Genomic DNA, 72,089 nt, shown 5'->3' with positions numbered 1-72,089 from the left:
AAAGTGCTGCTGATCTTCCACCTGTTCAACTTCCTGTTTGATGAAAGCAGGCGTGGCAGGGTGCTCCAGTGTCCTTACACAGTCCACAGACATGTGACTGGTTGTCTGTCTCTTTGTGTTAACCCTGCAACAGGTTGCTGAACTCTACAGGGTCTACCCTGCCTGTTGCCCTATGGCAGCTGGCACAGGAGTACCCAGAGAAAGAAATGCCCCAGCCTGGATTTCACTTCATAGTTTACAGCTATTTGCATGTAAGTATGTTGGAATTGATGTCTGACCCTATGAGTGATTACATGTCTGTATGTTCAAACATTTATACTTATCTTTAATATGTGACTTTTATTTAAATTGTGAAGCACTCTGTAACTGTGTTTTGAAAAGTGCAATACAACAAAAAGTTTTAGACAAGTACCAAATTACTTCACTTCAGCTGGGACTTTGCTTTTTAAAACTTGTCTAACTAAAACAACAGTGGCCCTAATTTGATAAATTTTCCACCAATTATTCAAAACTGTAAAAACAAATTCTCTTACTTCAATAAGCTGTAGGGTAGTCTATAGAAAACTGGCTACCTTAAACCCATAGAAATCTGAGGACTTTTTAGACCCATTACTCCTCTGTCTTAGTACTGATCTGATCACTGCACCTGCAGTAAAACTCATATTCTTAATTTATCATTTGCTACAGGCAAAATTCCTCAAATTTGGAAGGCTGCATAAGTTCAACCACTCCCTAAATGTGGCGATCCAAGTGATCTAAACAATTATGGTCCCATTTCAATTGGCTTCCCAAGTAAATGTTCTAGAGTCCATAATAAATGCACAAATGAAAGAGTGTCTGGAATCAAGTAACATTTTACAATCAGAGAAGTAAGATTTTAGGTCATGTCACAGCACAAAACCTGCAGTTTGTGTACTTCATATTATTGAAGCCCTTAATCATCATTATTGTATCACACTTTTCATAGATCTACCAAACACATTTGATTGAGTAGATCATGGCATTTTATAAGAAAACTCATTCTGTTGATTTGGATGAACTGTCCCTCAAATAGGTTCATGATTACCTTTCTGATAGAACTCAGACAGTAGTTACCAAAAGGTTTCAGGTAAAATCCACTCACCATTTGTACAGGGGTTCCACAGGGATCTACTCTTGGACCTCTTTTATTTACTCTGTATATAAACAATATTATCTCTTCTTCCTAAAATTGCAATTCAAATTTTATGCAGATGACACTATTTTATATGCTGCTGGATCTTCACTTGATTGGCCATCGCAAATCTGTACTTTGCTTTTGATAGAGTTAAAAATTCTCTGATCACACAAACTTATTTTATCTGAAACTTAGTGTCACCTAAAAGTAGCCCACTTACATGTTCAAACCTTTCATCTTATCAATTTATGTCACCCTCCCTACTGAGTTCAAACCAAAACAAAATAAAAAACTCCTCCAGAAGTCCTTCATTGCATTTCTAATGATTCTTCTTCCATTACAGTAGCTTGTAGACTTTTATATTCAACAAGTTTGCCTCCTTTAGCAGTAATGTATTTGTAACAAATGTAGCCTGTAGCCTTGGAGGCCAGACTCAGTAAATTCTCTGCTCTGCACCCTGGAAAATTCTCTAGCTAGCCATGCCCCTGGAGCTGGTGTGGACCAAGGTAGCTTAGAAACCATTAGCTCTCCTCTAGCGGACCCTGAACAGGCATGAAATCGGGCTGGTTGGGTGACTGAGGAGGAAGCATAGTGTTAAACATTAGCCCCCTGGTACACCACCAACCCGTACACATTTCAAATCATTTTTCCTCACTTGGCGACACACCCGCCAAGGATCAAACTTTGGTTACTTGAAACTGCTGGCTAAGGATAAACATAGATTTGGTAAAATAATAATTCATATGGGCAGTAATGAAGCCCAGGTTAGAGAAAAACATCAAACATCAAAGAATTCAGATTATTTGAATGAACTGAAAATAGATTCAATCTAAAAGCTTTTAGACAATAAACTCCTATATGACCTCTGACTTTCAGCTCCACTTGTTTCTTCAGCAGGATGCTTCCTTCCCCGCTGTAGACGGTGCAGGTGTAGGTGTCGTGGTCATCATCTGTGATGTTTTTCAGGGTCAGGCTGAGGTCTCCAGTTCTCAGCAGGTCTTCATTCATCTTCGTTCATCCTCTGTAAAACCGGCTCTGTTCTTCAGGCCGGTCAGAGCCATTCTGATACACGTGGACCTTCCAGTATGTCACCATCCACTCCACTTTAGCATCTTCAGGCAGGTGAACTGTGGTTTTTAAGGGCAGCAGGACAGACTCCACCCCTGAATCCACCTCCACCTGGGAACTGAGAGGACAACCAAGCACACCAACTAGTTAAACAAGCTAACTTACAAAATGTCATTGTTTGAGCAATGACAATAAAGATATCTTATCTAACTGCACTCCATCAATGTCTGGCAGCACAAATGAACCAGCTTTTAAAGGGACACAGTAGGAAGTGCGGCAAATTGTTCATTATTTACAAAATGACCAATGTGAGAGGTTTTGTGTGGACTGACGATGAGGTTGGATCGCTGCTGCATACAACGCTGAATTACAAAATGGCAAAAACACAAGAAAAGCATAAGAAGAACTCGTGAATCCCCGAGTACTGTTTATCAATTTGCACATGCGCGGAAAACTGTAGTGGTTGCAACCATAGTGCGCATGTGCGAGTCACCCGTTTCCAAATCACGCCGTGTTCACCTGTTTATGCGGAAACCCAGGTTGGTGTGTTTCTGAAACCGTCCACTCTGGACCCCGTTTCTGAAACACAACCTTTTCACTCCGTTCTCATGTAAATGGGATGCCGAAACTCATCAAAACGATGTCGTTTCCATTATGAAACGGTGTTGTGTAAACGGGGCCTTAGAGTCCAATGAAAAAGCTGCTGGTGTGAAACCATTTCACAGAGTTACCTGTCATGGTGAAAAACATGATCTGTCAGGTCCCCTCAGACAAACTAATGTAGTAAAAACTAACATTACTAAGGTTTGGGGTGTGTTATTGACCTTTGACCTGCAGCTGAACATCTGTCATTCTCGGTTCTTCTCCCATCACGCTGATGGTGCAGGTGTAGTTGCTGCTGTCAAAAATGTCGGGTTTCCTCAGAGTGAGGCTGAAGTTTCCAGTCTGCAGAGCATCAGCGTTCATGGACGTTCGGTTTCTGTAACTCTGGTTTTGATCCTCCGCTTGTTCCTCTTCCTGCTGGTGGACGGTTGGAGGATTGAGGTCGTAGCGGCTCCACACCACTGTGGTGGGTCCAGATACAAACGGGATCTCACAGGGCAACAGGACCGACTCCACCCCCTCATACAGCTCCAGAGCTGATGCATGCTGGGAGACTGTGAGGACACAGAGACAGAAACATGAGTCAGCTGAAAAGCCTGAACCTGAACTCTGCAGCAGTTCTCTCAGAGACCTTTCAGAGTTCAGAGTGAAGCTGTGAACCCTCAGCTACATGCTGTCCTCACTCAAAATGAGCTCCTCTGTTCTTAAATGTTTTTAGACCTAAAAACCTTCACAATCACGTTTTATTCCATAAATGCATTTGTTGTTTCTCACAGATAAAGTTCTCACTACTTCTTAATCATAAATAAAATCCATCCAAAGAGCATCACTGCAGCCTGAGACAAGGACAAAGGCCTCGAACAAAGTAAGTCCACCTTCTGAAGGAGTTCAGACAGACTGGACAAATGTACAGTTGTGTTTTTAGACCAAACATCTGCATATTAGTGTCAGCTGGTGACTCCACAATTAAGGAGAACAAAAGGAAAACCCACAGCCTAATGCTGGTTATCAACTTAACATTTCTAGAGCAATTTTAAGAACTAAAGCACAGCACAGAGGCTGACACACATGAAAACATCGCATTTTATGACTGCTGGTTTTTAGCAGTGTGCAGATATTGATTAACCTTCAGCGTCTCATCAATCATTTCCAGGCTGTCCAGGCAGGGCCTTCATCTTATCATCTTCCTCTTCTTTGGCCGGGGCCAGGACTGATGAACACTGGAATATGAACTTAGATGGATTTCACTGTAAATCTGTGAGTTCGTGTTTCAATATTGGGATTTTATTCCATGTTGGTGTTCCTGGATGCTCCTAATCATTGACTCTGCAGGTCTCGTGAGTAAATGATCAGCTGAATTTGAATCAGGACCAATCAAACTGAGGTATTAGAGCTGAGTGACCTCATCCTGATCAGAGAGTCAGAACAGCAAGAAACCATCAAGGAACTGATTCAGGTTAACTTGATGTTAACGCAGATCAGGATAAAAACCAAACCTGACCTAACAAGGAGATCATTTATTTATTGTTTCACTTATTTCATTTATTTTATTCTGGGATTTGGATGCATAAATTAATGTGCTTTGGAAATTGTGTGTATATTTCTGTCCTCTATTTCTCACAAACAAGATGGAAATTCAAACTCTGGTCCCAGACATGTGTAAATGTCTGCAGTGCTGCAGAGCCAGAGTTTGGACGGGTCTGAGGATCTTAGATCAGTGTTTGATGTGACCGCCTTTATTCTTCAGCACAGTCTGAACCCTCTGAGGCAGCCTTCAGGAACAGTTCTTCAGACTTCTTAAAGGTCATCCAGAGTTCTTCTTTGGATGTTTCTCTGTCAGGATGCTCCCACACTGCTTCAGTAATGCTGAGGTCTGCGGAGGCTGATCCATGACTGATGGTGTTCCAATGTGTGTTTTTCTATCCAGGAATGCTCGATGTCAGGTCAGTGTTCAGTGGTCCTATGTATCTGATACTAGTAACAGTGTAACACACTACAATGTGCCACATGGAAGAGTCGTCTCGCCCACCAGCCTTCTTTGATGATGAGGAGGGTGGCACACCATCCAGCAGGACAAAAACACCAGCTGTCAAAGGACGGATGAACAACAAGATTGTCCCTGCATCCAAATTATGACAACATTGAATCTGAATCACCAAACTGACACACACACACACACACACACTCCCGTGATGACACACAGTGGAGCCTCAGTCAGTGGTTTCAGTGGGAAAATAAGCTGCACATAATGAACATATCCTCCCAGCAGAGGATCAGATCACACTGGAAACCTGCTGTGACTGAAATGTGGAGCTTCCAGCTGATTTTCAGCTGAAACATCACAGTTTTTATTTGAGCTGCAGACTTGCTGCTGTTTGAGAGTAAACATGAAATATAAAAGCTGAATTCACACACAGGTTCAGTCTACCTGCTGTAGCCGGGCAGGTTTCTCCCTTTACTCTCCCTCTGTAGTCTTACTGTGCTGAGGGAGGCACACCTGCCAGTTAACTGCGGGGGCGTGTGCTCAAAAATCCATTCAAATACTCCTTTTCTTGAAGATCAATTTATTTGATCAGTTGGCTCAGAATACAGCTGCTCTCCAGAGATAAACAAACATGTTCTTTGTTTCTGTTTCTAACACATCATTGTGTGAAACTCCTCTGAAGGAGAGCAGTAATGTGGAAAGCTCTCCCATAGATCCGTTTACAGCAGCCTCTTTTTTATTGCTCAGTCATGAACTCTGACCTTAGCTGAGGCAAGTGAAGCCTGCAGAGCTTTAGATGTTGTTCTGGGTTCTTCTGTGACCTCCTGGATGAGTCGCTGAAGCTCTCCTGGAGTAACTTTGGCAGCCTGAGCAGGAAGGTCCACCAGTGTTCCCAGTTTTCTCCATTTTCTCTGTTTTCTCTGTTTTCTCCTCTCTCACAGCGGTTTAACAGAGACACACAGACAAATACAAAACTGAAGGCTGTATTTATTTAGGTTATCACACACACACAAATACACTTTCCCCTATCTCTCTTGTTCAAACACACACACACACACACACACACACACACACACACACACACACACACACACACACACACACACACACACACACACACACACACACACAAACACACACACACACACACACACACTTGTCTTAAATGTAATAATGTAATAAATCTAATTGTGATGGGCTTCATGTAACTATGACATACATATAAATAAAATGATTACAGGTTGTTTGTTGGTCGTTGAACACAGTCAGCAAAGAAAATGTAACTGCAGCAGAGCTGCAGAGCTGACTAGACCCCCACCAGTTTGCCTACAGAGCCAACCGGTCCACAGAGGACGCCATTGCCACGGCCCTCCACTCTGCCTTCTCTCACCTGGAGCAGGGGGGGAACTACGCTCGGCTGCTCTTTGTGGACTTCAGCTCGGCGTTTAACACCATCCTTCCTGGCAGACTGGTGACTAAACTGTCAGATCTGGGGATACCACGCTCCACCTGTCTTTGGATCAAGGACTTCCTGACAGACCGTTCCCAGAGGGTAAGAGTAGGTCCCCACCTCTCTTCAGCCATCAGCCTCAGCACCGGCTCTCCACAGGGCTGTGTGCTGAGTCCCCTACTCTTCACCCTCTACACACATGACTGCACCTCCATACATGCCAGTAACTGCATCATTAAGTTTGCGGATGACACCACTGTGGTGGGGCTCATATCAGGCGGGGATGAGTCAGCATACCGGGACGAGGTGCAGCGGCTGTCAAGGTGGTGCAGTGAGAATAACTTGATCCTGAACACCACTAAGACAAAGGAGATGGTAGTAGACTTTAGGAGGACAACACATGTCATTCAACCTCTGTTCATCGAGGGGGATGAAGTGGAGCTGGTTTCAGATTTTAGGTTCCTGGGAGTACATCTGCAGGATGATTTGACCTGGAGTATCAATACGACCAGCATTTACAGGAAGGCCCAACAGAGACTGCATTTCCTGAGGGTTCTTAGGAGCAACTATCTGACCCAGAATCTGCTGGTGTCCTTCTACCGTTGCTGTGTAGAGAGCATCCTGACCTACTGTCTGTGCGTGTGGTTCAACAGCTGCACAGCAGCAGACAGGAAAACACTCCAGCGAATCATCAACACGGCTCAAAAGATCATAGGCTGTCCCCTGCCCTCCCTCCAGGAACTGTTCAATGCCCGCTGCCAGAGGAGGGCACAGAACATCCTCCAGGACCCCTCACACCCTGGACACTCCTTGTTTCAGCTACTGCCATCAGGCAGACGTTTCAGGACAATGAAGGCCAGAACAAACAGACTGAGGAACAGCTTTTATGCCAGGGCTATCATTGAACTGAACTCTGTGTGGTTTGGACAGTGATGTGGGGTGGTAGTGCTGACTGTGTGCGTGCGTTGGTGTGTATTGGGGCTAGATTCGTCTTAATTTACTATTGTGCACTGTATTTTAGTAATCATTTTTATCACTCATATTTTTATTATTTTATTATTTATTGTCTGAGGCACCTAGAAAGGAATGCATTTTAAATTTCGTTGTGCAACTTCTGTGTACAATGACAATAAAGATTCTGATTCTGATTCTGATTCTGAAACTGCAAACCTTTCAGAGCGAGTTTCTTACTGGTCACGAGCATCATCATCATCATCATCATCATCATCATCATCATCATCATCTTCATGCTGCTTTAAAAACGGCACAAAGTCCCGTTAAAGCCGATCCTGCAGTTTCCTCTGGGACACACAGGAGCTGTTTGTCACTGCGTGGACTTGTGGACTTCTCACCGGTCTCAGTCTAAGCACTGCTCCAATAATGTTTGTAAACACTGATGACCCCCCCCCCCCCCCGATGGGCGGAGCCTAAATGGTTGCATCATTAGTTAAAGCTGTGAACTTTCTGAGTGTCTCAGCCGGCTGCATCTTTGTGAAGCACTTTGAGCCAAATGTTTCTAAAATAGAGGTAAAATAGCGACCTCTGCAGTGCGAGCCTGTAATTACACACACACACACACACACACACACACACACACACACACACACACACACACACACACACACACACACACACACACACACACACACACACACACAACACACACACACACAGAAGGCAGAATAACAAGCACACACTTCCATCATTTGTGTACGACTGCAGAGCCTGCAGACTGTGACATTAACAACATCACAGATTACAACAAGAAGACCTTCAGCTTCTAGAGTGTGTTTCACTGATGAGGTCACACTGTATTCAACCCACAGTGGAAAATTCACCTGTTACAGCAGCAGCACTATTACTATTACTGCTGATATGTTAAAATTACACGTTAAAATCCACAGATATCAGTTACAATATCAACTGCTGAAATACACCAGATTTATTGAACTCTATTCTGAACAGCAGCTGTGTGTAAGTGTTGGGAGTCTGCGACAATAGATCTGAACTCATTGTCACCTCTGACCTCAGTGATCGATGGGAGCTGTGAATGCACAGATAGTATTTTTATTACAAAGATGAAGTTTGTGCTTCATCCTGCAGTGTGTGACATGTCTGGATGTTAGAAGGTCACTAATGATGGTCACTAATAAGACTGAAGTTCAGGTGTTATGCTGCAGATACCCTGAACCAGCATGTAAAAGCATTAATATCATGTTTTACACTTTATCACTGCGAGCAGTAACAAACTATTTTAGAACACATTCAAAGTTCATACCATCATCATCATCATCATCATCATCATCATCATCATCCATTCATCAGAGAAAATAATTATTGTAAGAAGTTCTCTTTAAACAGCAGAAATAATCCTGCCAGGGACGAGGTTTGAATCTGAAAAAGTTGGTTCATATTTGTATGAATGGCTCCAAACTTTTGACTCGTGCTGCATTAGCACATATTAGCTTGTCGCTAACAAGGACATAGATGTTAATGAAGAAATAGAACACCAATGAAGTGCAAATAAAAACAAAACAACTGTTACTTATTTTAATGGGGTGGGGGTAAGTTTGCTGAAGCTGTAGGAACCCTGTTTTCATCCACAAACACATCAGAAACACCACAGAAGAAGAAGACCCGCGGGCACCAGGCTGGCTCCGTGGTAGAGCGGACAAACAAAGCTTGCAGCGCAGGTTTGAGTCCCGGCCTGTGCTCTTTTCTGCAGCTCCTCTCCTGCTTTCCTGTCATATACTGTCAACAAAGCTGCTGTGGGAAAAAATGTCAAAGAAGAACACTAGTCAGAGTAAAGGTTTTTATTTGGATTCATTACAAAGGCACAGTTTATAAACATCCCCGCAAAAATATGTCAGATATGTCAAATGCTCGTTCACCTTCACGCCTGCAGGTTATTGGTTCTTCACTACTTAGCTAACTTCTGCTCCAGCCTCTGACGGGGACGGTCGCATTCTATCTCTCTCCCTGCCCTCCCTATCTTTCCTGCTTGCTGTGAGAGCGTCTCTTGCACACTGTTCGAATAAGAATAAGATTGAGAGCAATATGGATTTGGCAAACTGGGCCTTCACGACCATTGATCGAATTTTTTCCACTATGAGATCTGGGAAAGGGGAGCCTGCGTGTCCGAGTGGAACAGACCCGGTTGGATACATCATCGATTCTTGGAGCTCGTGGAGACCTGTGTGCTTCTCGGCCCTCGAGGTGGAAGACGCTTACATATTTGGCTATCTGGTAGCGGTATCTTTTCTGTTTGGGCTCGGAGGATACCTGATTTACCGAGAAATCAAGAAAACCTGGACGGCAGTTCGACATCTGCAGAGGCTGCCGACCCAGGTGGATGGGCTGACCAGAATGGTACAGACTCAGACTCAAAGCCTGATGAACCTGAGCCGTAGACTTGGGGAGTAGCAGGTGAGAGGGGTTCGATCTGGAGATAAGGTACGGTTCTGCACAGTGAGGACGGTAACTAACGAATTTGGATTATTGGATTTATTGAATGGTTTCCCAGTGAGACTGAAGGCTGTTGAAAAAACAAGCAGCCTGTTCCAAAACAACATCTGCATTATCAGAATTCGGCTCCCTAGCCGGCCTTGGCTGGCAATCATATCTCTCCAGAACTATGCGTGATGGCCGCCCTCCCCCTCAGCCCTCTCTGTGATTTGTGAAGCTGGATCTGGTGTACCAAGGCCGCTGATGAACTTCCATCACTATCAGCGAACTGTTTGGCTAGGAGCTGGCATCTGGGCTCCACAATGCCCCCCACCCTCTCGTCTCCGTCTGCATCCCCTCCTGACCCTGACCCTACCCACCATACTGCTATCCCGGCTTTATATGTGCAATATGCTTTTGCTGAGGTGTTTTTTGGAACCTCGTAAGGTGTTCTTTATGAACACAGTATGAGATGATTTTTTTGAACCTAACTATCCCAATGTATCTCTTTCTGTCTCTCTGCTAAAGGTAGCGCCGTTGAGAAACGGTTGCATGACCTCAGACATCTGTTCCCCCTGTCTGTGTTATGTTTATGCTTGTTTTGGATGGATGTTCTGTTAACTGCAATTTCCCCATTTGTGGGACTAATAAAGGCATTCTTGATTCTTGACATAAGCTAATCTCAGTCTGATAACCCACATCACCCAGTGATGTCACATTCTGTACTGGCACAAGATGGCGCTACACAAACACAAGTGGAACACATGCAGTGCTCCTTTATAAATAAAACAAAAAATAAATAAAACTACAATATTAATAAGCTACAGTTTCAATTACCATGGTGATGTAACAGGTAAAAAAAAAGACAGCTTCCTGAGAACTCATTAATGTGACGTCACCATACAGCCCTCAGGTCATGTGATCATGTTTGTAGGAACAGTATCCACCTGTGCTTCCTCTCCTCTCTCCTCCACCTGTTCCAGCAAGGGAACGTCCTCCATGATGGATTAACAATAATCATCAGTAATCAAAGAACAGATCAAACTGACTGATCGGCCATCGGAGGAGTCGGATCAATGGAGCTGCCTTTGATTGTGATGGTTGGATCGTGGAGTTGACCTCTCCCTGCAGAACACACACACACCAAACAGAGAGAAAGATTCAGGATCAAACAGCATCACTGATTTTCACTGGAATCAATCACTGATCAGTTCACTGTGAAAATGATCTTTAATGAATCCAAATCAATCCAACTGCTTCTGATCACATGACATCTGAAGGGCTGCTTCCTCCAAACAAACTGCATCACTGAGTGGATTCTATTGATTGAATATTTCTAATCTGGGATCTGTCAGCTGTAAATCCAGCAGCGTCAAACAGACCTGGCAGCAGATCAGGACCAAACACAAACACACTGACTCTCTGTCTCCATCAGCAGCTCATCCTGGACTCAGATCAGCAGCTGTGGATGCAGATGTCTGGATACAGACGGAGCCACAGTCGCCATCCCAGCTGACTGACAGCCAGTTCCCAGCTGTGGGGGAGCCCCTCCTTCTCCTGATCCACTTCCCACCTTTAACTGATGAGTGTCACCAAGAAGTCACACTTTCCTCACAAACACTTTGATCTGTATGGTTTATAAATAATAATAGAGAAAAAACTGCTCATACTGCAGGTCTGAGAGCAGATGTGGAGGTTGTGTCTGATCCTGGTACAGCTTTAATGTTTCATGGATTTGTTGTGTCAGGTTACAGCTTAATATCCTTATTTATCCTCTAAATTACTTTAAACTATAATTAGTGAACTTTGCTAATTAAAATGTGTTAGATCAGTTAATGAATGTTGTTTAGGACCAATACAACCCTTTCAACTCCAGTGGATTCAAGCTCTGCATTTACCTGTTAATAAGGCAAATCATGGTACTGGAGCTTCAGTCAATAGTGTGTGTGTGTGTGCGTGTGTGTGTGTGTGTGTATGTGTGTATGTATATGTGAGAGATTCTCAGATCAGCTGTTGAAGCAGGAATGATGAGTTTGGAAATGTGTAACACATGCTGCCTTCATGGAAACAGGACATTAGAGTCACCAATAAAATGGTGTTGAGGCTGCTATGTCAGTTTCATAAACCAAAGGTTTTGTTGCACCGAGTGGATGAAATCAGATTTTTCTTTGCTTGTTTTTGCTTTTGAAGCCTCCAGTTTCTCATGATGGGAACTGGATGCTCTCACAATAATCAATTTAATTGTTAATTTAATTAATAAATGAACAAGAGCGGCTGTGCTGTCAGAGTTTTCATGAACACAGCGTCACAGTGGAGGACAGCACCACCCCAAACTAAACATGCTGCTCAGATCATTCCAACAGGGAGAACTCAGGTCCTTTGAGCTGTTTCTGTTCCTCATGCTCCCTGTTTGAGACACACACACACACACACACACACACACACACACACACACACACACACACACACACACACACACACACACACACACACACACACACACACACACACCTACCTTTGACTTTGAGCACCACTGTTTTGTATCTGAAGATGCTCGTGTTTTCAGCTACACAGTTGTATCTGCCGCTGTCTCTCTCTGTGGGCTGATCCAGGGTCAGACTGAGGACTCCAGTTTTCAGCGGGTCTTCATTCATCTTCGTCCGGTCTCTGTAATCCTGGTGCTGTTCTTCAGGCTGATCCAAGGGGTTCTTATACACGTGGACCCTCCTGTTGTATCTGTCCCTCCACTTCACTCTGGCATTTGTAGGCAGGTTTTCTGTGGTTTTGAAGGGCAGCAGGACAGACTCCGCCCCATCCTCCACCTCCACCTGACAGACTGAGAGGACACAAACAACATGAGCTGTAGAGACAGCAGCAGGTTTTCAGTTGTAGAAAAAGTTGAAGGACAGAAGCAGATCAGAGCAGAAGGAAACAGGGACAGAGCTCAAAGTCAAAGCAGCGTTTCAGGAGGATCAGAGTCTGGATTTTGGTGGTGAGCTGGTCAAAGGTCAACATCAGAAAAATGTTTCAAAAATTTATGAAACTCCAATTTCATCATTAGAAAAATGTAAAAATTCTGTGAATTTTTCTTCTATCGTGATGAAATCTGGTATTCAGGTATGAACAGTTACTGTTAATGTTAAATTCAAATACTCACAACTCGTATTCTGTTTTTCAACTGAGTTTTTTAGAGGATGCTATCAGGATACACAAACTGAATAAAATAAATCCAGACTATAGAAGTCATTATCTGTGTATGTGGATCTCAGTTTTAAATAAAAATCTAAAATGATATTTTACAGTTTTTAAAAACCAATAAAATCAATTTGTAGTATTTTTGATCTCGTAATTTATGATGGTGGCATGGTAACACTGGGTGGTGTGTACTGAAGCTGAGTATCTGCACAGAGGACATTTGGGGTGGGTGGGTATGCACTCTGCTGAGTGTCCTTCTAGTTCGCCCTGCAGCCGTATTGCTAAATCCTCAGGATGCAATGAGCTCATCTCTACATTTCTGTCCCAGCTGCTCTTTTGGGTCAATAAAGTCGATCATTTCAAGTGAAAGCGCCCATGAAACCCCACTGAAGTGACATTTTGTTCAATTCAATTTTATTTATATAGCACCAAATCACAACAGTCACTGCAATGTGCTTTTTAAAGACCCTCCAATAATACAGAGAAAACCCAACAGTCAAAACGACCCCCTATGAGCAGCACTTGGTGACAGTGGGAAGGAAAAACTCCCTTTTAACAGGAAGAAACCTCCAGCAGAACCAGGCTCAATCAAATTTGAATTCTATTAAAGCCTCCAACCATTAAAAAAACAGTATAATCTGTAAAAAATGATTATTATTACAATGATTTTCCACATTATCCTCTGCAAATATAAATAGTAAATAATAAATTTGCAAATTAACTTTTTAGCATCACGCTGATACAGGATGTTTCTAATTTTAGTGACACTGTGAAAATGCAAGACAGCAGTCTATACAGTACCAGTCAAAGGTTTGGGTAAGTGTGTCAGAACTTGACTGGTACTCTATTTGGTACTATATTTAGTACTGTATAGGGTCCTGTATTTGGTACTGTATTTGGTACTGTATTGAGTACTGTATTTGGTACTGTATTGGGTACTGTATTGGGTACTGGTACTTGCATTAATATCAGCGTTCATCCTGAATAATAAACCTCTGTTTTGGATGGAAAAATCTTTTTGATTTAATTTGAAGCCTCATTTGCGCTTATGGACAGAGGACATTTTTATTCATTAGCACATTATATTTTCATTTAAATATAAAAATTGCATTCACTTCAATATGCATTGTTTATTTGATATTTATTGTGATCCTCACATTATTGTTAAATTATATTTTGCTAGTTTTAAACTCGTATTTTTATGGGTCATATTTTAATTGTGAGAGACAACAAGGTGATGTTTACAGGTGGGCAGGCTCGAGCAGGTGAGGTAAGATTGAAATAATCGTTGACTAATCAACTAATCGATAAAAAAATAAACAGTTTATCCGACTACCAAAATGATCGTTTCAGCCGTACTAAATCCATAAACTTAATAAGAGCGCTTTAAGAAAGACTTTGAATGCAGGTAAATTTATTCCCCACTGCTCTGTAATCCATTAATGTGAAGCTCTGACCTCTGACTTTCAGATCCACTTGTTTCTTCTGCAGGACGTTTCCCTCTTTGCTGTAGACGGTGCAGGTGTAGGGGCCTCTGTCCCAGTCTGTGGGGTATTTCAGGGTCAGACTGAGGTCTCCAGTTCTCAGCAGGTCTTTACTGATCTCTGTTCGGTCTCTGTAACGATGGTCCTGTTCTTCAGGATGGTTGCGGCTCTTCTGGTACACATGGACCATCTTGTGTAAACTGTCTATCCACTCCACCTTAGCGTCTTTGGGCAGGTGAACTGTGGTTTTGCAGGGCAGCTGGACAGACACTAACCCTGAATCCACCTCCACCATGGGGACTGAGAGGACAGCAAAGCACAGTGTGAGCTGGACAGACAGCAGCAACAACACTGAGCTGCTGCTGTCTGACTGGATGAAGTGAAATGAGCAGTGAAAATATTTACAAAGAAATGAAGTCTTTAATTTTATTGTAGTTTCAATTTAATGGAGAGAGATGGAATATTTGTTTAGACTCGTTCTCTTTGATTGATCTTTCTGATTGAACTTCAATAGTTACTTCCTCCAAACTGTCAGCATGTTTATTAGATCTCATTCAGACAAGACTGCTCAAAGAAGTCCTTCCATTAATTGATACTTCAATCTTAATTATCTTTATTAGATGGCTATGTACCACAGGCCTTCAAGGTGGCAGTAATTAAACCACTACTTAAAAAGCCATCACTGACCCAGCTGTCTTAGCTAATTATAGGCCAATCTCCAACCAGTGGAGATTGGCCTTTTCTCTCAAAGATTCTTCAGAGTAGTTGTAAAACAGCCGTTTCATTATAACAACTCCACTCACATTGAGGTTGTACCTCAATGCAAAAGGACCAAAACCAAGAAGAGCCGAGTCAAGCAGGTGCTAGTGGAAAAGAGGCTAAAGATTTCCTTCATCTGTCCTTGACTCAGTCTGTTAGAGGCGGTCTTCTGCTGCCTGTCCAGGAAGTGATCAGAGGGTGGTCAGGATCATCCATCACTGTTGGTAACAGTTTGTTCAGTGATCTCCTGATTGACTTTCATCAGTGACAGGCTGAAGGCTGTACTAGAGCCCATTAGCCAATATAAAAAACATCATTGTTATGCAAAAATGGTATTCAATATGAGAGATCTATTTGGGTTTAGGAAGTGAGATTTTAAATCCCCGGCATAATGTTGGGGTGAGCGAGCCTTCATCTTTTAGAAACAAAGATTACAGAAAATTGTCAATTCTTAAAATTCAGCAGTAAAAGCATTCATTGATGTTTAGCTGCTTTCCAGCCACAGTCATTTCATTCATAGTAACAGACCTGCCACAATTCACACCGTCTGCCATGTTGTTGAACTCATTCATATTGGGGACAAAGACAAAGCAAAAAAGAAGCACTTTGATAGAAGTACTTCAGATATTTATTAGTATCATCAGTGACTTATTACTAATTGCTGCATTTCTAATTTAAAGCATGAGCAGGACTGATATATCTCACACTGAAACATTTACTGTAGTTACTGTAGCATCACTGTTACATCACACTGATCTGGATGAAGCTGCTGACACAGAACACACTGATCAGTGATCAATGATCGATCATTGGTCGTGTTGGAAAAGCTCACTGGTGGAAAAATGTCTGATCCTGGAGATGATGTGAATGCTTGAGTGAAGATGAGGCTGAAATGATTTGAAGACTTCAAACTGAACTAAATGGATTTAAATGATGTCATTTTGAAAGTTCTGCTCTCTGAAATTGAGAGTATGAATTTCCAAATATTTTCACTGAAAATCACCTAAATCAGTGATTATCGGCTCTATAACGGATCAGCAAGGCTCCAGTTATTTCCCAGCTCATCCAGCCTGGATCTGTTCATAATGGATTCATTTTCCCGACACAATCTGGATTCTTTAATTAAAATGCCTCATCCTCCCAAACTGTGCTTAAATATTTAAAACCTATAAAGATGAGACATTTATCAAAGCATGTTTGCCTTTACTGGTAAAACTTTACATTCATTACAGACTTGGAAAACTGCTCTGAATATTTCCAGCTAAATGTGAAACTATGACTGACCTCTGACCTTTAACAGAAACATCTCTGCTGTCAGAAACCCGGCATTTATCAGTGAAGCTGATCTTAGATCAGATTAGAAACACTCAAACTGGAAACATTAAAGCTGTTTTTCTGTAAATCTCATTTTTATTCAGTAATGGCAGAAATAATGAAATTCTCCATTAAAAAGACAAAGTGAGGTTTCTATTGTATCAATATACTCCATTTTTATTGTGTTATTATTGAAAAAATTGAATGGCCATGAACTGAACTGCCATAAACTGCAGCAAAAACAGTTTTTATTCAGTAACAAACTGACCTGAGGTCAGCTCCGGGGTCTGCTGCTGTCTCAGTCTCTAACAGGTCGGTCAGTAAACTCAGTCTGAGCTGTTTCTCTACAGTTTTATCTTCACTTTCTGTCTCCTGCAGTTTGTCCATCAGGCTGAATAATTAGATTTTATGAATCAAATGTAAAATTAGGATTCAGCTTCAGCAGAGATTCAAGTTGTGTAAATGATGACAGCAGACATAAAGAAATGATATATTTGATAACAAACTTTATTCTGTCTATGATGATGTCAGAGTGGGTCAGGCTGATTAAAGTGACTCGTCATGCTCCACACTGACACGAGTGATCCTCCATCATCAAATTAAAATGGAGGCTCCACCCTTTATTTACCCGTTGCCATGGTGAGTCCTGGTATCAGCGCTCCATTGATGATGGCTTTCTTTCCTTATGCACGCGCTAAATCAGGGTGATCATACTCAGAGCTGATTGAACTAACTCTGATCAGCTGTTCTGGAACGGGAAACTCAGAGTTGATCAACTCAGAGTCTGTTTTTAAACTCAGAGTTTGTTGAACCTGCTTCCTGGAATAGGCCCCTGTTCAAAAAATTACCTTTTCTAGCTCACTGAGGACCTCCACTGGCTTAGAGGATGATGTATGGACAGGAATGTGTGGAAAAAGGTCACAACTAGGTATTTTATGAACCACAGGTGACAACTATGCATGCTCTGACCTCTGACCTGAATCTACTGCACTGACCTCTGACTTTCAGCTCCACTTGTCTCATCAGCACAATAATTTTATTCTGGTTGTAGGCGGTGCAGGTGTAGGTGTAGCTATCGCTGTCTGTGGGGTGTTTCAGGGTCAGACTGAGGTCTCCAGTTGGCAGCAGGTCTTCATTGATCTGTGTTCGGTCTCTGTAATCCTGGTCCTGTTCTTCAGACCAATCAAAGCCATTCTGAAACACGTGGACCTTCCTGTCTGAACTGTCCTTCCACTCCACTTTAGTGTCTTTGGGCAGGTGAACTGTGGTTTTGCAGGTTAACTGGACAGACAATACCCCTGAATCCACCTCCACCTTGAGGACTGAGAGGACAACAAAGCACAACATGAGCTTCACAGAGAGCAGCAGCACTGAGCACATTTTCTTTGACTGGATGAAGTGAAATATTTGCAGAGAAAACATGTTTGACTGAAATATGTCCCATTGCTCCACTGAACAGAGATGGTTATGTCTTTGGTGTCTGTCCAATCAATGGCCTAAGCAGAGAAGCCCAGATCTTCCTCTCCCCAGCCCCTCCACCAGCTCATCTGGGGGGACCCCGAGGCATTCTCAGGCCAGCTGAGAGATATAATATCTAAAGCACTAAAGTCCCATGGCCACGCATTCCAACGACAACCACGTGACCACCCCAGCAGACGGTAGAGGGAGGTCCCAGACAACAGGCACTCCACCCTTTTCCGGCTGAGGGCCAATGGCTCAGACTTACAGGTGCTAATTCTTATGCCAACTGCTTCACACAAACCATTCCACTGTGATCTGAAGGCCACCAAGAGATGAAGCCAACAGGACCACATCATCCGCAAAAAGCAGAGACAAGATCCTGAGGCCACCAAGGCGGAAGCTTTCCACCACCTGGCTACACCTAGAAATTCTGTCCATTAAAAATTATGAACAGAATCGGTGACAAAGAGCAGCCCTGGCGAAGTCCAACATCCACAGGAAACTAGTCCAACTTATTGCCGGCAAAACAGACCAAGCTCTCACTCAGGTGTATAAAGACTGAATGGCCCACAACAACAGGCAAGACACCCCATACTCCCACAGCGTCACCCTGTAGGATACCCCAAGGGATGCAGTCAAATGCCTTCTCCATGTCCGCACAACACATGTAGACTGATTGGGTAAACTCCCACGCACACTCAAACAGTCTCAAGAGGATGAAGAGCTGGTCCAGCATTTTGTGGCCATATGCTCAGAACATATGGCCGCAGATCTGATGAAACAATAACAAAATCGATCATTGACCTGTGACCTGGGGTGTCCTGGTGCCACATGCAATTAGGGACATCCTTATGTTTGAACATGGTGTTTGTTATGGACAACCTGTGGTTTACACAGAAGTCCAACAACCAAACACCAGTCAGGTTCAGATCAGGCAGGCCGTTCCTCCCAATTACGCCACTCCAGGCCTCACTGTCATTGCCCACAAGAGTGTTGAAGTCTCCTAATAGGACGATGGAGTCACTGGATGGGGCACCCTGGAGCACCCGCCCAGTGACTCCAAGAAGGGTGGGTGCAGACCTGGCACCAAGGTGGGGCCCCGGGAACCCCATCCTGGGCAGGGTAAAGAGTTCCCTTGATGACACTTCCATAGGAGTTTTTCTAATCACTCTTTGTCTATCCCCTCACCCAGGACCAGTTTGCCAGGGGAGACCCTACCAGGGGGACAAGCCCCCAGACAGCATAGCTCCTGGGATCACTGGGACACACAAACCCCTCCATCACACAAGGTGGCGATTCACGGAGAAATTAGCTGGATCAACAAAACTTAAAATCCCAGTCAGACATCATGTCAGGTTGGCATTGCTGCCACACAGCACGAATGTTCAGGGTTTGAATCCACCATCAGGTCGTGGCCTTTCTGGATCTTTATATTGATGCTATGATTATTATTCCTAATATTGAGACTCCTAATACTGATAAATTTTGGAGAGAAATTGGACTAAAAAGGTCATATGAAATACAAGTGAAAACTAAGTACACTCTTACCTCTGACCTTTGATCTGTATCTGTACCACTGACCTCTGACTTTCAGCTCTGCTTCTTTCTTCATCAGGATGTTTTGTTCCCTGCTGATGGTGCAGGTGTAGGTATTTGTGTGTCTGTCTGTGGGGTATCTCAGGGTCAGGCTGAGGTGTCCAGGTTTCAGCAGGTTTCTCTTCATCTTTGTTTGGTCTCTGTAAAGCTGGTCCTGTTCTTCAAGCTGGTCAGAGCCGTTCTGGTACACGTGGACCTTCCTCCTGTCTCTGTCCTTCCACTCCACTTTAGCATCTTTGGGCAGGTAAACTGCAGATTTGCAGGGCAGCTGGACAGACTCCACCCCTGAATCTACCACTACATGGTAATCTGACAGGACAATAGAGTACAGCATGAGTTTTTTGAAATAAAAGCAGCAGGTCTGATGGTCACATGACCTCCCTGTGCCCTCCTCCTAGTCTCAGATTGTGTGTCAGTTTGTTCCTGATGTGTTCCTGACTCGTTCTTTGGTAACTAGTCACAGCGTCCTGTAAAGAGCTGCAGACATGTTGGATGAAGAGCAGAAGAACACACACACTGAGCCTCCACAGTCGGCCACGTCTCACACACATCAGCACAGGAACCATGAAGATCTCATGTGTCTGCTCTGAACATCTGAAGCTCTCCACCACATGACTGAGCACAACTCAAGGAGGAACATTACTGAAGCTGCTGCAACACTTCCTGTCAGCACATGTTTCCATGGCAGCCTGCTGTTTACCACCACAGAAGAAGAACAGCTGTGTGTCAGATCAGTGCAGTGAAGCACACACACTGTTTAGTAAAGTCATGTTGTGGGTAGAGTAGTCAGAGAGGCTCACCTGACACGAAACAGTACCGGAAATGAAATAAAAGACCTCCGGAAACAACAATGAGCACCAGGAGAACCAGGAGAACTGTGGCCCAGGATGGAAATGGTTCTGTGGTGAAACATAAAATATATATATATATATATATATACAAAACATACAGTTTAAATCAAATGTTTGGACACAACTTTTAATTTTGTCTTTGGTTGTTTTTCTTTTTTTTCCCTGCATTGTAAATTGATACTGAAGTCATCAGACTATGAAGGACCACATAAGAAATCATGAATTAAATTCAAAGTTTTAAACAAACCAAAATATGTCTTTGATTTTTAGACACCTTTGCTTTGATTACAGCTTTGCACACTCTTAATTTCTCTCAATCAGCTTCATGAGGTCATCACCTTAAAGAGTTTTCCATCAGTCTTGAAGGAGTTCCCAGAGGTGCTGAGCACTTGTTGGCTATTTTGGCTTAACTCTGCGATCCTACTCCAAACCATCTCATTTGGGTTTATATCAGGTGATGGTGGAGGCCAGGTCATCGGATCCAACCCTCCATTACCCTCTTTTTTGGTCAAATAGCCCACACATAGCCTGGAGGTGGGTTTGGGGTCCTGTTGAAAAACAAATGATGGTCCCACTAAGCACAAACCAGATGGGATGGCATGTCGCTGCAGAATGCTGTGGTAGCCATGCAGGTTAAGTGGTCCTTGGATTTTGAATACATCAGCAACAGTGTCACCAGCAAAGCACCCCCAGACCATCACACTTCCTCTTCCATATTTCATGGGAACCATACACTCACCTTTTTTTGGCATTTGGAATAAAATATCTCAAATTTGGATTCATCGGACCATAGTACAGATTTCCACTGGTCTAATGTCCATTCCTTGTGTTCCTTGGCCCAAGCCAGTCTCTTCCTCTTGTTGTTCCTCATTAGAAGTGGCTTCTTTGCAGCCATTCATCCTTAAAGTCTAGGTTCATGCAGTCTTCTCTGAACAGTTGATGTTGAGATGTGTGTGCTGCCTGAACTCCGTGAAGCAGTTAGGTGGGCTCTTATATGGGGTGCTGTTAACTTGAGGCTGGTAACTCTGATGAACTGATCCTGGTCATCAGAGGGAACTCTTGGTCTTTCTTTCCTGGGGCGGTCCTGATGAGACTCAGTTTCATCATAATGTTTGATAGTCTTTGTGACTGCACTTGAGGACACTTTCAAAGTTCTTGAAGTGTTTCAGATTGACTGAACTTAACCCCTTAACTGGCAGCAAATAAAATCACCTGAAACAACTACATAACACCCTCTGGTTATTATTGGCTCTGAACAACCCATTTCATAGCCTATTAATCGGCTGCGTCTGGTCCGCGGGCCGAATGAAGTGCATTTATATGGCAGGCTAGACCCGCCCATTTTGACTGACACCTCATTCGGCCAATCATGTTAAGAAATGGGTTTCCCAGAGCCAATAATACTCAGAGGGCGTCACGTAGCTTTGTCAGGTGATTTGGTGCAGCCAGTTACATGATTGGCCGAATGACGTGTCAATAAAAATGGGAGGGTCTAGCCTGCCATATAAAAGGGACTACAAACGGCCCGTCACCGGGCCCTTGCCAGTTAAGGGGCTACAGTGATGATTGAGTTGTTCTTGCCATAATATGGATTAGAACATTACTCAAACAGGGCTATTCACTGTATACCAATCAGGGTTATTATAGTTAATAAAAACGAATGAAATAACGAAAACTGAAATTGAAAAAACATTGTCGTTAACTGAAATAAATAATAACTAAAATTAAAAGGGAAAAACGATAACTAACTAAAACTGTATTGTGAGTTTAAAAAACTAACTAAAACAAACTAAAATTATAGATAAAATGACTTCCTTTCCTTGTTTGTCATTTTATTTAAAAGCCTTATGGATTGATCATTTTTCCGCTCTCCGAGTTTACGCTGGGAGCGCCGTCGGGCAGCTGTGCGTGTGCTCACCGCACTGGTCTGCAAAGTAATGGCAGCGGTCTGCAGAGAAAGCAGCAGAGTCCCATATGGAGTTTCTTTGAGTCCGATAATACAGATAGAAGAGCGTCTTGTTGTGAATGATGAAAAATGTATGGAACACGTCTCAGTGAGGAAAAAACACCAACGTCAAAGTCCACCTGAGAAGCGCACACAAGGAAACCGCTCTGAACCAACGTGATCTGGCGTTCAGCTCCAGAGAAATGTGACTACTCCTCGCTGCCACGCAGCCGCAACGTTGTGATGAACCTCTTCCGTACTTTTCCGGCCACTTTATCAGTGAGAGAATAACAATCAGGAACCATCAATGTAAGGACTCGAGAGAATGAAGAAAGTGAAAAAACAGGGACAAATGTTTGCAGCCAAAAAAAACTGAGCACAAAGAGCGAGGACCAAAAGAAGTCCCAGCCGGCACCGCATATAAAACACCAGCACACGACCGTAAGGTAATGAACACACACAATCCAGCTACACAAGCAGAAATGCGACATGAGGTCGGCCACATATGGAGCATCTAACCAAGCTAGCTCTGAAACAGAAGCTGTTGTTAATCTGCTGCATTGACGCTGAACTTTATTGGGAGTTTATTGTAGAATTTATTGAGTTTGGAAGTTCATGTTTTTCTTTGTTTCTCCTTGTTGATGTTCATGTGTGTCCTTAATATTACACACATTTAACATGTAGTGCTGCTGTCTGTGAACAGTTGGTTGTTGAATATATTTCTTTAAACGTTATCTTTGGTTGAGTTTTTATTACACAGTAGTCACTCTTGTACCTTGAATCTTGCACCTGACAAAGTATGAAAAACTAAAACTAATACTGAAACTAATGAAACTAAATTAAAACTAAGCAATAAACCAAAAATAAAAACGAATAAAAACGAGCAAAACCACTCTGAAAACTAATTAAAACTAACTGAATTAAAGAAAAAAAGTAAAAACTAACTAAAACTAAGATAAGATAAGAAAAGATAAGATAGTGTTTATTTGTCACATGCACAGTTATACACAGTACAATGCACAGTGAAATGTATTTTGTACCTGCAACCTTATATACACACACATATAAATAAGAAGAATAAAAAAAAAAAAAAAAAAAAAAAAAAGTAATTCACACTATACACTATACTCTATATACTATACACTATACACACTTTTTAAATTATGATATTTACACTGTGCAATAATGGTCCAGTTAGGGCTCAGAGTTGAGCAGACGGATGGCTTGTGGGTAAAAACTCTTCTTCAACCTTTCAGTCTTAGCCCTCAGGCAGCGGTAACGCCGGCCTGATGGGAGCAGGGAGAAGAGAGAGTGTCCGGGGTGGCTGGGCTGTTTTAGGATCTTCATGGCCCTCAGCCTGCACTGCTTGGTGTAAATGTCCTGCAGGTTGGGGAGGGTGGTTCTGATGGTCCGTTCAGCTGAACGAACCACCCTTTTTAGGGCCATGAAGTCCTGCTTGGTGCAGTTTCCCATCCAGGTGGTGATGCTCCCACGCATGATGCTCTCAATGGTGCAGGTGTAAAAGTTCCTGAGCACCTTGAGTGGGAGCTTGAAGTCTCTCAGCCGCCTGAGGAGGTAGAGACGCTGTCTGGCCTTCTTCACAGTGATGTTTATGTGATGAGTCCAGGACAGGTCCTGTGAGATGGTCACTCCCAGGTATTTGAAGGTGTCCACTCTTTCCACCTCAGCACCACTGATGACAAGTGGATGGTAGTCCCTCTGCTGCTTCCTGCTGAAGTCCACGATCAGTTCCTTTGTTTTGCTGACGTTGAGCAGGAGGTGGTTCTCCTGGCACCAGTTCTCCAGGCGGGAGACCTCTCTCCTGTAGGCTGTCTCCTCATTGTGAGAGATTAGTCCCACAACAGCAGTGTCGTCAGCAAACTTGATGATGACGTTGGACTCTGACGTGGCCTCGCAGTCATGGGTGTACAGTGAGTACAGCAGAGGGCTGAGCACACAGCCTTGGGGGGATCCAGTGTTGAGGGTGAGGGAGGATGAGGTGAGGTGACCCACTCGTACCACCTGTGGTCTGCTGGTCAGGAAGCTGTGAACCCACCTGCACAGGGATGGGCCCAGGCCCAGGTCCAGCAGCTTAGAGACCAGCCTGGAGGGAACTATGGTGTTGAATGCTGAGCTGTAATCTACAAACAGCACTCTCACATAGTTCCCCTTACCAGTGTCTATGTGTGAAAGGGTCTTGTGGAGGAGGAAGGATATGGCGTCATCTGTGGATCTGTCTGGCCGGTATGCAAACTGTAGTGGGTCGAGGGTGGTGGGCAGTGAGGAGGTGGATAATGTAAAATCCATTATCCACCTCCTCACTAAACGATAATGTAAAATCCAAAACTATTATAACCCTGCTGATACCAACTCTACCTCCTCACAACACTACTGATGGTCTCAAACACATTAAAAGGGCAAGACATTCAAGAAATGAACTCTTGACCTGCACAGCTGTGCAGGTGATTATCTCACAAAGCTGATATCAGGAGGTACCTGCTTTGAAGAATCTAAAATATAAACATATTTTGGTTTGTTTAACACTTTTTTAAAAAATAAATAATTCCAAATTTGTTTTTTTCATAGTTTGGATGAGTTTAGTGTTAATCTACAATGCAGAAAAAAATAAATACATTGAAGGAGAAGGTGTGTCCAAACCTTTGACTGGTGCTTCTGACCTTTATCTACAGCACTGACCTTTGACCTGCAGCACTACTTTCTGTCTCAGGATGTCTTTGTCCCTGTAGATGGTGCAGATGTATCCTCCTGTGTCTCTCTGTGTGGGCTGTTTCAGGGTCAGACTGAGGTCTCCAGTTCTCAGCAGGTCTTCATTCATCTTCGTTCGGTCTGTGTAATAGTCATCCTGAGCCATAAGGTGGTCACTTTTGCTTGAATACTCGTGGACCACCAAGAGTCCCAGGTCAGAGCGAGTCCACTCCACCCTGGTGTCCTCGGGCAGGTCAGGTGTTGTTTTGCAGGGCAGGATGACAGACTCTGAGCCTTCCTCCACCTTCACCTCCACCTGCTGGTCTGAGAGGACAATAAACCACAATATGAGCTGTAGAAGCAGCAGCAGGCACACTGATGGGAACTGGAGCCCAGCTGAGCATCTACACTCCTGACCTCTGACCCTGAAACCAGTGATTATATCTATTATAGCTAAACTGGAATACATGAAATGCTTCAATAGCTGCAAACTACTGAGCGATCATAATGAATTGTTTTCAGCTCAAACTATTAAAACCTCTGTATAGCATAAAAACACAGATTCTGACACATCTTTACAAAACAAACTCATCCTGAATGTTTCTTTTTGTGGTTGTAAATATATTTACAGAAGTGTGGATGCTGGATCTCTCTGAGCTGAGGACACAAACCTCTGCTCACAGGCTCAAAGGCCTGAATGTCACATACTGTACCCCAGAAGTTACAGATGATGCTATTTTCTTCTGCTCTGTTCTACTGTTTCCAGTGAGCTCAGGTCTGTGGTAAATAGGGATGTGCGTGACTAGCCGAATAATCTTTGCTATTTAGTCGGTTAACATAAATGTTCTAAGTGTTATGCAGCCCTCTGCCACCAGATGGCGTTGCAGCCCTGACATTTTTATAGAAAATCTTGGGCTGACTATTATTTTTTTTTTGATCTACTGCTGTTAGTCATTATTGAAGATTTTGAATGTGACCTGAAGCAAACCTCCCAGGAAAAAACACTTTCATTTCCTCCCGTGCATTTCTGGCTCCTCCCCCAAGTTTGTACAAAGAAGCAAAAAAAAAACCTAGAGGAACAAATGTGTCTGCACCTTAAAAACAAACTGACCACAGCAAAGAGTAGGACCCAAGAGGGGGAAAAGTGCAAGAATTTAATGTTTCTGTCAGCCTGGGTGGATGTTTGGATCGTTTTATTATCATTTTAGATTTGAACTTTTACTGAGATGCGTATCATGTAGAACGAGCATCGTTCTTAACTGTGAGGCATCATGCGTTATGAACACTGCTCATTATGCTCCAAACAGACAACAAAATGTAAATAAATGTATGTTAAATTTAAAATGAAGACGCGTGTCCTTGTTTTGTAAGAAACTAGTTGTTGGGAACATCTCTAAAGTTAAATGTTGCTGCTGGTTTCATCAAGATGCTCAGAAACACATTGGCTCAGTTTACCCTCTGACCTTTGTCTACAGTACTGACTCATGACCTGTAAGCACAGGAGGGGTTGGGGTTTGTTGCTGACCTTTGACCTGCAGCTGGATGTCTCTCAGTCTCCGTTCTTGTCTTCCAGCACTGATGGAGCAGGTGTAGCTGCCGCTGTCGGTCACTGTGGGTTTCCTCAGAGTGAGGCTGAAGTCTTTGGTGATCAGAGCGTAAGGACTCACTGATGTGCGCCTGCTGTAACCCTGATTTTGTCCTCTCAGATCATCTCCTCCTTCTCCTCGTAGGTGCACAGATTTGGGATCGAGATCACTGCGAGTCCACATCATTGTGGGGTCATCCTCAGGTATGAAACCTGAGTACAGACAGGGCAGCAGGACAGACCGTTCCCCCTCATTCACCTCCACCAGCACAGCCAGGGCATGCTGGGAAACTGTGAGGGCACACAAACAGAAGCACAAATCAGATGTTTTGGGTTTGATCCGGTGTTGAAATGATGAACTAGAAGTAGCATCATCTTCAGTCTGACAACCACACAATCAAAATAAGTTTAATCAGCGACACTCAAATCAGTGAAACAAGCTTTTAATCTGTACAGATTTAAAATGTGTGCAAAGGCAGCGCTCTCTCACAGACCAGCCAAAGCACTGAGAACCTAGAACAGCATTAATTCTCTAAGATCTCCTAGAAGGATGAACATCGTCAGCATAAGGCTGCAGCTGCAAAATATGCAGACATGAGTGGAAAAGGTCTGTAGCTGATCTACTGACAACGTGCATATAAACACAGATACAGACACTTTATTTCAACAGTGAAAGCAGCACAGAACAGCTGGTCAGAGACCAGCAGACCTGACTGAATCATCCGACCCCGACAGACCCAAACCCTCAAAGCAGAGGTAACTGACAGAGGCAGGGGTCACTGCAGAGGCAGGGGTCACTGCAGAGGCCTTTCAGTTGGGCAGAGGATACCCAGGCAGTGGTGAAAGTAATATTTTAGTCATCTTCAGCATCAGTTGATATTAATTTTCAGAGTGCAGCTGGTCATTTGTTACTTTAGCCAGCTCGAAAAGTATAAATGATGCTAAGACCCTGATATAATACATTTATCCCATTGAAACGTGTTATTTAAATGAATCCATTTACTGGAACTGAAACAAATATACTAAATATAATATGGCTCAGATTTGATTAAATATAATTACCCTTTTGTGTTAACTTTGGAAGGGATACTGCATGATTTAATCTACATGTAGATGTGCTACAGCCTTAATTATTTTATTATTTCCCTTAGGCGATTCCCATAGAGCCGTGGAGATTAGGAGGAGCCTGGCAGGAACGACCGGCAGCCTCTTTCCATGGTGGAGGATGACGGCTTCAGGAATTCTGTGAGGACACTTGAGCCACGGTACAAAATTCCAAGTAGAAAATCTTTATTGGAGGGGAACTCCCAGGTCTTTATGGAGACTGCTGCTCTGAGGTCAGAAAGGCACTGAGTGGTGGGGACGATGTGCTTATAACTGACATGAGGACATGAAGAGCCGCTGATTGCACCGCTCGGTCTGCACCCCTGACGAGGAAAAATCAAACACAGGGGGCAGCAGTTTGTTTTCCGCTGGGTCATCAGTTAGCTAACATAAGTTAATGTAAGGCAACCCAGTGACATCACGTTCTGTACAGGCACAGATGGCGCTGCGCATGCTCGAAGGTTTCCAGCTTCAGCTACTCTGACAGTTTTAGAGCTCCATGCTGTAAATTAGCCTTTGTATCCTTGCAGTGTTACACCTGTCAATCATCTCCTTCTACACTCTGCTGACCTGTTAGCTGTTGTGTAACATTTTATTGCTGGACAATAAGGCAACAACCATATTACCACTGCATATTAACATGTGTCCTATAAGCACTCACATCAGCTGAACACAAATTTATGAAACATACAGACTTCCCAGATTAATCATCTCAGTGATTTCAGGAAGGCTCGTTGTATTTTAGGCTACTGCTGTAATCCAACCCCGAGTCCAGAACAGCTGGGCTGCTGCCAGAAATGGAAATAAAAACAGAATGACCTGCTTATTTCATAAACCCATATTTTATTAGCAGTGGAACACAGACATAAGGAAATGTACAATTTTAATAAAAACATGAACTCATTTTGAATTTGATGGCGACGCATCTTTAAAAGCAGTTACAGGTCTGTGTTCCAGCTGTGCAGCATCCCCTCTGCTTTAACAGACCGTAAACATCTGGATCTGAGGAGAGCAGCTGCTGGACGTTGTCCTGTTCTTGTCTGATAGAGGATTCCAGCTGCTCAGCAGTCCTGGGGCTGCTTTCTCCTGTTTTTGATTTCCTGATGCTCCAGATGTTCTCAGCTGGTCAAAGGTCAGGACTGTGGTGGAAGAGTCCGGCTGCTGGACTGACCTGCAGTCCAGCAGCCGGACTCTTCCACTATGAAGCCGTGCTGTCGGAAAAGATGCAGTTTATCATCGTCCTGCTGAAACATGAAGACCTTCCTGAAGAAAACGTCTGGATGGAGCACACGCTGTTCTGAAACCTGGATCTACCTTCCAGCTCTGATGGAGCCTTTCCAGATGTGCCAGCTCCAGTTCCACTGATGCACCCCCCAAACCATCAGAGAGGCAGGCTTTGAACTGAGGAAGCCGGACAGTTCCTCTGCTCTTTACTCCTGAGGATGTGGTGTCCATGTTTTTCATAAAGAATTTCATGCTTGGATTCGTCTGACCTCAGAACAGTTTCCACTTTGCCTCAGTTTAAATGAGCTCTGGCTCAGAGGAGTCCACATGTGGCTCTGATTTCTGGAAGTGTTCCTGGAGTTCCTTCAGACAGGATCAGGTTGTTTCTGATGCACTGTTGCCTCACAGGAATCAAAGCTGACTTTCAGTCTTGTCCTTGCACAGACTCTGAATCTTTGATCTCGTTACTGGAGATGATCAGATTCAATATCTTTGCCATCTCACACTGAAGAACTTTATTCTGAAAATCTTCCACAGCTTGTGTGTGTAGTTCTTACAGACTGGTGAAACTCTGCCTGTCAAAGATGCTCTTTATACCCAACAAGCTGCTGCAAACCCCACCCCGGCCGCTCTGTCTCTGGGCGGAGTTTCCTTGTGTTGTCATTTCTGGAGATTTGTTTGTTTGTAAACACACTTTAAGAAGTGTGTAGTGCAGTGAAGACAAAGCTTTTGTTGTTTGCTGTGATGAAACCCATTTTAATGTACTTGACAACATTTAGAGTTTAATTATTTTATTTATGTGCATTCATTCTCTCTCTAAACAATACTTTATTCATAAATAATATTTTGGGGTCAACTTGAAAGAAAGGCAGCTGTGAAATGTAGATGTGAGGTCAGAGGTCAAAGGTGACATTTTAAATATTTGGAGGCTTATTGATCAATAAACCATGAAGGTGACCTCAGAGGCATTGGTGGTGATGGAAGTCAAATCTTAATGGACTGTTAACATGACCTCTGACCTCTGCACCCCTACAAAGTTTCATCAACATTCATTCAGAACATCTGGAGCCATCATGTTTACAGACAGAATGATATGGAGTTAATTTCCTGCCAAAAGGTTGCACACAAAGAACACGTGCTGCACACACAGAACATATTTTACAAACTGTCCTCGAGCACAAAATGATGTCTCCTCAAATACCAAACAGTTCCACTGTAAGTTTGTGCCAAAAGTCACTTTCCCTCCTCGACAGCAGGGGGTGCTATCGAGACGACAAACACGCCGAGAGCAGTATTAACTTCTTTTGTTCACAATATTAACTGTGTGGACCTGCAGCTGTTGCTGTATGCAGTTATAATCGAGGTCAAAAAGGCTGGATTGTACATTATGTCAAGGTTTTTTTTTTTCTTGTTCTTTCATAGTTCTGCTACTGAATTCATTTCCTCAGCTAGTTATAACAAAATACATGGACTGTTGGTTTAATCTCAAGGATGAACAATCAAGGCAAGCCTTTGGAAATGTGTTCATTTTGATTATCTAAAGTTAGTCACCAAGAATTTAAGTCCTTTAGGGAATACAGACTTACTGAAAGGGTATGTTATGCTAAGTGGAATATAAAGGAGTGTTTCAAGATGTTTGTATTCTTACTCAGTTTTAATAAGTCACACAATCAGTTTCCATAACTTCAGCATTTTAAAATGGCCTTGACAATGTACAATTCCGCATTTTTGACCTCGATTATCAGATATAACTGCATACAGCAACAGCTGCCGGTCCACACAGTTAATATTGTGTAGAAAAAAGTTAATACTGCTCTCGACGCGTTTCAGTTGTCTCGATAGCACCCCCTGCTGTCGAGGAGGAAAAGTGACTTTGGCACAAACTTACGGTGGAACTGTTTGGTATTCGAGGAGAGATCATTTTGTGCTCGAGGACAGTTTGTAAAGCAGGTTTTATTTGTGTGAAACCTTTTGGCAGAAATTAACTCCTCAATGACACTAATGTAAACTGGACCAAAAACATGGAGGACAATAATAAAGCACAGAAGCTGATGGAGCCGCAGTTGGTCACCGACTGCTTAAACACACCTGAAAGAGAAACAAGCATGGATGCGCACACACGCTCATGCTGTGTTGTTAGAGTGTGTGTGTGTGAGTGTGTGTGTGTGAGGAACTGCAGTTAACAATGAGGCTGTGACGTCTTTAGCATGCTGTCCGTCCTCAGCGCAGTCTCGCCCGGCGCTCCCCGGAGGCGAAGCCTCTACTTTAGCCCAGCTGTTAGCGCTGCTTCTCCCGCCACTCTGCCTCAGTCTGTGCGGTCTCCGGGTCCTCAGCCGTCTCCGATCATCGCTCATGCTCTTATCAATGAAGCCACTCATCATTCAATCCATGCTTTCCGACTCTGCGTGGGTTTATCTGCGTGATATTCCTCACACTGCGGTGCTGCTCCGTTCACACAGTTCAGAGCGAGCTGCTTACCGTTGATGAGGAGCAGGAACAGCAGCGGGACCTTCATCCTCCTCTAAAGACCTAAACCCGGTACAAAGTCCCGGTACAGCCTCTGCTACCCGAACGGAGGGACACCTGAGCGCAGCTGCTGCTGACATGAAGCACAACAGGTGTCCGAGTGAGGCTTCTTCTTCTTCTTTGGTGTGTAAAGGCAGACGGTAACCTGCGTGGCGCTCTTCCGCCTCCTGTAGGATGCTGCAGTCATTTAATCACACTGACCGGTCCACTTTCCCAGAAATCCTACCTGTGCTGGAACCCACAGAAGGACCGTTTCCTCCTCGTGTTCTGCCAGGTGATCATATACCTGCAAGATTCCCTGAAGCCGGTCCTGATGACATTCCCTGTTTTATTAGTGATAAGGGCTGACACTGAGTCACTGCATGTTAGCGTGTTGTTCCCACCCTGTCCAGTTCACTCCCATATAATTCCGACCTGCTCTCCCTGATTTTGCTTCCTGTAGCTATCACAGCATAATTTCTGTTCCCTACTTTTCCTCTTCCCTAATTCCTCTGATGTGCTCAGTCCTTCTCCCTCTTTGACTAAAGAACATTCCAGCATTCCTTCCTCTTCTTTATTGGACATGGCTGATTCTGTCCCATCCCTGAGCACTGGGCAGCTCCTCCTGTCACCTCCCATCTTAATCACCCCCACACGTCCCCTACTTGAGTCTGGCTTCCAGTTGTTCCACAGGAAGTTCTCCAATCATTTATCTTTGCTGGTCTCGTGGTTCTTCTTCTTCTCTCCTGTGCTGCTTATCCTGGATGAGATGCTGGAAGTTGTGGCTTCTTCAGACTAATCTGAATATTATTTCTCACTGTGTGACGGGCTGGTGCAGGTTGTGTTGTCATCTGTGTCCAGCAGAGGGCGGTGGAGTGACGTCACAGACAGCAGTCCAACAGCTGATCTGTAATGTCTGAACTTCCTGAAGTGTCTGCAGCCTCTAACAGGAAGGAAAGGAGCCTCAGAGCTCCCTTTATTACCTCCCCAACACTGTTTATGAGGACGCTCCTCTCCATAATCACTGATTATCATTATGGAGAGATTTGAAAGTAAGAAGCAGAATCTTCAAAATAATGAATATTTTACAGAAGGCAGTGAAGCTGAAGGACAGGAGTCATATGTTCTATAGGAGAGGTTCTGTTGAGAACATGAGCTGCTGCATTTAGAACCAGCTGACATTAATAAAACAGCAGTAAATGAACACTTCACCTGTAAAGGTAAATTAAATATTCCTCACATAGAGATCGGGCTCTCAGATTTGCTCCTGCTGCTGCAGAGATGATCCAGAGGAACTCCTCCTTTATTCTGGCTTTCTGTGACTGACCTCAGATCAGATTTTCATTTATTTTTAGTCACATTTCCACTTTTATTTTTCAGAACTCTAAACATGAAACTTGATTTAAAATTCAGGAAACTTCTGATTATTCTGCCCAAACAAACACAAACCCTGATCAGATCTACACAAATCAGACAAACATTTCTACTGATCAGGTTTCTTTACCTGCTCTTCTTCACCTGTCAGTCAGAAATCTGCTCCCTGAGTTCACTCTTCACGTCACACATAGAACATAAAGTCTTCTCTGTAGTTCCACTTTTTCCTTCACACTTTGGATCCAGAGGGAATCCCACCTACAGACCGCTCAGATTCCTGTTTCTCCTCTGTGACAGAATCCAAACAGGAAACCAGCAGCGCCCACACAGGTGAGTCTCAGGTGAGTCTCAGGTGAGTTCTGCTCCAACACAAAACATATCTTGGAGGAAGTTATGTCACTTTTGTGATGCAGGAATTAAACTGTTTGTTGATCACATCCATCAGACTGTAAACAGACAGTGTGATTAAAGCATGATGAAATACCTGCGTTCCTATTGGCTGCTGGCTGCAGACAGGAAATGACACCTTTTCAAAATAAAGCAGCAGAATCTTTGATTTAAAGCTGCTCATTTGTTTATTTCTTTCATTTTTATGTAGAAAAGTTAAAATGTTCACTGTGACGCCTTCAGGGCTTCGGGTTATCGAGACGATGTGACTCTGTGTTAAACGTGACCACAATAAGTCTGAAAATGAGTCAAACAGTCAAAGACAAGAAGAATTTCTGAGTTTGTCACTGTCTGCTGGCAGTGAGACAGAGATGCTGAAATTCATCTGCATTTACTGTGAGTGAGTGTGACTTTGTTTGTTGTGCAGAAACTGCTTCAGACTTCAAGGCAGTCAAATCTGCTGACTTTACAACAAATTTCATCAGGTTAGCCTCCACCTCATGTTGCGTGTGTAACTCTAATGAAGTGATGTGTTTGTGGTTGGTGTTAATCTGCTCCTAAACTTCACTGAGTGACCTTAAAAAGTCTTCAAAGGTCTTAAATGTGAGTTTGCTGAAGCTGCAGGAACCCTGCTTTGATCCTCAAACACATCAGGAGCAGCTGCTCCAACACAAACACCACAGAAGAAGAACAACACTGGATCAGGTTAAAGGTCAGCAGCTGTTTTTATCTGCATTAATATCACAGGGACAGTGCATGTTCATGGACATCAATGTAAACATAGAAGATGGAAAGCTGCCAGATTGGAGCTAAACTGCTCATTTCCATCTGTAGTCCCTGGGCAGGTCACATGACTCTATCCAATATCCCAAAGACACACAGACACACAAGAAAAGCAGCAGAGACACAAAGACAAATGGCAACAATCCATCATAGTGAGTTAAAGTGATCACAGGTCTGATTGATCAGCCATCAGAGGAGTCGGATCAATGGAGCTGCTTCTGTTCCTGATGATCCCTGTTTGATCCTGGACCTGAGCTCTCCCTGCAGAGGAGACACAATACAGTCAGGCACACACACACACACACACACACACACACACACACACACACACACACACACACACACACCTACCTTTGACTTTGAGCAGCACTGTTTTATATCTGATGATGTATCCATGAATCCAGACTCCACATCTGTATTCTCCACTGTCTCTCTCTGTGGGCTGTTTCAGGGTCAGACTGAGGTCTCCAGTTTTCAGCAGGTCTTTATTGTCTTTATTCATCTTTGTTCGGTCTCTGTAAAACCGATCCTGTTCATCAGGCTGGTCAGCACCATGCTGATAAATGTAGACTGTCCTGTATGAATTATGCCAGCACACCACTTTAGTAGCTTGAGGCAGGTTTTCTGTGGTTTTGAAGGGCAGCTGGACAGACTCCGCCCCCTCCTCCACCTCCACCTGACAGACTGAGAAGACAACAAACACAACTTGAGCTGTACAAAGTGTGATTGGTGCTCACAGAGTAGCATCATGTGACTGTTGTTGTGCACAGAATGAAGTGATGGAGTGGCGCCTCCTACAGGCAGAAACAGCTCATGGAGATCAATAATGATTCCAGCAGAAACAACGATGATCTCAATGATCCTCCCACCCAGCACATCATCTGTTTGAACAGTTGCCCTCTGGTCAATAAAAGCCCATGGAGCCAGGCTAAGAAACTGCCTCTACCCTTGAGCCATGAAAACATTACACAACCTCTGATCTGGACATTTAATCTGTCAGTGTCTCCATCATGTGGATCAGCATTACCTCCATGATTACAACTCTGTGCAATACTTTTGTTTAGACATTGTGTCAGTAACACATTACTCTAATCTTTTTGTTAACAAGTAATCTAATGTGTTACTATTTGCAGTCCAGTAATCAGATTATAGTAACTTATCCAAGTCACTGTGTGTTACTATTTTTGTCATTTTCCTCAGTACAAAGATTATTTTTGCTTTCTTCTTGCGTCTCGGGGAGTGACCTCTCACTGATACGACAATTCAGTCCCATTTTCATCATGAGGACAATAACAGCACACAGACACACAAACAGAAACAATAGAGGGAAATACTGCTGAAATACTGACACTATTGTGAGTTTGTGTCAGCTAAAGATGACAATATCAAGGTTAGCTGTGCTCTCTGTGCGGTCGGACAGTGTGTAATAGAGGAAATGCTGCCCTTAAACACAGCTGACTCGCCCTCATTTCATGGTTGTCATTTTTATGTTGGGGCAGTGGCATGGGTGTGTTTTTATGTGTAATGTCTTTGCTTATATTGGTAAACAGAGTGCAGTCAGCATGATTTATGAAGAGCTTATATATAAAATGCAGAAATAACCTGTTTTCCAACAATATTTAGGAGTCTGTGTTATTGTACCTACATTATAATCAATCCAGAGCTTATTGGCCACTTCAAATATCTTTATAGATCTGTGATGTTATATTTGTTGTGATTTCTGCAGCTTTCTGAGCCAGATTTCTGTTTAAAAAGACATTTTTAGTGTCAGACAGTTTTAACCTTCATAAAATATGTGGAAAACTCCCTGCTGGAGCAGCGTTATAACGCCAGAGACGTCAGTGGTGACGTACCCACGCACTTGTGTGCTCACATGACTGTGAGGCTACTTAGCTAGCAGACACTTGCCATGCCGCTCCGGCATTTGATGATGATGATGATGATGATGATACTTTATTGATCCCACAATGGGGAAATTACAGTTAACAGAACACCCATCCAAGAAGACAAACAGAACAAACATGGGGAGATAGGTGAACTGTGGCCATGCTGCCCCCCTTCTGGAGGCGCTGCCATTAAAAAGACAGAAACAATAGTGAAAACATATAGGGATGAGTGAGGAAAAAATCATCTCATACTTTGTATACATTCACACATACACAGTATAAGGTTACAAAAACCTCTGCGACAGGGCAGAAACATATAGCATGGGAGCACTAGGGTGGGGAGGGATGGACAGGGGAGCCAGCGGAGGCGAGTGGGGGGGGGGGGGCGGGCTACTGTGGGGCTGACTCAAACTCCCTCCTCAGCTAACAGTTCTGATAAGATGTAGAGTTCATCAGCAGCTAGGTCAGGGAGATCAGTCCAACACAGGTCAGAAGAAGACAGGACGGCGGGGGCGTAGAGCATCTGTTTACAAAACATCCCGGAGACAATTTGATAAGCGGCAGTCCAAGGCCACCAGGGAGCCAAATTCCTGATTCTATGACTTGTTTTGGTACAGACTGTACTGATTAAATTGTTGACAGCCTTCAGTCTTACTGGCACCTCTCTGTGGCGAAAAATCCAATTCATCTGAATCTTCTTGGTTCGTTCCTTCGCCGTGCAGAAACAGATACATACATCTCCAAGATCTTACCCCTCAGAATCAGCTCCAGATATACAGAGTCTGAGTTTGAGTCTGTACCCTTCCCACGTTCCCGTCATAAGCAGCCTTACCAAGGCCAGACAGCTGCCTAGACTTCCTGAATTGCAACGACAAACCAGGTATCTCCCGGTCCAATTCGGAGAAACCCCAGTGTCAATAAGCCAAATGTGTGTGTATTCCATTGACAATACGGCCAGGCACGTCATCTTCCACACCACACAGGAATCCATAACGTAGCCAGCTGGAATGTCAATTGATAAGAGGGAATAGGGTTCTCCTTCCCCCAATTTCCTCATGGTGAAAATTTGATCAAAAACAATGGCATTGAGAGACCAGCTGACCAGATCCATAATTATAAATTCCAGTTCGGAAGTTGTGTGAAGAGACGCTCTAAAGCAGCAAAGCAGGGGAAAAAGGAAGGGCTGGGGAGAGAAGAAAAGTGCGACCATTTCGCCATAATGGCAGTATCGTTGTGTGTACGTGTGCGTTGATGACGATGTAAGTGCATCAGTTTTGTCTGTATTCATGTTGTATTTCATCCGCTGGTGTTTGTTACATGCTGTTTAGTCTGTTAACCGTGTAACGTTGGTCTACTGCGAGCTCTAGTTCACTTCAATGGGGAAATGCCTAAGTCTTAAATGGCTCGCTAAATGCTTATTTCTTGAGTTGTAGCTGCATTAATAGTCGGGTTTGGGAGTACCTAACTAGTATTTCTGACCTGTGGTGTTATTTCCACCGTTCTGTATGTGTTTGAAGCAGTAATTTAGCTTCTGAATATTGTATTGGCCGTAAGTACGGTTCGATGCGTTGCCATGGGAACAGTCGTCTTTCTAAGCTTTCCAACGGCAACACTGCTTTGCTATATGTGGTTTCAAAGCGCCAACTTTTGGTCACCAAGTGTATTGTGCTTGAATTGCTCTACGGGTTCACCTATATTGTTCTGCCATTACTTGCCACTTGCAGTAATTTAGTTTCTCTGTCACATTAATGCTACTAGGTGCAACTGTATTATTATGTATACCATGTAATGTGACTCAATGTGTATATTCTGCATAATTTAGCATTATGTAGAACGTGGTTGTATAGTTTCAAATTACCTTTCTGTATACTTTTACTTCACAGAGACCACACACACACACACACACCTGTATTCTGGCACCCACACTTGGATCTTTATTCACCATACATTGAATGTGTATGCAACCGTTCGATGAAGAATCCAACTTGATGCTTGCCTGTCAATAAATCTCTCAATATCACCTGAAGTCGCAGCTGTTCTCTGACCGGAGCACATAGCCAGTGGTGGGTCGACCAGCCATCTACGCACACGTCCGTCACAAGTGGTCCTTCGAGCCGGATGACCGCCCACGGTGCTATGGCGACCCTTCAAGGTGATGACCGAGAAGACTACAACCAAGTCCGCCACCAGAGAGTGAGACAGCTCCCAGGGCATCTTAGGGATTACAAGCTCGGTTTCCCCGCCACACAGCTGCCTCCCTTTGAGCGACACCTCCAGCAGGCTACTGCGACTCCACCAGCTAGCCAGCAAGTGCCTACCGACGTTATCACGTCTACGCCAACCATGCAGAGGACAGAGGAAGAGGAGCAATGAAGCCCGCTACAACGACCTGACCGCACAGCTACGGGAGTTGCAGCTTGTGATGGACAGTGCTAAACGCCCGCCCTACGCACACAGTGTGCCAGATGGTCAGCCATCCTATCCTCCATCTTGCTATCACTATCCTCCACATCACACTAGCTTGCCAAGGCTAACCCTTGACAACCCTGCCGGCAGCTATCGGTCGACACCATTGCACAGCCCCGCTCGCAACACTACTGCAGCGGACGTAGAGCCCCCACAGCAGCCAGTGTTACCGAGTAGCTCCCCTTCACGTCAGCCGAGCCTTCTGCAACAGACTGGAGAGTCACGTGCACAAGACCAAGCCATGCTTACCCCGCCAATCCTCCAGGCCCCGGCGCAAGCATCTATGGATGATGGATGGATATCCGATCCCAATTCTGCACCCCATACTCCTCAAAGGCAGGATGGCTATCTACCAAGGTCTGCGTCACAGCTTATTATACCTCAGGCTCAGCCGGTACAGCCTGTCAACCATCCACCCCCTGCCTCACCGAGTAATCCCTTTCCTCCACCTGTTCAGCATTCGCTACCTCCTCCAACACAATACCGATCCTACCCTCAGTACCCTGTCTATCCGCCTGCATTTTACCCATCCGGAGTGTACTACCCCTATCATACATCACTCCCGCCACATGCCCACAATGCCATCGCTAACACCCTATGGACAACCCGTTCCACCACCGGGGCCACCACCGGGGCTACCAGCTCCCGGCATCCTAGAAATGGCCATTGGCTCTTCCTACGGCATTCCCAAGCCTAAACTTATCCCATTCAGCTCTGGAAAGGAGAGTGACTTTATCATGACGAAGAAGGGACTGGACAGTGTGTTAAGTCCACACAAGCACCTAACTGAGGACTACAAGTACCAAGTACTTCTCGACCTCCTTAAACTACCAAACGCCTATCAAGTGGCCAAGAGGTATGTCCACGACCCAACACCATATACGAGTGCCATGCACGCCCTTGAACAGCGCTACGGTCAGCCGCGCCAGCTTGTCCAAGGAGAGTTGAAGGCCATCCTGAATTCTCCCCCTATCAAGCCCGGCGACGCACAGGCCTTTGAGGACTTCTCATCTGCTGTCAGCACACTAGTGGGCCTGCTAAGCACTATCGATGGTGCCTCTCGAGCCGAGCTGAGATGTGGCTCACACGTGGACACTCTGCTAAGCAAGCTGCCTGCCACCTATCGAGACCGCTTCACTGAGCATTGCCTGTCTAAAGGGATCATCCGCAGCGGCAGTGATCGGACATACACGCTCCCTGACTTTGCTGATTGGCTGGAACGCAAAGCGCAAGCCATACAGGTGGCTAGATCGGCTACTGGGGCCTCCAAACCGGAAGTCACTCAGTTCGAGTGCAAGTACAAGGCTGCCAAGCCCCAGCAGTCTAAGTCTGCCACTATCTATGTGACTAACCAGCCTGAGAGCTCCGAGTCACCACAAGGTTCTGCCACCTCTCCAGCCAGTTCAAACCCCGGCAAGGTCTCCAAGAAGCGTGAGCGTTTTAAGCCCTATTGTCCCTTCTGCTCCAACCAAGAACACTACCTCAGTGCTTGCGCAGAGTTTGCTAAACTCAGCACAGCTGAGAAAGGTGCATGGATTAAGGAGAAGAGTAAATGCTGGCGATGTGGGCGTGGTCACAAGCCGGAGAGCTGCACCTTGAAGAAGCCTTGCTCCACCTGCAACAAGCAACACCTTCTTGTCCTGCATGAGGTGGCCATCCAAGCCGGTCCGAGCCTCTTCAAGGGTCCTGCATCTTCCAGTCTGGTTTATGTGGGTCAGTCCAGTCACTCCAGTCGCATCATGCTGAAGGTCGTTCCCGTTCAACTACAAAGCGGAGGCAAGACGCTGGACACTCATGCCGTACTGGATGACGGCTCTCAAAGAACCATCCTCCTCCCTGCCGCCGCCAGGTATCTTGGTCTGCAGAGAGAGGATGAAGTTCTGCCACTCCGCACTATCAGACAAGATGTGGTGAAGCTTAATGGAGCATCCGTTTCGTTCGAGGTGTGTAATCCCACCGACACTCAGGTGAAATACGCCATCTGCCATGCTTTCACGGCAGATGAGCTCAGTCTAGCAGAGCAGTCCTGCCCTGCAGAGATACTCAAGAAGAGGTTTGGCTATCTCCATGGGGTGCCAGTGCGAGGGTTCAGCAGAGTCCAGTCTTTGCTCCTCATTGGCTCCGATCACCCCCACCTGATTACTCCTGTACGTCCAGTACTGCGAGGGCCCCAGGGAAGCCCTGTCGCTGTATGTACTCTACTGGGTTGGACCATACAGGGACCGACCAACTTCTTACAAAGTCCTTCCACTGCGACGTCATGTCTCCACGCAGCATGCTCGTCTCCAAATCACGAATTACGTCGGTATGTTGAGATGCTGTGGCAAGTTGACACCCAGCCGTTCCGGTCTGAGAAGGAGGTAACACGCTCCAAGCAAGATCAGCTAGCTGTCAAAACACTGGACCAGCGAACTGTCTGTGTCACCGTAGATGGCATAGTCCGCTATGCTACACCTCTACTCCGCAGGCCAACAGCTCCCAAACTCCATGCACCTCCATCGGCAGTGATGCCTTTGTTACGTGCCACTGAGCGGCGCTTAACCAGCAATCCAGATCTGGCTAAGGTCTACAACGAGGAGATCCATAAGCTGGAGAGAGCTGGATATGTTGTCAAGATCAGCAGTGACGAAGCAAGCCAGTCAGAGGAGTCATGGTACATCCCGCACCACATTGTTCACCACAACGGGAAGGCCAGGGTGGTGTTCAGCGGTTCTTTCCGGTACCAGCAAACCGCCCTCAACGACATCCTACTTCCTGGACCTAACCTCGGAGCCCCGCTGCTCAGTGTGCTTCTCCGGTTCAGGGAGTATCCAGTGGCCATCAGCGGAGACATCCGTGGGATGTTCCACCAAATCCGGTTACTCCCTGAAGACCAACCACTCCTTCGCTTCCTGTGGCGTGACATGGAGAAGGAGCGCAGCCCAGACATCTACGAATGGCGTGTTCTGCCCTTTGGTACAGCCTGCAGTCCGTGCTGTGCCATATATGCACTGCAACGGCACGTCAAGACCAACTGTACTGGTAACGAAGAGGTCCTGAATTCAGTCAACAATGCCTTCTACGTAGATAACCGCCTTCAGTCTCTCCACACTCCATCACAGGCCAGACAGCTGATTGACAAGATGAGAGTCCTGCTTGCTTCTGGTGGATGCGACATAAGGCAGTGGGCAAGCAACCGACCAGAGGTTATTGATCATCTCCCGTCAGAGGCAAGGACTGAAGGCTGCGAACTGTGGCTAACGGCAGAGAGAGTGGATCTGCAGGAATCCACCCTAGGTCTACGGTGGCACTGTTCCTCCGACACACTTGGCTACAAGCACCGCCAACCGGTAGCCACCGAGCCCACACTGAGAAATGTGTATAGAGTTCTGGCTTCTCAGTACGACCCACTAGGGTATGTTATTCCCTATACCACTCGGGCTAAGGTCCTGATCCAAGCCCTCTGGAGGCACGAGCAACAGTGGGATGAGCCCATCACCGGAGAACTACTCTCCGTGTGGCAGGCTTGGGAAAGTGAACTTCCCCACCTTCAGCACATCAGCATGCCCCGCCACTACACGCCAGTCAACATGAGCGCTGACCCTTCCAACGTCGACCTACATGTCTTCTGTGATGACTCGGAGAAGGCGTATGGAGCCGTTGCCTACCTTCGTATGGAAGACGCAGAAGGACGTCCACATGTGTCATTCATCATGGCACGATCCCGGGTCGCACCGCGGAAGCAGCTCTCCAAGTTGTTGGAACGATGGGCCCGCCTTTTTGTACGACTCCCCTAGCCATTGGCTACATAATTTGGTGGGGAGAGTGGAAGATACAGAAGAGCTCAGGAAGTCCACGTTCTGTGGCCAACTTACGGTCTCTGATACCTGTCCCGATCCACTGCAGTACGACACCTGGTCTGACCTGGTAGACGCTACATACCGGTCTCAACACGGTGCGGCAGTGGCCCCCATGTCTGCTTCTGCTCGCATAGACACAGAGGTAGCTCTCCTGAAGCGAGCACAAGCAGACAGCTTCTCTGAAGAACTCAGTGCTCTACAGCACGACCGCCGTATCCGACCTAGTAGTCGCCTCATATCACTCTCACCAGAGTACGACCCCATTCTTGGTCTCATCAGAGTGGGAGGCCGCCTCCGTAAAGCTGATGATCTACCTGAAGACTTGATACATCCCGTTGTCCTTGCACCAGATCATCCCATCACACAGCTTCTGGTGAAGGACTACAACAATCGTCTCTGACACGCCGGTCCCGAGAGAGTCTTTGCGGAGATCAGGAGGTCTTACTGGATCCTTAGAGGCCGCCAAGCTATCAGGAAGCATCAGCGACACTGTGTCGAGTGCTGCAGATGGCGAAGCAAGCCTACGATCCCCAAGATGGCCGACCTACCTGCTGCGTGCCTCCGACTCAAAAAACCCCCTTTCTGGTCTACCGGAGCGGACTGCTTCGGCCCATATGTGGTCAAGATAGGAAGGCGGCAAGAGAAGCGTTGGGGCATTGTGTTCAAATGCCTCACGTCCCACTGCATCCATCTCGACTTGATGCCGAGTATGGACACAGATTCCTTTCTCCTCGCCCTCCGTCGCTTCATAGCGTGCCGGGGCAAGCCCTATGAGATACTCTGTGACAGAGGCACCAATTTTCGTGGCGGCGAGAAGGAGCTCCAGCAAGCTTTCGAAGCTCTTGAGCCATTGCTCAAGGAACAATTGGCCAAACAGTGCATCCTGTTCAGATTCAACCCCCCTCTCGCTCCACACTTCAGGGGAGCGTGGGAGAGGGAAATAAAATCGGTTAAGGTATCCCTCCAGACCATCCTGAAGGACCAAGTCCTCCCAGAGGAGGTCCTAGTGACTGTGCTCACTGAAGTTGAGGGTATCCTCAACTCTAAGCCCCTTGGTTACGCATCCTCTGACTTGGCCGATCCTGACCCGATTAGCCCGAATCTCCTCCTCATGGGGCGGCAAGACGCTTCGCTACCACAGGCAGTCTACGGCTCCAGTGACCTCCTGAAACGACGCAGATGGAGACACAGTCAGGTGCTTGCCGACCACTTCTGGAGTCACTTCACCCGCAGGTACCTACCTGGTCTACAGCCCCGTCAGAAGTGGAGAACTACTACACCAGACTTGGCGGTGGGCACTGTCGTCATGGTGCTCGATCCGCAGCTCCCGCGAGCGCTGTGGCCTGTCGGGCGCATCACCCGCATCATTCCCAGTGACGACGGCAAGGTACGCACTGCAGAGGTGAACATCAAGGGCAACCTCTACACCCGTCCTGTAGCCAAGGTGGTCGAGCTTCCTGAAATGCCTGATGATGGAGACCCCAGTGCACAATAATCCAGCAGAGACTTTCCTTTTCTACGTATTCTCTCCACGAATCCGGGGGCGGCTGTGGAAAACTCCCTGCTGGAGCAGCGTTATAACGCCAGAGACGTCAGTGGTGAAGTACCCACGCACTTGTGTGCTCGCATGACTGTTAGGCTAGCAGACACTTGCCGTGCCGCTCCGGCATTTCGCCATAATGGCAGTATCGTTGTGTGTACGTGTGCGTTGATGACGATGTAAGTGCATCAGTGTTGTCTGTATTCATGTTGTATTCCATCCGCTGGTGTTTGTTACATGCTGTTTAGTCTGTTAACCGTGTAACGTTGGTCTACCGCGAGCTCTAGTTCACTTCAATGGGGAAATGCCTAAGTCTTAAATGGCTCGCTAAATGCTTATTTCTTGAGTTGTAGCTGCATTAATAGTCGGGTTTGGGAGTACCTAACTAGTATTTCTGACCTGTGGTGTTATTTCCACCGTTCTGTATGTGTTTGAAGCAGTAATTTAGCTTCTGAATATTGTATTGGCCGTAAGTACGGTTCGATGCGTTGCCATGGGAACAGTCGTCTTTCTAAGCTTTCCAACGGCAACACTGCTTTGCTATATGTGGTTTCAAAGCGCCAACTTTTGGTCACCAAGTGTATTGTGCTTGAATTGCTCTACGGGTTCACCTATATTGTTCTGCCATTACTTGCCACTTGCAGTAATTTAGTTTCTCTGTCACATTAATGCTACTAGGTGCAACTGTATTATTATGTATACCATGTAATGTGACTCAATGTGTACATTCTGCATAATTTAGCATTATGTAGAACATGGTTGTATAGTTTCAAATTACCTTTCTGTATACTTTTACTTCACAGAGACCACACACACACACACACACCTGTATTCTGGCACCCACACTTTGGATCTTATTCACCATACATTGAATGTGTATGCAACCGTTCGATGAAGAATCCAACTTGATGCTTGCCTGTCAAAAAATCTCTCAATATCACCTGAAGTCGCAGCTGTTCTCTGACCGGAGCACATAGCCAGTGGTTGGTCGACCAGCCATCTACGCACACGTCCGTCAAAAAATATGAATATATAAAAGTCACTTTGCCAAAAACTGAGTGCAGCTTTTACTTTGTGACAGAAAAGCTGTTTCTCACTCAAAATGACCTGATATCATTCATGAGAGATATGTTTGATATATGCTTCACAGATTATAGGTGATTCTGGCACAACACCAGCCGCCGATGAACAAATAAATAAATAAAGTAACTTGTAATCTAACTTAGTTAATCCTAAACTTAAGTAATCAGTAAAGTAATTAAGTTACTTTTTAAAAGAGTAATAAGATTATCTTTTTCAAGGTAACTATACCATCACTGGCACCTACTGTATCCAACTGCTGCTACTGTTGCTAATATCCAACACATATCTTTATCCAATCATACATATACATCCACACTCATATTCTTGTTAAGTGTATTTACTTACTGTGATATTCATCCTTAGCTGTGTAAATACAACAAACATTTGAGTACTAAGTGTTTTATTTATCTTATTCTATTCTATTAATATATACCTTTATACTTTTATAGCTGCACAATGGGAGAAGCACCTGTAATTTTATTATATATGATATATAATGACAATAAAGCCATTTTAACCAGAGAAAAACATCAGTCCACAGCTGAGTTTGTTTCCTGTGTCTAAAGTGGGAATATTTGAGTGTGATGACCAAATAAAGCTCATTTCCTTTTCCTGTCTGTCCTCCAGCAGCCTCAGCTTCTTCTTCTGCTCCTCTGGAGCTTCAAGCTGCTTCTCTTTAGAAGGAGACCTACAAACCTTTGCATCCAGCCACAAAGACCCCATGGGCTCCTCTGGCTCAGCAAACATCATTTTCACTCTCATTACTGTTAGACTTCACAATAAAAGCCTCAGAATGATGGCTGCTCCACCCTGACCTTCGACACCATCCAAAAAATGGATCAAAGTGTTTGAATGATCTCAGCAGCTTTCAAACTCTTGGTATTTATACATTTAGACTGATTTGAACTCAACTAACAAAACTATTGATTTGATCCAAACTAAAATCATGTCAGAGGATTTTATTTGGAATTTACGGTCAAACATTTTTAATTGTCTTCTTTGACCTTTGACATGTATCTACAGCACTGACCTTTGACCTTCAGCTCCACTTGTTTCCTCATTAGGATGTTTCCCTCCCTGTTGTAGACAGTGCAGGTGTAGGTGCAGTTGTCTCCATCTGTGGGGTACTTCAGGGTCAGACTGAGGTCTCCAGTTTTCAGCAGGTCTTCATTCATCATCGTTCGGTCTCTGTAAGCCTGGTCCTGTTCTTCAGGCTCGTCAGAGCCGTTCTGATACACGTGGACCTTCCTGTTGTATTTGTAAAAGATGTAGCTGTCCATCCACTCCACTTTAACATCTTCAGGTAGGTTTTCTGTGGTCCTGCAGGGTAGCTGGACAGACGCCTCCCCTGACTCCACCTCCACCTGGGGGACTGAGAGGACAACAAAGCACAACATGAGCTTGGATGGAGACATTTGTGTTGATTCTAACAGGCTGAATGTTGCTGCTTCACTGGGAGCTCACTGTTAGATAGAAAGTATTCTGTGTGAAGAGGAGACGCAGCAGAAAGATGAAGACTGACAGGAAGAAAGCAGTGAACAGACTGTTGGAGCTGCTGTTAGTGGGACAGGACTTTATTCAGTCTGTGAGGAGCAGATTGGACTTGATGAAGCAGAGAAACACAGTCTGAGTGTTTCTGTCACACTCACTTCATCACAGCTCAATGTGAGAACATTTGGAACAATCTGATAGAAGCGTTCCTTTAGTCAAAGCTGCAAGAAAACACTATGAAAACACCTGACTGCACACAAAACTGCAGTACTGCCAAACTGTACATAAAGTACGCAAAGTAAAAGTACTTTTTGTGCAGAAACATGTTGGCATCAGTGTGATATGAAGCAATATTACTGCTGCACATGTTTCAGGCTGAGCTCAGTGGAAATCCTTTCTATGGTGTTGAATGTGCAGTAATGCATCATATTCTATAACATAATACCTGGAATCAAAGGCTGAGCTCTGTGTAGGACAGATTACGTATTGATAATACTGAATTTCTAGGAAATTTTGAAAATTCTTAAAAAAATAAAAGTCAAACAACAAAAATCCATCTCCTTTAAGAACATTAAGAGTATTTGTTACAAGGTTTATAAAACTTCATATAAAAATGACAGAGGAGCAGCAGATGTAGTGAAAAATTGATGAATGATGGACGGACAATAGACTGACACCAGATGGCCTGGTACTGTAAAAGTTTTATTAGCTTTGCTGACTGTCATCATCAGTGGAGTTTAATAAAAGTGAAGTTCTTGTGTTCTGCCTAATTTTGTTTAACACATGTCTCTAATTGTTTTAAGTCTTCTTACTGGAAGCTCAAATTATTGAACACTTTCTGTAAATCCTATAATTTTCATTTCAGTTCTCAAATATCACTGTGTTCGTCTGCTATATGACATATTTAACTGAAATTGATGATCCAAACAACCAATGATTTATAAAAGGAAAATCATGACAATTATCAGGGGTGCCCAAACTTTTTCATACCACTGTATCTTTCAACCTCACACACTAGCCTCAGGCTCCTTCCCCAGCAGAGAGGTGACATCCCATGTCCCAGCAGCCAGTCGCGATAGTCGGGGATCGGTCAGGAATGTTGAATGTTCAAATTGACAGTAAAATTTTATCCATCTAGTTTACGTTTTCAAAATACAACATTGATTAAATTTTTATATTTCAGCAGGAGAAAATATTTAAGCCTAAAGGAGCGGGAACTCCCAGCGGCTGGTAACTGGAGTCAGCCATCTGACTGTGACTGAAGTGACTGTATCTGTAGGACAATGGTGTACTTCCCCTTGTCAGCTGGTCGTATGTTGATATTTTCATCCTTACTCGGGGCTGTGATGTCTCCTTTTCTTGAATCATGAGAGTGGATGGAGGAATTCTTGCACATCCTGATTTGCTCAGCTTCAGGTTGTGTTAGTTTGTTAACCCTTATTGCATTTTGTGGCTGTGATGAGATTCACCGTGGGCAGCTGTTGTGGGGATACAGCAAAATTGAACCCTTTGGCTAAGACATCATGTTCTGGTTTAGTGGGGATCCTGTGTGATAGGTTCTACACCCACTTCTCTTTGCTGTCTCTGATTGTGGTGTCTTCCTGTTTGAGTCCAGATGATCCGGGTATTGACTGAGAAGCTGAGTATCACCTGCATAACAATGTTCATTGTTGCCGCTGCTCTACCAGCAGTGGCAATGGACAGCTCAGAAAACAGCGGAGCACTTTTTGCAATTAAGTGATATCTTAATAAAACAAGCTGATATTTGAGGTTTACACAGTTACATTCCAGCCTGAAAACATCTTGAAAGTTTATTTTATGTCACAGAAACAGTCATATTTCAAAGTTTTTGGCCACTATCTTCCACTCTGGTCCAAGTCCACCACTTCTGCTCAGCGCCACCCCACAGATAAAACTCCGCCCCTTCATTTTAATATAAGAACATGCTTCAAATGAAAAACAGGGTTAAAAAATAAAAGTCACTGAAATACATAAAATAGCTTTACAAAATAAAAGTGTCACAAAATAAAAATGAAATAAATAAATAAATCATGAAATAAATTAAAATAAAATAATAATAAAAATAATAATGAAAAAATCTTTTAAAAATATTTTGTTTTATTTCATGGGGATATTTATTTCATGGAATATTTATTAATAATTTATCAATAGCAGTATTTATTTATTTCATTTTGAATGAAACGGCTCTCCATAAAGGGTCAGATTTCTTTTTGTGTGACAGCTCGTTCCTTTTCTCTCAGTGTTTTGCGCTCTCCTGCAATAATGTACCAATGTACCATCTTGAGTCTTCTTACAATTCCAACAGCATTCAAATTACTTTTTAGCTGAATGTGACGATTAAGGTAGCCCAACTTCCATTCAGTCCACATTTTTCCCTCTGAAAACTTGCTTGCTACTTTGGCTTCACTGCATGTTTTGCAGAGCAAACTTTTCTCCCTGGAAAAAGAAAAAATCTAACCCAGTTTCACCGTTTGTTCTTCTATTTGCACAAACTTCGACAAGAAGTGCATTTCTTTTTTATTTTGGCTTGGTGAGTGGATGTCCCACTGCCCGTTCACTTAGCCATGATAATGGGTTAGCATTCACGTCTCTTAACTCCACCACACTGTTCTTACCTAGCTAACCTGCATGGTGCCACAGTGCCTATGGGCAAGGCACGCACACACAATAGTATGTGATGATGGCTGCGGAGTGTAAGTGAACCGTATTGTATCATTGGCTTAACACCTGACACTCACTGACTTAAACTACAAAATGGTATGGAAATAATTTTTATTGGTCTAATTAGTTTACGGTTTATGTTGGATTAAATTTTTTGCTCTGCATAGATTTTCTTGTGTGCTGAGAATGTGCAAGCAGTGCGCGATTGTGCAGGCGCGCAGCTTAGAGGGAACATTGTGCTGGATGGCATTACTTTGGCCTTCAGTAACACTGTGAGAAGTCTTGGAGTCATTTTTGACCAGGATTTGTCCTTCAATGCACATATTAAACAAATATGTAGGACCGCTTTTTTGCATTTGCACAATATTTCTAAAATTAGAAACACCCTTTCTCAGACTGATGCTGAAAAGCTAATTCATGCATTTATTACTTCTAGGCTGGACTATTGTAATTCGTTATTATCAGGCTGTCCTAAAAGCTCCCTGAAAAGCCTTCAGCTGATCCAAAATGCTGCAGCTAGAGTACTGACAGGGACTAGAAAGAGAGAGCAGATTTCTCCCATATTGGCTTCTCTTCATTGGCTCCCTGTTAAATCTAGAATAGAATTTAAAATCCTTCTCCTCACATACAAGGTCTTGAATAATCAGGCCCCATCTTATCTCAAAGACCTCATAGTCCCATATCACCCCAATAGAGCACTTCGCTCTCAGACTGCTGGCTTACTTGTGGTTCCTAGGATACTTAAGAGTAGAATGGGAGGCAGAGCCTTCAGCTTTCAGGCCCCTCTTCTGTGGAACCAGCTCCCAGCTTGGATCCAGGAGACAGACACCCTCTCTAGTTTTAAGATTAGGCTTAAAACTTTCCTTTTTGATCAAGCTTAAAGTTAGGGCTGGATCAGGTGACCCTGAACCAGCCCTTAGTTATGCTGCTATAGGCCTAGGTTGCTGGGGGTGGTTCACATAATCCACTGAGTGTTTCTTTTCATTCACCTCTTTTCACTCTGTTTATAACCCACTCTATATTTAATCATTAGTTATTATTAATTTCTGGCTCTCTTCCACAGCATGTCTTTTTTCTCTCCCCTCAGCCCCAACTGACCTCAGCAGATGGCTGCCCCCCCCCCCCCCCCCGAGCCTGGTTCTGCTGGAGGTTTCTTCCTGTTAAAAGGGAGTTTTTCATCACACACCTAACACTTAAACACCTTGAAAACCCGAAGGCTTATGCCCGTCTTTTGTTTATAGATTTTAGCTCTGCTTTTAATACCCTACAGCCTCATTTGCTTATTAAGAAACTCCAGCAGATGAGCCTGAATCCTTTTCTTATTAAATGGTTTTATTCTTTTTTAACAAATAGGACACAGCTTGTCAGAATTAACACCACTCGATCAGAGTGAAAGAGAGGGTCTATCAGCACTGCGGTTCCCCAAGGTTGTGTCAGCTCCCCTCCTCTTCACCATTTACACAAATGACTGTACCAGCAGCTGTCCGGGGAATTATATTTTTAAATTCTAAGATGATACTGCTATCCTCGGCTTGCTGTATGCAGATATGGACCCATTACCATATTTTAATGTGGTTAAGTCCCTTGTTCAATGGTGTGATGACCACCACCTTATTATCAATGCCAGGAAAACAGAAGAAATGCTGATTGACGCCAAGTCCTTAAGTAATAATCTCCTGCTTCTTATTCATGACCAGAAAATAAACCAGGTCTGTTCATATAGATAGCCAGGTGTTTACCTAGATAACCTATTCAGTTGGGAAATTCATGTTAACAAGTTGTGCTGTCGTCTGCAGCAGAGATTATATCTCTTACGCAGACTAAGAGTTTTTTGAGTGAATCAGAAACGCATGTTTTTATTCTATCAGGCTGTATCAGAAAGCATCATCAGGTTTGGAATGTCAGCATGGTACGGCAATCTCTCCGTGCAATTAAAAACCAAACTCAACCGTATGGTACAAACTGCAATGAAAGTGATAGGTAACTGGCTCGCTCACTCTAGAAATGTATGTGGGAATGCAACACGTGCAAAGTGTTCTATTGTTTTAATGTTTCTGACTGTTTTTATTGATTTTTTTTAATTTTTTTTTTGGGGGGGGGTATTTATGCATTTTTAACATGACTTTTTTGTTATACTATATTATTGTCCAAGACAAATTTCCCTGTGGGGACAATAAAGTATATTTGATTGATTGATTGATTGATTGATTGATTGATTGATTGAAGTCATGATTAGGAACATGTGAGAGGGGGAGGTTTTATTGCTGATTGGTGAAGCTTGTGCCATGATGCTGGAACCAATCAGAAAAGGCCGAGTCTAAACCACGGCTCTCTCCAACTGTTCTTGAGTTGATGGTGCTTGTAGTATAAAACTGTTATGTTTAGCTTAGAGCAGTGCTCTTCTGGGGAGGGAGCACAGGCAGCTGCTGGGAAGGCCTGTGTCTCTGAACAAGACTGGTCACATGTACATGTGATTTCTTCTGATTCTTTAATACATTAAATGTTTTAATTAAAGTGTTTTAGGTGATCTCCTTTACAAATAAAAAACAGGCACTGACACTCCTGCTCAAATGTTTTGCTTTTAGAGAAAAACATCAAAAAATTTAGATTATTTGAAGGAAATGAAAATAAATTCAAACTAAAACTTTTTAGAGAAGAAACCTTTGACCTGTATCTACAGCACTGACCTCTGACTTTCAGCTCCACTTGTTTCCTCAGCAGGATGTTTCCCTCCCTGCTGTAGACGGTGCAGATGTAGGTGTTTGTGTCTCCCTCTCTGGGGTATTTCAGGGTCAGACTGAGGTCTCCAGTTCTCAGCAGGTCTTCATTCATTTTAGTCCATCCTCTGTAAAAGTCGTCCTGTTCTTCAGGCTCGTCAGAGTCGTTCTGATACACGTGGACCTTCCTGTGGTTTCTGTCCATCCACTCCACTTTAACATCTTCAGGCAGGTGAAGTGTGGTTTTTAAGGGCAGCTGGACATACTCCACCCCCGACTCCACCTCCACCTGAGGGACTGAGAGGACAGCAAAGCACAACATGAGCTTGGATGGAGACATTTGTGTTTATTCTAACAGGCTGAATGTTGCTGCTTCACTGGGAGCTCACTGTTAGATAGAAAGTGTTCAGTGTGAAGAGGAGACGCAGCAGAAAGATGAAGACTGACAGGAAGAAAGCAGTGAACAGACTGTTGGAGCTGCTGTTAGTGGGACAGGACTTTATTCAGTCTGTGAGGAGCAGATTGGACTTGATGAAGCAGAGAAACACAGTCTGACTGTTTCTGTCACACTGACTCCATCACAGCTCAATGTGAGAACATTTGGAACAATCTGATAGAACCGTTCCTTCAGTCAAAGCAGCAAGAAAACACTATGAAAACACCTGACTGCACACAAAACTGCAGTCAAAGTAGTTATTTTGCAGAAACATGTTGGCATGAGAGTGATATGGAGCAATATTACTGCTGCACATGGTTCAGGCTGAGCTCATTGGAAATCCTTTCTATGGTGTTGAATGTGCAGTAATGCATCATATTCTATAACATCAGATGTTTGTAGTGGCTGTCCTGTGAGGAGCAGCAGGTCTAAACAAACTGCTGTTAATGAGCTCACACCACAGGCCTACAGCTGGATTTGAAACAGTAGATTCAATGTGAAATAAAAACTCACAGCTGGATTCAAAGGCTGAGCTCTGTGTGACATGGTTACCTGTCAGTATCTACAGGGGGGTTCAAATATGAAGGAAACATGAAGGTGGTGGATCAGAAACACAGCTGCTTCAACTTTGGACATTCAGCCAACCAAGTGATTTCTCACAGATGTTAATGTGAAAGTGCTGCTGAGCCTCCACCTGTTCAACTTCCTGTCTGATGAAAGCAGCTCTGTCTGTTTGCACACAAGACGAGCATTCAGAAGTGCATCCAGCTCTGATCTATCACTAACAGCTGTCTCCCTGCTCTCCTGTCTCTCTCTCACTGTACTCTCCAATAAAGACAGACATCTTTAACTGACAGCAGTCGCTGTTTCGGCTGCTTCAAAGAGCTTTGGACACAAATATGAGCATTTAGTCCAACAGTTCATCTGCTCAAGCTTTTACATTTGGTAGAAAATCAAAGAAACAGCCACAAACATCAGACATGCTAACACTGTAAAACTATTGGATGGAGCTGACTGATACTGAACCACCATCATGACCTTTGACCTTCATCTACAGCACTGATCTCTCATCTTTGACCTTCATCTACAGCACTGACCTCTGACAGTGAGCAGCACTTCTTTCTTCATCAGGATGTTTCCCCTCTTGTTGTAGGCAGTGCAGGTGTAGGTGTTTGTGTCTCTGCCTGTGGGGTGTTTCAGGGTCAGACTGAGGTCTCCAATTTTCTGCAGGTTTCTCTTCACCTTCGTTCGGTCTCTGTAAAAGTCGTCCTGTTCTCCAGGCTGATCAGAGCTGCTCTGATACACATGGACCTTTCTGCTGTCTCTGTCCTTCCACTCCACTTTAGCATCTTTCAGCAGGTGAACTATGGTTTTGCAGGGCAGCTGGACAGACTCCACCCCTGAGTCCACCTCCACCTTGTAAACTGAGAGGACAACAAAGTACAACATGATGACATCAGCAGGTCTGATGGTCACATTTCTCAGCTTTCAGAGACTGTTTAAATTTTTCTGATAGAACAAACAGTCACATAATTATGTTAATTCAAAGTTCCTGTGATCAGCCGCCTCAGCTGTTTAAACCCTCAGTTTAAACAGCTGTTCATGGCAGGTATATAGTAGGGGCATGTAACAGGTGCTTCAGCAGCAATTGCCTAATGTTATAAAGTTAACCATCTGCATTATGGGTAGTGTAGTCGGTGAGACTCACCTGACATAAAACAGTGCCGAAAATGAAATAAAAGACCTCCAGAAACCAGAAGAAGAAACGGGAGAACCAGGAGAGCTTTGACCCAGGATGGAAATGGTTCTGTGGAGAAACATAAAAATAAACAAACAAACAAAAAAGCACACACATTACAGCACTGACTTCTGATGTGTATCTACATTTCTGACCTTTGACCTGTATCTGCATCACTGACCTTTTACCTGAAGCACTACTTTCTGTCTCAGGATGTCTTTGTCCCTGTAGATGGTGCAGATGTATCCTCCTGTGTCTCTCCCTGTGGGCTGTTTCAGGGTCAGACTGAGGTCTCCAGTTCTCAGCAGGTCTTCATTCATCTTCGTTCGCTCTCTGTAAAAACCATCCTGTGTGTTAAGGTTGCTGTCTGTGTTTGGATACACATGGACCACCAGGAGACCTAGGTCAGAGCGAGTCCACTCCACCCTGGTGTCCTCGGGCAGGTCAGGTGTTGTTCTGCAGGGCAGGATGACAGACTCTGAGCCTTCCTCCACCTTCACCTCCACCTGCTGGTCTGAGAGGACAATAAACCACAATATGAGCTGTAGAAGCAGCAGCAGTCACACTGATGGGAACTGGAGCCCAGCTGAGGATCTACATTCCTGACCTCTGACCCTGTCCTGTAACCAGTAATAATATACTAATATACTTTAACTCTACAAACTGTGATCAAAATGAATTTTTTTAAAGATGTTTTTAACAGAGCACTTTACAAAATCTATGGTTGGCATAAAAACACTGAGTCTGACACACTTATATAAAAACAAGCAAAAGTCAGCTGATAATTGTAAATACATTTACAGAAGTGTGAGTGTTGAAGCTCCCTGAGCTAAGCACACACTTCTGCACACAAGCTGAAAGACCCAATGTTCCAGCTGTAAGATCATCTCCTGCTGTTTGTTCATATTGTGCTGTTTCCACTGAGGTCACATATGTGGTAAATGTTGCTGCTGGTTTCACACTTTCAGAACACTTTAGGAAACACTTTGCTTCAGTTTAACCTCTGACCTTTGCCTACAGTATTGACTCATGACCTTTAAGCACAGCAGGTGCTGGAGTTTGTTCCTGACCTTTGACCTGCAGCTGGATGTCTCTCAGTCTCTGTTCTTGTCTTCCATCACTGATGGAGCAGGTGTAGCTGCCGCTGTCAGTCAGTTGTGGGTTCCTCAGAGTGAGGCTGAAGTCTCCAGAGTCCAGAGCATCAGACCTCATTGATGTGCGCCCGCTGTAACGCTGGTTTTGTCCTCTAAGATCATCTCCTCCTTCTCCTCGTAGGTGCACAGATTTGGGATCGAGATCTTCGCGAGTCCACATCACTGCGGGGTCCTCATGTATAAAACCTGAGTACAGGCAGAGCAGCAGGACAGACCTTTCCCCCTCATTGACCTCCACCAGCACAGCCAGGGCATGCTGGGAAACTGAGGACACACAAACAGAAACACAAATTAAATCAATTTTTTTGGGTTTGACCCAGTGCAGAAATGATGAACTGGAAGTAAAATCATCATCTGGGACCAGTTTTACAACCATAATAAGAAACTAAATTTAATCATTGGCACTCAAATCAGTGAAATGAGCATTTAACCTTTAAATATTTAAAATGGGAGCTGATCTACTGACAAATCACCAGTAAACTCAGACACACATATTTCATTTCAACAATGAAAGCAGCACAAAATATATATAAAGAAAATAAAGGGAATTTATTGTGTGACCACTGAACTGTTGACCAGCACTGTCACAAACTTGAAGATAGAATGAAGAAACTTAAATGAAGCTTTATCTGCATTATGTATATTTTATTTCTACAGCACATTTAAAAACAAAGTTGACCAAAGTGCTTTACAGGTTAGCTAAAAACAAGATGAAATCATGTACTCATAAAATAAATACAATAAAAGAAAACATAAAAACAAATAAATATGATAAAAAAAAACCCCAAAGTAAACCAAAGGACACCACAATCAAGACAAAACCTGGTGAGACTGTCATGGAAATCTTGACATTCTGCTCTATCTGTGTTAAACGTGACTGACTGAATGGAAGGCTCGCAGTATCATTCATATAATTATCTATTACAAGAGATACTCATCTGTACAAGTTTCCTGTGGATGACTATATTCTATTACAGTGGTGGGTAGATAAGCTATTCCTATAAATCTGAGGTCACTAATAGGCGGACTTGATCAAAGTGATGTGTCATGCGGACTGAAACCAAATACCAAAACAGAACTGACCACTTAAAATCTTCTTGAACGCTTTCTAGCTTTTACAGTCCTGACGGGAGTGGTGAAGCGTCCAAGGAAACCCACTGACCAATCGCATGCGAGTTTGGCTATACCACGTGATACCACCAAACTTTGGAACAAAGCGAGGAAGGACGGGGGTTGGAGAGAGGTTGGCCAGGAAAAGACAACAATAGAAAGAAACAGTGACTCATAGCAAGAGACAGAGGAGATAAACTGAGACTGGCTCTGACTACATTCAAGCCCATGCTTAAAATTCTGGCAGGACAAGCAAAACCTCACTTCTGTCACTGAACAGACAAAAAAATCAGTGATTGCCTAGAAATGTTCAGTTATTGAATAGGTTCAGATTTAAATTCTTTAAATAATTTGAGACGGCTGAGTGCAGATGTTAAACATAAAAATGTAAATCAAGCTTTTCCTTTATTTCTTTTGGATGAGACCACATTAAACAGAAATTAGACATGTTCAGCTCTTTGTTTCATGACAAATATACTGAATCCATTTCATTTGATAGGCAACTCAGTACATGCAGATATTCATACAATATATATATATATATATATATATATATATATATATATATATATATATATATATATATATATATATATATATATATATTGATATATGTATATATATATATATATATATATATATATATATATATATATATATATATATATATATATATATATATATATATATGTGTGTGTGTGTCAGTGTGAATGCTTCATCTACAGATGAAGTATTCACGATGTTTATTTCCTGGTTTGTGGCAGCGGCTGCTGAAACACCGTCAGCAGTTGTTGTGGGTCACCGATGCTCTTTATCGGTGGATAAACGCAGAGCCGGTCCTGGGCTTCTAAACGCCGGTCGGAGCTCAGAGGCTGAATCAGCTCGGTTCCGTCTCGGAACGCAGCGTCGAGAATTCCTACCGGAACTCCTTTAGCCCGGTTACTCAGCTCTGCCAGGGCGGAAGGATCCGATCTCTGCCTGCAGCTTGTTAGTCCGGGTCCTGGTCTGTTTCAAAGAAGCGAACGGGTTCACACGGAGCTTCTTACCTTTCAGGAGGAGCAGGAACACCACTAAAATCTTCATCCTGCTTTAAAGGGCCGAAACCGCCACAGAGTCCCGGTAAATCCTCCGCTGACCGAACGACGCTGCGCCTAGATACACTTCCAGCTCCAAACCACACCTTACGCTCTTTGACGCACAAAGGAAAGTTTACTTTCGGTTTCACAGACGGTGATCAGTGATTCTAACAAATGTGTGTGAAGGGGCAGATTTAAAAAAAATATTTTATGTCTTTATATAATTTCTTAATCTATAACCAGGAATAAAAGCAGCTCAGTCCCCTAAACAAGGAGAAGCAGAAACCAAACCAGGCAGAGTGGTGAGTCCAAACATCACAACACAGGAAGGTGACACAGATGGAGGGAGAGATAGAGAAGTCTCTGATGTAAACTCATGACCCCTCCACCCCGCCTGTGTTTCCTGTAAGCAAGTTAAATAATCAGCATGATATCCATGTCCATAAAGATTCAGAGCTGGTATGATTTTTTTTTTTTGTATAGTTGTTGATTTATTTTCCATGGCAGTAAAACTCTGGAGCAGTGTGAACAGATCCAGTGAAAATGAGCCAACAAAGCTTGAACAGAAAAGAAAGAGCAGGTGCGGAGAACCTGGATATTAAAAAAAGGTTTAATGTCCAATTCAACCAATATTTGCTTTCTCATATAGAGTCCCAGCAGGGCTGCAGGGTTTGTGTGTGGATACAAAGCTAAATACAAGTTTATTATTCTGTTAGTAATGCATGTTCTCTGAGACGGGACTTTTAAAATAACTGATTTAGGAGTTTGTAACTCACTTCAGGCTGCTTCTTACTGCATGAATGCACTCTCTACAAGCCTGGTTTCATCCTCAAACACTGTGATAATCAATGGAGAATAATCCATCTGTGGAGTCTGATCATTGTTTCACCCTGCAGAGGAGACACATGACTGTCAGACACTCACAACTCACATCTGTATTCTCCTGTGTCTCTCTCTGTGGGCTGATCCAGGGTCAGACTGAGGTCACCAGTTAAATGGTAAATGGACTTGTTCTTATATAGCACTTTTCTACTCTGAGCACTCAAAACACTTTATACAACACATTTACATTTCCCCATTCATACAAGCACTTCCATGAGTATCTGAGCTAAGTGCTTTTATTATCTAACATTCACATACATTCATATTCTAACGCTTGGGTTGGAGAGCAACTTGGGATGCAGCCCGGAGCAGCCAGGAATTGAACCGCCACCCTGCAGCTCAGTAGGTGACCTGCTCCCCCTCCTGAGCTACAGCCACCACAGTTCTGAGCAGGTCTTCATTCATCATTGTTCAGTCTCTGTAAACCTGGTGCTGTGTGTCAGAGCCGTTCTCATACATCCTATCACTGTTGTCCCACCACGCCACTTTAGCATCTTCAGGCAGGCTTTCTGAGGATTTGCAGGGCAGCTGGACAGACTCCACCCCTGAATCCACCTCCACCTGAGAGACTGAGAGGACAACAAACATGAGCTGCTGTACACACAGCAGCAGTTGATTTATGTTCACAGAGCTCACACACACACACAGATTGCAGTACTGACCTCTGACTGTAGACGGTGCAGGTGAAGGTCTTGGTGTCCCAGTCTGTGGGCTGATCCAGGATCAGACTGAGGTCTCCAATTCTCAGCGGGTTTTCACTGATCTTTGTATCAGAGCTGTTCTGATACAGGTGGACCTTCCAGTTCTGATTGTAACTGCAGGTCCACTCCACTTTAGCATCTTCAGGCAGATGAACTGTGGTTTTGAGGGAAAGCTGGACAGACTCCACTCCTGAATTCACCTCCATCACCTGGGGAACTGAGAGGACATCAAAGCACAACATGAGCTGTACAGACAGCTGCAGCTGATTTGATTCTTCCTCTTATCCTTTTCACAGTCATGGGTGTCATAGGGTGAGAGGCAGGGCACACCTGTACAGGTCACCAGCCAGTCGAAGGGCCAAGAAACTACCATTCACACCTACGAGCAATTTAGAGTTTCCAATTAACCTAACCCAGTAACTGCATGTCTTTGGACTGTGGGACTGTGGAGCTTACTTTATTTTGAAGTCCACAGTATGCCTTTATGACCTGTGGCATAACACAGAAGTATAATCCTCTGGAACTGCAAAGTAACAAGTACATTGCCTTAAACTGTTGAGTGTTTAAACACAGTGTGGTGGGACTTTTTTTTAATGCTTCTTACTTATAATTTTGGTTTCTTTAAATCACATTTATAAAGATTTAAACATTAATTATGCATCTTAAAAACCTGACCCAATCAGCACTGAGAACAGTCTTCATTAAAAACTGCTGCCTTCTTTTTGTTAGTGCTTATGATGTCAGCATGATGTCACTGTGTGACGGACTGGTGCAAGTTGTGTTGTCATCTGTGTCCAGCAGAGGGCGGTGGAGTGATGTCAGCAGGACAGCAGTCCAACAGCTGATCTGTAATGTCTGAACTTCCTGAAGTGTCTGCAGCCTCTAAACAGGAAGGAAAGGAGCCTCAGTGCTGCCTTTATTACCTCCTCCAACACTGGAACCTCCTTTAGCAAAGGAAAGGAGGCAGGAAGAGGGTCGGTGTTATGCTGCCACAAGGTTAATGTTCCGGGTTTCACTCGTGTCCGTTAATTCAAAGAGGAAAAACTTCCACAGTACTCCGATGTAGAAAGGAAAAAGAAAAAGGTTTATTTACAGGTTCACATCCTTTTACAAGAGCATCCAGGCCTAAGTTTCCTCCACATTAAACAAGACTACGGTAGCAAAACCGTGTGGCTCTGTCTTACGCTGCTGCGCTATCCTGCCCTCCCCCTCCCTCTCCAGTGCTGCACTTAATTTGCATAAAGTCACGAAGTGACGAGCTTGAATTATAACCCAGCTTTTACTCAAACCCTATTCACAACAAGATCCCAATATGAAAACAGGAATGTAGTAAAATAATTTTACTTAAATTTTAACCTTAACATTACTTATTACATTACTATTTAAACAAAATAAGGTTTACAGGAAAATAAATACTATATATATAACCTAACTTAACTTGGCTCCCACATACCGGCCCCTAATTGTGACACAATTGCACAATTATCTATTTAAACTTGTGGAGCCAAAGTACCCAAATGTACTTCATAAACAACATGAACAAACTTAACAGTCTCTGTGAGTGATTGATTCAGCTTGATTCCTGCAAAAGGCAAATCTTGGTAATGGGTCTGTCCAGTGTACTTGTCCTGGTTTTGATTCTTACTTGACGCACCATTCCTGTCCTGTCTAAGATGGTTTGAGTTACTTTTCCTGCAATCCAGGAGTTGCGTGGCGCTGTTTCGTCAACGATAAGCACGATGTCTCCAACGGCAAAGTTGCGAGACGGACGGGTCCATTTTTGCCTTTCCTGAAGTAGTGGCAAATATTCTCTTGCCCAACGTTTCCAGAATATTTCGGACATATATTGCACTTGCTTCCATCTCCTCCTTGCGTAAAGATCTTGGCTGTTGAATAGTCCAGGAGGAAGAGATGGTTTGGTCTTGAGGAGTAAGAGGTGATTGGGAGTGAGTACTTCCAGATCGTTCGGATCACTGGACACTTTAGTTATCGGACGACCATTAAGAATGGCCTCTGCCTCACACAGGAGTGTGTGTAAGCCCTCTTCATCTAGTGTCTGCAGTCTCAGGGTGACATTTAGAATTTTCTTCACCGACTTTATTAATCTCTCCCATACACCTCCATGGTGGGATCCTGTGGGAGGGTTGAACATCCACTGAATGCCTTGTTGTTGTAGATGGTTTTCAATACTGGACATGTTCCATTCATTAATGGCTCTCCTAAGCTCACGCTCTGCTCCAATGAAGTTAGTTCCATTGTCAGAACGAAGGATCTTTACCTGGCCTCGTCTGGCTATGAAGCGACGAAGGGCATGAATAAAGGAATCTGTGTCCAGTGAGGCTGCCATCTCCAAGTGTATTGCACGAGTAGTTAGGCAGGTAAAAATAACACCATACCTTTTTAATACACTCCGTCCACGTTTAATCTCGAATGGGCCAAAGTAGTCCACTCCAGAGTTAGTAAATGGAGGGTCGTCTGGCAGAACTCTGTCTCGAGGAAGGTCGGCCATTTGTTGCTGTCCTACAACTCCATGTGCACGTCGGCAGACAATACACTTAGAGAGTATCTGCCTTACTGCAGAGTTGGCACCAGGAACCCAAAATCTTGTTCTCAGCTTTGAGATGACATGATTACGACCACAATGTCCCAAGTTCTCATGAATTTCTCTGAAGATAAGCTTGGCGATGTGAAGATCCTTACTTAGGATTGCTGGGCGCCTGAACTCCTCCGGTAGGGCAGCTTTACTGAGTCGTCCTCCGACCCTGAGAATGCCTTGTTCAAGTACTGGATTCAGTTTGGAAAGACTACTAGTCCTCTTCACACTTTGACCTTTAGAAATTGCTGCGATCTCTTTGGAAAATGTCTTTGCTTGGCAAAAGCGAATGATTGCTTCTTCAGCTTCTGCAAGGTTCTCCACAGTTAGTTTGTTGGTGCCCACCTGAAGCAGGCTGTGCTTGAAACCTCTCATGTCCTTTTCAACTTCAGACTGAGCTTTAACTGCGTTCAGCTCTTTCCTTTTGCGGCACAGATGCAGCAGAAGACTCTTGATTTTAAGCATCCATGCAACCGCCCTTTTTAGTCGAAACCAGGATGAGAAGTGCTGTAGGAATTCCAGCACTACTTCTTCGCATTCCTCAACTGCGTGAGCACAGACCAGTGTGTTCTTAACCTCTGGGTCGTCTGTAGTCAGGTCTCCGACGGGGTGCATACTTTCCGGCCATTCATCCTTCGATTTACAGAGAAAGTCCGGCCCCTGTAACCATACATGATGGCGAATGAAGCGCTCCGCCTTGAGTCCTCTTGACGCAAAGTCAGCAGGGTTCAAAGAGGTGTTGACATACCTCCATTGTTGTGGATTGGAGCACTTCAAGATGGCATCCACGCGGTTAGCAACGAAGGTGCGGAACCTACTTGTTTGGTTGCAGATATATTTAAGTACCGTGGTACTGTCTGACCAAAACACTGATGGTTGGAGTGGAAGATGCAACTCTGATGTCAGAAACTTGTCCAAGCGCGCTGCCATGGCTGCTGCAGTAAGTTCCATACGGGGAACCGTCATGGGCTTCAGTGGGGCCACTCTTGCTTTCCCCAACATGAATGCACAATGAACTTCGTTACTGCTGTTCCTCTGTAGCAAGTAGCTAACTGTACCATAGCCCTCTTCGCTGGCATCGGCAAAATGGTGCAGCTGGTTGTATACTGACTTTCCAAAGCCTACAGGTTTAAAACATCTTGGAACACTAATGCTCTCCAGTTGATGTAGCTGGGTCTTCCACTCCAGCCATCTATGAGCTAGGTCTTCTGGTATGATGTCATCCCAACCAATCTTCCGCCTGCAAAGCTCTTGCAGAATTTTCTTAGCTTGAAGCGTGACTGGTGACAGGATACCCAATGGGTCGTAAACAGAACTCACAATAGAAAGAAGGTTCCTCCGAGTGGGAACTTTGTCAGGCATTATAATCTGGAATCTGAAGCTGTCAGACTGAATACACCACTGAACTCCCAAAGCTCTCTCTATGGGAAGCATATCCTGACCTAGGTCGAGCTCCTTAACTTCCGATATCCTCTCTTCTTCCGGAATAGCAGACAGCACTGCTCTGCTATTACTAATCCATTTGGTAAGTTTGAATCCACCTTTGTGACATACTGCTCTCAGTGTGTGGTACAGCTGCACGGCTTCATCTTCTGAGCTAATGGCCTTTAAACAATCATCTACATAGAAATTGTTTAGTACTGTGTCAACCGCTTGACTGTTAGCCTGGTCTCGGTTGTCTTTGGCGCATTTGCGCAGAGCAAAGCTGGCGCAGCTTGGTGACGAAGTGGCACCAAAAATGTGAACCACCATCTTGTACTCCACCAGTTTCTGCGTGATGTCACCAGATTCCCACCAAAGGAAGCGGAGAAGGTCAGAATCTTCATCAGGCACCTTTACTTGGTGGAACATTGCTTCCACGTCTGCCATGATGGCCACTTCTTCTTGTCTGAATCTAATAATTACTCCAAGTAGCGTACTGGTAAGATTCGGTCCTTGCAATAGCTGGCTGTTTAAGGTGGTGCCTTTGTACGATGCTCCACAGTCAAAAACCACTCTAAGCTTGTGTTTCTTGGGATGGTAAACTCCATGGTGCGGCAGGTACCAAACCTTACCATCGTTGCGACCAAGGTCTTCTTCTGGCACCTTTACTGCATAACCTTTGGCTATGATGTTACTCATGAAAGCTGAGTATTCTTCATGGAATGAAGCATTCTTCTCCAGTTTCCGCTTTAAATTTAAGGCACGTTGCTCGGCCACTTTACGGTTGTTGGGCATCTGTATATGCTTGTTCCTCAACGGCAGGGCGATACTGTAATGTCCATCCACAATGGTAGCTGACTTTGTTGCTATTTCCAGAAACTGCAAGTCCTCCCTTGACATTTCTTGCTTCTCATTTCTCTCGCACTCAGGGAAGTCAGTTTTAAACTGTTGACTCCAGAGTTCATCCAATGTGCTAACTGATATGCGGTTTGCCGAAACTTCAATCAAGCCATGTGTTGCACTTTGAGAAATGGCTCCTTGGGAGGGGTTCACTGATGGTCCAACCAAGCCTCGTCTTCACAGCGTACGGACCACCATTTTCGCTGGCTATAACCTGCCAAGGTTCGATCACTTTAGGAGCATTAGTCCCTATTAGAAGTCCAATCTTTGCTTCAATCTTTGGTATAGACACCTGCATGAGGTAGGGCCACTTGTTCACGTACTCTTGTGAAGGAATGTTGTCAACAGAAGCAGGAATGCTGTCGTGACTGTACATTTCTGGCAACTCAAAAAAGTCATTATTGTCTAAGCTGCTTATTTCCAACCCAGACACCATATGGCTACTGACGACCTTTTCTTCTCCCATTGTTTTCAGCAAAATGTTCGTCTTCCTACCAGAAAGGTTGAGCTCATGCATTAACTCTTCTGTACAAAAACAAGCAGTACTGCCTGGGTCGAGAAAGGCATATGTGTGTGTCACCTTTTGACCCCTTTTAGGTTTGACTTTGACTGGAACTATTGCCAAGAGGTGCTCGGTTATCTCTGCATCATAAGCGGATGCATTCGTTCCCACAAATCCATTTACGACTGACTCTGCCGGTTGTTCTTCTCTTCCACCTGTTTCCACTTCAGGCCCTGTCTCCTTGTTAACTCCACTAAGCTTTGTCTTCATGTGTAACACTGTGGGATGTGGTTGTGCACAAACCTGACAACTTGCCTTTTCTTTGCATGCATTACTCATGTGTCCCTGTTTAAGGCAGCTGAAGCACAGTCCTTTAGTTCGCAAGAAATCAATTTTTTCCTTATGAAGCGACTTCCTCATCCTCTTGCATTGCTCCATAGTGTGCTCTTCACCATGACAGAAGAGGCAGGGTTTGGAAAATGCACACATCTGATTTCCGCTGACCTTTTCCTTTGCCTTAAAGGGTGTGTTCTGTGTAGTGGTGATAGTTGCAGCAGTGGTGAATCCCTTTCTGATACCACTTCTTCTTTGCAACCTCTCATCCACTTGTCCTTTAACTTGGACCTTTAAGGTGCTGTAATTTATGTCACCAAACAGTGGGTGCAAAACTTCTTTGGCCTGCTTATTGATAAAACCCACCAGATCTGCAAACTTGACTCTTCGTTTTTCCTTCTCCAATATGCCACAAGCAAGCGTTCTCCACCTTTCCCTCAGTTTGTATGGGAGCTTGGCAATGATAGCATGCATGTTGGCTGTGTTATCCAACTCCTCCATGTACTCTGCTTCTGCCATGGCATTACAGCATCCAGTGAGGTAGAGACCAAAAGCATGAAGAGCCTCCCCGTCGTCAGACTTGATGGTTGGCCAATTAAGAGCCTTGTTAATGTATGCCACTGCTATCTTGTAGGCGTTTCCAAAGTGTTCTTCCAAAAGTCTCTTAGCTTCTTTATAGCCACGTGTAGGTTCCATATGAAGGCAACTTCTTATCAATTCCCTTGGTTGTCCACTTGTGTACTGTTCCATGTAGTACAGTCGATCTTTGTCGCTCTCAGTTTTATCCTCCACGCCATGCTCAAATGCCCGGATGAACAGCCGATACTCCAATGGGTCCCCGTTAAACACAGAAATGCTCTGCGGGGGCAATGTGGCTAACTTCTGCTGCTTTGTTAGAACTTCGACCACATCCTGTAGGGCACTGGGTGTCTGTGGTGACTGGGAGGTAATGCCGTGTGCTTGTTGTACATTTTGGAACCTAGTATTGTTTGATATTTGTCTCTCCTGCGCATGGAATGAACTATTTGACTGCTGTTGAACTAACAAATCTTCAACTCTGTGTGACGCCACATAAGAATTCATTCCATTCCGTTTGGAGGTACGACTGGATGCCTTGGATGCGTGACCTTCATATTCTGACAGGATCTTGATCTTTGCCTCATTTGCTGCCAGAGCCGCTTGTATTTCTAGCCCCTCTTTTCAGCTTTGAGCTTAGCCTCTCTTTCCTCCAGCAAGCGTTTCTGTTTCAAGGATGATGCCTTAACCAACAGTGCAGCTCGTTCCAACTCTATCTTCATCCGTGTGGAAGATGCTGTCGATGATGCACGAGAGCCTCGTTCACCACCTCTGGAGAGTGAGGCGTTAGACACGCTGTCGGATGGCTTAATCTCCTCATCGCATTTTTCAGCCTCTGCCGTGCACTTAGCTTTCTCTTCAATCCAAGTCAAAGCTGTCTCCGCAAAAGCCTTAAAAGAATCAGCCTTAGGTTCAAACCATTTTTCTTGGTCACTATTTAAATCCTCTTCTGACGTATGTTGGAGCAGCTCCTTAACCTTTGTGTTCAAACCACAAAACTCTCCAAACAGCTCATTAAATTCTGTCAGGCTGGTATCACCTTCCTTTTCCATCAGCTGGCACACCCGCTTTACTGTGCCTGTTAACTTGGCTAACTTGGCTTTTCGTAAGTTAATAGCACGGTGCAGATTTTCCTCCATAGCTTTAGGTGTGACTTTCACTGCCCTATGTTCCATTGCAGCCATACTATCTTCATTTTCAATGTTCATGATGTTAATTTTCCAAATAGCCACAGTAAAATCCTCCTTTAATCATCCAAAAGGCATGCAAATTGACTAGAAGCTAGCTCAGCATCCGCGATGACAGCAATTTTCTACTGTATACTTCCATTTACTCACGTTTCTTGCCGCTGCAGCAACTTGTTTTTTCTTTCATGGTTGTTTGAAATCCGTTCACGGGTGTTAATTTATCCACAACGAGCGGGTTTTGCTACTATTATGCTGCCACAAGGTTAATGTTCCGGGTTTCACTCGTGTCCGTTAATTCAAAGAGGAAAAACTTCCACAGTACTCCGATGTAGAAAGGAAAAAGAAAAAGGTTTATTTACAGGTTCACATCCTTTTACAAGAGCATCCAGGCCTAAGTTTCCTCCACATTAAACAAGACTACGGTAGCAAAACCGTGTGGCTCTGTCTTACGCTGCTGCGCTATCCTGCCCTCCCCTCCCTCTCCAGTGCTGCACTTAATTTGCATAAAGTCACGAAGTGACGAGCTTGAACTATAACCCAGCTTTTACTCAAACCCTATTCACAACAAGATCCCAATATGAAAACAGGAATGTAGTAAAATAATTTTACTTAAATTTTAACCTTAACATTACTTATTACATTACTATTTAAACAAAATAAGGTTTACAGGAAAATAAATACTATATATATAACCTAACTTAACTTGGCTCCCACAGGTGTTGTGATTGTGGTGGGAGCTCCAGAGAGAAGGGGCCACTTGACTGAAGGCTAAAGCCCACGGGGGTCAGGCGAGCAGGAGGAATAATAAGATTAAGAGATGAGGAGAACCTCAGAGTCCATGAAGGAGAGATGATGTGCAGAAGATCAGAGACGTGTGAAGATTATGATTATGGAGAGATTTGAAAGCAAGAAGCAGAATCTTCAAAATAATGAGATATTTTACAGAAGGCAGTGAAGCTGAAGGACAGGAATCGTATGCTCTGTAGGAGGTTCTGCTGAGAACACGAGCTGCAGTATTTAGAACCAGCTGACATTAATAAAACAGCAGTAAATGAACACTTCACCTGTAAAGGTAAATTAAATATTCCTCACATAGAGATCAGGCTCTCAGATTTCCTCCTGCTGCTGCAGAGATGATCCAGAGGAACTCCTCCTTTATTCAGGCTTTCTGTGACTGACCTCAGATCAGATTTTCAGTTATTTTTAGTCACATTTCTTCAAATTTTCCACTTTTATTTTCAGAACTCTGAACATGAAACTCAGCTTTAAATTCAGGAAACTTCTGATCAGAAGCACACAGAGTGTTAAGATCTACACAAATTAGACAAACATTTCTACTGATCATGTTTCTTTACCTGCTCTTCTTCACCTGTCAGTCAGAAATCTGCTCCCTGAGTTCACTCTTCACGTCACATATAGAACATAAAGTCTTCTCTGTAGTTCCACTTTTTCCTTCACACTTTGGATCCAGAGGGAATCCCACCTACAGACCGCTCAGATTCCTGTTTCTCCTAAATCTACAGTCGATTTAGTCTAAAATATAAAGGGTGTAAAATGTAAATGCTTTTTCTTCAGTTCCCTTGAATTAGTCATTATACACACTTACACAAAATTAAACATTTATTCAAAGTTATGGAATATTATTAATAATATTAACATTAGCGTTTCAGCTGCTTCCCACACACCTGATCATTAACACCACCTTACTGAGATAATACGAGTGTTTTACAGCAGGACGCTCTGAAAGGTACAGGGCAGTGTTCAGGACTAAGATTAGGAAAGGCTAATCAGCATTTAACTTCGTCATCGTTTTTATCCTTTTAGGGAGTTTTTATTTATTTATCGTCAGTGGCGGTTTCTGATATGGGCGACATGGGCAGCCGCCCAGGGCGGCATTTCATCTAGGGCGGCATGACCGCCCCCCTCCCCCCAACGCATTGCGATCGCCGCAGCAACGCCTACCGCACTGCTCCACTTGTGGGATAATGGGCGCCCTCTGCTTGCTGTGTATTGCATGTAGCTTTCTGCCATGGTCTGACAGGTTGTAACAGAAGAAAAAGGGCAGGCGGGGGATTCTCTGTCTCGCTGTCACTGCTTCACTCGACCGTCACACACACAGCGCTGCCCCGCCCCCTTCTCCTCTCAGCCTGGGGTGCGAGTCGAGTGAAGCAGTGATGGCGTGAGAGTGAGACTGTCAGCCGGGTTCATTCATTCATGCCTGTACAGTTTGGGCCTGGTTACAGCCAACAGTAACCGCTGAATTATAAATAAAGGCGACTTTTGCTGGCAGTCTCTCGCCAAACCTTTCATCCTCACGGACACTGCCATATCAAGATTAACGCGAAGTGTATGTCCTAATATTGAAAAGTTTTGCGAGATCTCGCAAAAGTAACTCAGGATCTCGCAAAACTTTTGCGAGATATGCAAAACTGACTCTTTTTTTTTTTTTTTCCTCCCATGTTCCACAGAATGAATCTGTGCGTCTAATAAAATTAGATGCACACAACTGATAGAACACAAAGCCAATTTCATTTATAATACTGTAAATATGGTCATTAAATCACAGTATTTGTGTGAACCCGAATCCTGATAAAAAAAATAACACAAATACGAATCTAGACAGTTTGGACAAATGTTGGTGGATGGCGCAGTGTTGCCAGATTGGGCAGCTTGTGAACACATTGGGGTGGAATATTATATAGATATTTCTATATAATTATAAAATTATATAGATATATAATTTTACAATAAAAACTTCCTAAAAACCTACCAAATATGGTGAAAAGCAGCCAAAATTTTAACAAGTTACCCAAAGCTTGTATATTTAAATATATATCACACCTGGTGCTATTAACATGAGTTTCAGTGGAGGTTTTGTTGTGTTGGGCTGGCAACTGTCAGTCAGATCTGACAACCCTGGGGATGGGCGGTGGTGGTGGCGAATTGTGGCAGATGGAAAGGAAAAGGTCAAAGCCATCAGGTGCACAGTTTAGGAAAAAGAGAAAAGAAGAAGAGGAGAAACAAGCAAAGATAAAGGTAAGCAGAAGCTGTGTAATATTTCAGTTTCTTCCATGTTTTTTCAAATAAAAATTTAAAAGAAGGCCCTGTGACAGGCTGGCGACCTGTTCAGGGTGTACCCTGCCTCTCGCCCTATGACAGCTGGGATAGGCTCCAGCCCCCCCGCGACCCTGACCAGGATAAGCGGAAGCGAATGGATGGATGGATGGAAATTTAAAAGAAATTCTGAGTGTGCCTGTGATGGTGGGGGGACCTTCTGTTAAAGCCTGTCTGTCAGACCATGGCAGAAAGCTACATACACCACACAGCAGTCGCTCATTACCCCCCCAAGTGTAGTAGTGCGGCGATCGCTATTGTGTGTGTGTGTGTGTGGGGGGGGGGGGGGGGGGGGGGGGGCGCCGGCGGGGATGCTCGCCCAGGGCGCCAAACAGGCTAGGACCGCCACTGTTTATCGTCTTGTTTTCGCCATGAAAAAAAGGGTCGTTGACGAAAACTATAAGGAAAATATTTTGTCAACGACATTAACACTGGTTTACAGAGGCCAACAGAGTGAACACTTTATTAGCTTTAGCACCTGTAAGTTCAGCTTTGTAACTTTGAAAAGATTATGTGAAGTGAAGCTGCTCGGCTCCTTGTTTGCAGCAATAAAGGAGAGTTTTCAGAGTTGCTGCACACAAGCAGAAGCGTGTATGGTGTATGTACCATCTCCACAGCACAGCAGCTGCACACTGAGGAAGGCTGATTGTCTGAGGGAATTATTCAGAGCTGTTCACCACAGGAAAAATTAAAGAATTAGCAACACATATACAACAACTGAAACCTTTTTCTGACCCATTTTTCTCTCTGAGTGACCTTCCAGGAATTGTTGCTCTATTTTCCAGAGATCTGATTGGTCAGTAGGAGGCGATGTTGAACCCTCTCTCATCTTGAACATCACCTGCTCAGTGAGCTGTTTGTGTCTCACAGGAAGTGACCTTGTTTGTGCGTCATCTGCCTGTTTCCATGGAAGCAGCTTTAAAACTAACTGAACGACCTGATTGGTGGGGTATTTTGATGACATCAGGTTAGCCTCCACCTCATGTTGAGTGTGTAACTCTAATGAAGTGATGTGTTTGTGGTTGGTGTTAATCTGCTCCTAAACTTCACTGAGTGATGTTAAAAAGTCTTCAAAGGTCTTAAATGTGAGTTTGCTGAAGCTGCAGGAACCCTGCTTTGATCCTCAAACACATCAGGAGCAGCTGCTCCATCACAAACACCACAGAAGAAGAACAACACTGCATCAGGTTAAAGGTCAGCAGCTGTTTTTATTTGCATTAATATCACAGGGACAGTGCATGCTCATGGACATCAATGTAAAACACAGAAGATGGAAAGCTGCCAGATTGGAGCTGAACTGCTCATTTCCATCTGTAGTCCCTGGGCAGGTCACATGACTTTATCCAATATCCCAAAGACACACAGACACACAAGAACAGCCAGAGACACAAAGACAAATGGCAACAATCCATCATAGTGAGTTAAAGTGATCACAGGTCTGCTTTGTTGGAGATGAGCCTTCAAAGTGGAACATGTGACCACTGACGGTCACGCCCCTCTGATCATTTGATCATGTTGTGCTCCTCTTCCTCAGAGCATCCACCTGTGCTTCCTCTCCTCTCTCCTCCACCTGTTCCAGTGAGGGAACGTCCTCCATGATGGAAAGTGCTGAGAGTTTCCTCCAGAGAGAGACCTCTGTCACAGTTCAGAGGATCTATGGCAGCAGAGACCTTCATGGACACTAAAACACTCAAATACACAACAACATCACACTGACTCCACTCTAACATCGTCTGTGTAGATTCTCAGTCATCCAGGTCATAGTAGTCTCTGGAGCTTGAAAAAGGCGACTGGACTTCTTTTTGTTTCTTGAAGACGTTTCACCTCTCATCCGAAAGGCTTCTTCAGTTCTCAACCAAATGGTGGAGAGACCCAGGTATTTAAACCCCTGTGGGCGTAGTCCCCTGGAGGTGGTTATGACCCTCTATTGATCATGTGCGTGAACACATGTGCCCAGGTGTGAAGGGGGCGTGGGTCATATTTAATCAGTGGTTTCAGTTGAAACCAATTTAGGACTCCGCTCCATTGTTTCCTGTGGCCTATTGAGGTCACTGGAACAAAGGTGTGAATGGGGGTTGAGACGTCTGGGAAGGGAGCTCAGGACAGCACTGTAAGCGGGGGAAAGTTGGTGACGTAATCCACCTCCTCTGTTCAATGATGGTTGTTCACAGTGGACATAGATGGCTTCTTTCACTCCTCTTTCAAACCATCTGTTTTCCCTGTCCAAAATGTGAACATTGGCATCCTCAAAAGAGTGCCCTTTTTCCTTCAGATGCAGATGTACTGCTGAATCTTGTCCTGTCGAGGTGGCTCTTCTATGTTGTGCCATTCGTTTGTGAAGAGGCTGTTTGGTTTCACCAATGTAGAGGTCCGAGCACTCTTCACTGCACTGAACAGCATACACTACATCGCTGATCTTGGAAGCCTCAACATTGAAGTTTACCGGAAGCCCACACACACAGACCAGTATCTCCTCTTTGACTCCCACCACCCTCTGGAACACAATCTTGGGGTGATCAGGACCCTACAACACCGTGCGGAAAGTGTTCCCTCTAAGGCAGAAGGGAAGCATAAGGAACACACACACATTGAGAAAGCCCTCAAAACATGCGGTTACCCCAACTGGGCCTTCATCAAATCAGCTAAGATGCACAGGAATGAAGGCCAAACACAAACTACAGAG

General features: G+C 44.1%; 1 protein-coding gene across 1 annotated transcript; it reads right to left on the bottom strand.

Annotated features, from left to right (window-relative positions):
- Positions 1-33,955: 33,955 nt before the first annotated feature.
- On the bottom strand, positions 33,956-57,250 carry LOC115777952 (uncharacterized). The gene is made up of 8 exons (XM_030725977.1): positions 57,167-57,250; positions 54,927-55,274; positions 53,827-53,925; positions 53,216-53,542; positions 51,653-51,979; positions 45,823-46,164; positions 34,330-34,662; positions 33,956-34,239 (listed from the first exon to the last, which is right to left on the bottom strand). The coding sequence occupies exons 1-8, from the start codon at positions 57,201-57,203 to the stop codon at positions 34,145-34,147; spliced, it is 1,908 nt and encodes a 635-aa protein (XP_030581837.1). The 5' UTR covers positions 57,204-57,250; the 3' UTR covers positions 33,956-34,144.
- Positions 57,251-72,089: the final 14,839 nt, after the last annotated feature.

This window comes from Archocentrus centrarchus, unplaced genomic scaffold (assembly GCF_007364275.1).
Source record: "Archocentrus centrarchus isolate MPI-CPG fArcCen1 unplaced genomic scaffold, fArcCen1 scaffold_89_ctg1, whole genome shotgun sequence".
In the NCBI taxonomy this organism is placed as follows: domain Eukaryota; kingdom Metazoa; phylum Chordata; class Actinopteri; order Cichliformes; family Cichlidae; genus Archocentrus; species Archocentrus centrarchus.
This window is presented reverse-complemented; position numbering and strand designations above follow the sequence as displayed.

Coding starts and splice junctions, on each gene's coding strand:
- LOC115777952 (XM_030725977.1), bottom strand. CDS start 57,203: ATGAAGATTTTAGTGGTGTTCCTGCTCCTCCTGAAAG. Junction 53,926..54,926: donor CATCCAGCTGCAGGTCAAAG/GTCAGGAACAAA, acceptor GTTTCTCCACAG/AACCATTTCCATCCTGGGTC. Junction 34,663..45,822: donor AGTGGAGCTGAAGGTCAAAG/GTCAGTGCTGTA, acceptor TTGTCTTCTCAG/TCTGTCAGGTGGAGGTGGAG.